Source organism: Sorghum bicolor, chromosome 8 (genome assembly GCF_000003195.3).
Source record: "Sorghum bicolor cultivar BTx623 chromosome 8, Sorghum_bicolor_NCBIv3, whole genome shotgun sequence".
NCBI lineage: Eukaryota > Viridiplantae > Streptophyta > Magnoliopsida > Poales > Poaceae > Sorghum > Sorghum bicolor.
Window position 1 is genome coordinate 42,213,278 of NC_012877.2, and position 72,089 is coordinate 42,285,366.

The 72,089-nt window shown below is 43.0% G+C and overlaps 1 protein-coding gene and 1 long non-coding RNA gene across 2 annotated transcripts; one reads left to right on the top strand and one right to left on the bottom strand.

The window, feature by feature from the left end:
* On the bottom strand, positions 18,510–31,942 carry LOC110437473. Its single transcript, XR_002455525.1, has 5 exons — positions 31,726–31,942; positions 31,361–31,508; positions 19,353–19,397; positions 19,130–19,227; positions 18,510–18,777 (listed from the first exon to the last, which is right to left on the bottom strand). It is a non-coding gene; the product is annotated as an uncharacterized LOC110437473 (long non-coding RNA).
* Positions 45,278–49,059, top strand: LOC8061256 (ABC transporter F family member 1). Its single transcript, XM_002442069.2, has 5 exons — positions 45,278–45,614; positions 46,594–46,667; positions 46,776–46,986; positions 47,091–47,325; positions 47,710–49,059. Exons 1-5 carry the CDS (start codon positions 45,405–45,407, stop codon positions 48,765–48,767), a joined length of 1,788 nt encoding a protein of 595 aa, XP_002442114.1. The 5' UTR covers positions 45,278–45,404; the 3' UTR covers positions 48,768–49,059.

A 72,089-nucleotide genomic window follows, 5' to 3' on the forward strand; every position in this document is an offset into this window, starting at 1 on the left:
TTGTACCTCCTTAGTTCTTGTTCGTTCCAGCTGCTGACTTGTCTTTGTTACTGTTGCAGATCAAAGACGTTGACTGGTGCACAGTGTACGTATCACTGGCACCTGGGATGGAGAATCCCGCGGGGGAAGATCCGCCGGAGGACGACGCTGCTCGGTGTGCTCGGTACACCAGCAGTGAGGAGAAGCAGGCCCACCCTACCCCGACCACCGAGGACAGAGTGGCGGGGAAAAGGCCATTAGCAGCAGACCCTTCCCCTGTGCCAACGCTGCCAGCAGAGAGCAGTCAGGCGCCAAAACACCGTCGGCTCGTCTGGATCGCCGACGACGACTACGAGGAGGAGGAGGCCACACCGTCGTTGGTCCGGAGGCCTCGTAGTCATCCGGACGTTGTGCCGGCCACCACTGGTGGGGTGACCAGTGACCCGCCTGCTCCGCACGTCGAGCCGACGCGCGTCGTGGAGACGGGGGCGCAGGCACCGACCGGTAGAGTCAGGAGGCGGTTCACCGCAACGCACCTGCGCTCTGACCTGTAAGTTTGCATTCTTACTTTCGTGCTATGATTTTTTGCGTTTTGTTGCTGCGTTTTGACACTGTTTAAATGTTGTTTTATTGTTAGCACGGCGTCGGACGTCGATCCTGATCACGTTGCCGGCCAGAGGGTGGCCGAACCTGCCGCTGCCGCTGAGGACGCCGCGCCGCAGACCTCAGAGCACCCCGCGGCGGCAACCGTGGCTGAGAGCGCCGAGGAGCTTCCGACCTCAGCAAGGACCGCGACGAGCAGCCCGACAAGGGATGAGGAGGCTACGAGGACCCCTCCCCCGAGTAGCGTCGCGGAAGGGGAAGACAGAGTCCCGACCCCTCCCCCCGCCGAAGAGACAGGGGTCCCAACGCCACCCCGGGCAGGAGCCTCTTCGTCCGCAGGCTCCCCTGGCCTGGTCCAGGGGCCAGTGATGCCTGCGACCACAGGCGGTGGCAGTGCAACGAACGAGGAAACCGAGGCGGCCTCTGACGACGATGTGGAGGAAATTGAAGGTCGTCCCCGTGATGGCCGCCAACACGTATACGTGTGGCGCCAACGCGGGGACCACTTCATCGGACACGAGGAGCTCGCGGAGACGGAAGAGGCCGCGAGGGTGGAGCGCGCGGCCAAGCGCCTCGTGGATGAAGTTAAGGTAAGTGGTCCTTTGCACTGCTCGACACTTTTTGTGCTATCTTGCTGGGTCGACATATGTTCTTCTTGCAGGGCGTAATGAAAACGGCGAAGTACCGGAAGAGGTGCTTCGAGCAAATAGAGGGCATTGTGGCCGAGAACAAGGCCCTGTCTGCGAAGGTGGACCGGCTACGGTCGGAGGTTGGGGAGAAGGTGGCCGAGATGAGCACCCAGGAAGAGCGTCGTCTCGAGCTCACTCGGCATTTAGCCAACCAGTATCGGCAGCGGACAGGTCAGTCGCATGCTCCGAGCAGCTGTATGTAGCCGCGTGGTTGGTTTTATTGACTAGGGGATTGTTCATGTAGACTTGGAGGAGGAGGTCACGCGCCTTCGGCAAGAGAAGGAGCAGCTCGGTCAAGAGGTTGCCGGGTAAAGATGGCAACGGGCAGAAAATATCCGCGTACCCGCGGGCATCCGACCCGGCGGGCGAGGATATGGGCACGAATCTGTGCCCACGGACACGGGCGCGGGCAGAAAGTTGCGCCCAACGGGCATAGTTTCACAGGTAAGAAAAGATCATGCCCGTACCCGCAAACCCGCCAAACCCGCACTGACATGTGGGGCCACTGTCGAGAAGATATATAAAGTCAGATGCTAGGGTTTTCTCATCCAAATTCCCAATTCTACCACTCCACCACCAGCCGCCGTCACTTCCTCCCCTCACCCCTGCGACTCCGCAAAGCCGCCTCCTTGCTTCGTGAGCCTGCGACTTCGGCCTCCCCGCTCGAAGGCTCCTCGCTCCACGACGCCATCTCCACTCCGACAAGCGCGGCTGCTCTGCTCGCGGCGCACACCGCTCTAGGTCTAGGACACCGTCTCCACTCACAGCTGGCCGGCTCCTCAGAGTTCGAGACCCTACTCGCTGCATCCTTGATCCAGGACGCCGCCTCCGCTCTAGACCCCACTCGCGCGCCTCCAACCCAGACGTCGTCTCCGCGGTGCAGTCCATCGTCTCTGCCCCGCAGTCCGCCATCGTCTTCCTGTGCAATTTCAAAGGAAAGTTCACTTGTTCTTGATGCCTCCCAATAAATCTTGTGCCTCCCAATAGAGGTATTTGCTGAGTATACGGGCATGCCCACGGGCAAGCTTTGCCCGCGGATAGCGGGCACGGACACAAGTTGCTACCCGTGGCGGGTGGCGGGCGCGGATGCGGGCATGAGATTTTGCTCGCGGGCACGGGCGTGAGATGGCACTATCCGCGCGGATTTTATCCGTTGCCATCTTTATTGCCGGGGCACTGGAGGCCGGGCGCCGAGCAGGCGAGGAGCTAGGCCAGAGGAATCGAGAGTTGTCTGGTAATAACCGTGCCACCCTCCTTTATTTGGCTGCTCAACGTTCCTTTCATTGTTATTAAACTGACCTCCTGCTTGGTTTGTAGTGCTCAAGGTAAATACCAAGAAGCACTTAGACGAGCTGGTCAAGGATCGGGACTCCTGGAAGACTAACTATATTAGGCTTTGGAAAGGAGTGGCCCCGGTCCTAGACTTGATCAGCCCCGAGCTTCCGGAGGACCAGCCCCGCGCGCCGAAGCTGACGCCAGTCGAGAAGGCGCAACGGGCGTGGGATTGGCTCCAGCAGTTTGTTAAGGACGCCGGGGAGTTCGCCGGCGCACATGTCCTCAGCATGGTGCGCGCCCACTATCCCCTGGTCGACTTGTCCAGGCTGGAGAGGGGGTACCCCAAGGAAGTCGGCCCGCAGGAGGCGGACGACCTTCGAGCTGGTCTGCTAGACTTGTCGTCGACGGTGATCGGCAACATCAATCTATGCGGGACGGCCACTCCCCCCGACCAGCCGGGGTCAGACAGGTCGGCCAGGGAGTTGTCGGGGGCGTCTATTGCCGGAGGTGGGCGGTCGACGCCTGCGGTCTCAACCAGCCAGGCGCCGGTGGCCCCGACCCCTTCGTCTGGGCAGCAAGGCCAGGCGGGTGATCAGCCCGAGGAGTAGGCCAGTAGGATAGTCTGTAGGAGTAGACTAGTAACCGCCCGTCAGGGTGTTTATTGTAAACTCTGTATGTAAAGTTTGTAATAAAGTTTGATTTTGTCATGACCATGATTTTGAGCGCTGTAAAGTTATCTGAGTGATGCATCACTGTGTTTGACTGATAGTCGTTAAGGATCTCCGTCGCAGAGGAATATTGTTGTGCTCGTCGAAAGCTCTGCGTGTAAACAGTGTATAGCAAAAAAGGAAAACTTTTATTATTGCCAATTATAAGAAACTTACAAGCAAAAAGGTACTGGAACTTATGGATAAAAACGGCGCAGTTTGTCTATGTGCCAAGAATTAGGCACGCATGTTCCGTCTGGATACGCCAATCTGTAGGATGTAGGACGTGTGACTTCGGCGACCACAAAGGGTCCTTCCCAGGCGGTGGATAGCTTGTGCATTCCTTCCTGGCTTGTTTTCCACCTGAGTACCAGATCGCCGACCACGAAAGAACGGTCCTTGACGTTCCTGTTGTGGTACCGTTTGATGGCCGCAAGATACTTTGCTGTTCGAAGACATAAATTTAGACGCTTTTCCTCCATGCAGTTGATTTCGAGCTCCCTGGCGTTGTCGGTCGTTGACTGGTCGAAGTTTTCAACTCTTGGAGACCTGAAGGCTATATCAGACGGCAGCACTGCCTCGGTGCCGTAAACCATGAATTAGGGTGACACCCCCGTGTTTCGACTAGCCTGTGTTCGGAGACCCCATACCACAGCCGGTAACTCTTTCAGCCATCGACCAGGTGCTCTGTCGTTCTCGGTGTACAACCTTTTCTTTAGGGCATCGATGATCATGCCATTGGCGCGCTCTACTTGACCGTTTGCCCGTGGGTGTGCTACTGACACGTATTTTATCACTATGCCTTTGTCATCACAGAAGTCCCAAAACGTAGTGCCAGTGAACTGAGTGCCCAAGTCGGTGATTATACTGTTGGGGATCCTGAATCTGTGTATGATTTGATTGAGGAATTCCATAGCTTTCTCGGAGGTTGCTTTGACCAGTGGCATGTATTCGATCCACTTTGAGAATTTGTCAATTAATACGAAGACAAACTTGAAGTTGCCAGGAGCCGGTTTAAATGGCCTGATCATGTCGAGACCCCAGCAGGCGAAAGGCCAGGATGACGGGATAGTTTGAATCTCATGAGCAGGTACGTGGGTCCTTTTGGCGAAGAACTAGCATCCTTCACAATGTCGGACCAGTTTTTCTGCATCGGTGACCGCGGTTGGCCAGTAAAAACCTGCTTGGAAAGCCTTCCCGACCAGCGTTCTGGAGGCAGCATGGTTGCCGCAGGATCCGGCGTGTATGTCGTCTAGGAGCTTGATGCCGTCATCCTAGGATATGCATTTGAGCAGCACTTCAGAACTTGCATTTTTTCGCATGAGTTTGCCGTCCACCAGTATGTAATTCTTTGATCATCGAATGAGGCGCTCGTTCTCCGTTTTATCCTGAAAGCCTGACCCGTCCGATATGTATCTGATGAACAGGGTGCGCCAATCACGGCTGCTGGTTGTCGGAGTAGCATCGTCTATGAGCATTGCCTCAATAGGTTGCTTTTCGACCAGGTCTGTGCCCACACTCGGCTCATGGATGTCCTGGACGAAAACACCTCGCGGGATCTGGGCCCGAGATGACCCTAACTTTGACAGCGCATCCGCTGCCTGGTTTTTATCCCGGACCACATGGGTGTACTTATGCCATAGAAGTTGGATTCCCATTTGCGGATTTCTTTGCAGTAGAGATCCATCTTCTCATGGGTTGCGTCCCATTCCTTGTTGAGCTGGTTGATAACTAAGGCGGAGTCGCCATAGACATAGAGGCGTTTGACTCCCAACTCAACGGCTAGTCGTATGCCGTGCAGGCATGCTTCGTACTCGGCGACATTGTTTGATGCTGGAAAAAGGATCCTAAGGACGTAACGCAGTTTGTCCTTGTTAGGCGACACAAAAAGTATCCCAGCCCCGCCGCCATTGATGTTCAAGGAGCCGTCGAAGAACATTGACTAGTGGTCGGAAACGTCAGAAACGGGAGGCTCATTGAGATCCGTCCACTCTACGATGAAATCGACCAGGGTCTGAGACTTGACTGTGGTGCGGCTCTGGAAGTCCAGGGAGAATGGGCATAACTCCATTGCCTATTTTACAATTCTGCCGTTGGCGTCTTTATTGCGCAGAATATCCCCAAGAGGGAAACTAGTGGTTACCAAGACTCGATGGCCGTCGAAGCAGTGCTTTAGCTTCCTCGACGTTATTAGAATGGCGTATATGAGCTTCTGTATTTGTGGATATCTGGCCTTGGACTCGATTAAGACTTCGTTTATGAAATAAACGGGTCTCTGGACCTTGTAGATGTGACCTGGCTCGTCTCGCTCGACCACTATTGCCGTGGAGACAACCCTGTCGGTTGCCGCAATGTAAAGGAGTAGGTCTTCATTGGGCTGAGGCGCAGTGAGAACAGGCGGTGAGGTGAGGAAGGTCTTAAGCTGGGTGAACGCAGCGTCAGCCTCTTCTGTCCAGGAGAATTTTTTCGACGCCTTCAAGAGTTTGAAGAAAGGGAGGCCTTTTTCTCCTAGTCTTGAGATGAAGCGGCTGAGAGCGGCCATACATCCGGTGAGCTTCTGAATATCCTTGACATTCTTAGGTGATCGCATGTCAAGTACTGCTTTTACTTTTGAAGGATTCAGTCGTATGCCGTCGCGGCTGACGACGTTGCTGAGTAGTAGACCGGACGAGACACCAAAGATGCACTTTTTGGGGTTAAGCTTCCACTTGTACTTGTTTAGCGCCTTAAAGGTTCAGTCTAAGTTGTCGATTAGGGTGCTTGCATCCCTTGTTTTGACGACGACGTCGTCTACATAAGCCTCGACGAGGTCATCACGAATCTCGTCGTGGAGGCATTGCTGGATGGCCCGTTGATAGGTGGCTCCGGTGTTTTTGAGTCCGAAGGACATGGTCGTGTAGCAGTATGCGCCAAAAGGAGTAATGAAAGACGTTTTGATCTAATCATCTTCCTTTAGCGAGATCTGGTGATAACCAGAGTAGCAGTCTAGAAAAGATAGGAGTTCGCATCCGGCCGTTGAGTCAACCACCTCATCGATGCGAGGGAGACCAAAAGGATCTTTAGGACAATGTTTATTGAGATCAGTGTAATCAACGTACATTCTCCATTCATTATTCTTTTTGCGTACAAGAACCGGATTGGCAAGCCAATCTGGATGATACACTTCTTTTATGAATCCGGCTGCTAGAAGCCGTATTATTTCTGTCCTAATAGCCTCCTTTTTGTCATGAGCGAACCGTCACAGCTTTTGCTTGATGGGTCTTACGGTCTTCGAGACATTTAAGGAGTGCTCGATCAGGTTTCGTGGGACGCCAGGCATGTCTGCGGGTTTCCATGCGAAAACGCTCACGTTGTCCCTTAGATACCTGACGAGCGCGTCTTCCTATTTGGGATCCAGGTTGGCCCCGATGAGGGCCGTCTTCTCGGGGCTGCCTTCAACCAGCTGTACTTTCTTGTACTCCTTGGATTTTGAATTCTTCCTGGCTTTCTCCTGCTCGGGCAGTCGGAGCTGGTCGTGAGGGAGCTGTGCGGCTTGGGCTGCTATTTCTGCCATGCGAATTGACAGATCGATTGCTTCAGTGATCTTGAAGCTCTCCTCCTCGCAAGTATATGCAGTGTAGACATTGCCCCTGACGGTTAGGACGCCCTTCTCCGTAGGCATTTTGAGGACCAGGTATGAGTAATGTGGGACTGCCATGAACTTTGTCAGCGATGGTCGGCCCAGTATAGCGTGGTAAGTCCCATCAAAATCGGCGACCACAAAGTTGACGAACTCTGTTCGAAAGTGGTCGGACGTGCCGAATTGGACAGGCAGTGTTATCTGTCCGAGGGGCACTGAACTCTGACCTGGCAAGACTCCCCAGAATTGAGCGTCATAGGGTTTTAGCTGTGCCAGAGATATCTTGAGGGCGGGCAGGCTGTTGCGAAAGAGGATGTCAACAGAACTTCCTCCGTCCACGAGCACGCGCTCGAATCTGATGCTATTGATGCAAGGGTCCAAGATTAGAGGGAAACGACCTGGCTCCGGGATAGCGGCCCACTGATCCTTCCTGCTGAAGGAGATTTCCCTGTGCGACCAGGGAGGAAATTTCGGATCGGCGATCAGGCCATCCGTGCTGTCTATGTTGAGGCAGGCTCTCTTTAAGAGCTTTCTTTCTCGTTTAGACTCGATGGAAACCTTGCCCCCGAAGATGGAGTGGACCATGTCAGTAGGACTGACATACTGGTGTCGTGGGTCCCTATCCTGGTCTTCGTCCTCATCTTCGTGATCGCGCCCGTCTTGTTTCCTGTTTTCTTGGAGGGGTCGTCTTGAGCAGCCCGCCCCGTATAGATTCTTTTGAGGACGCGGCATTCTTCCATGGTGTGGTTGGACTTTGGATGCAGTTGGCATGGTCCCTTCAACGTCTTGTTGTAGTCTTCTTGGTAATCCCGCCGCCCGTTGGGGCGCTTGACTGTATTCACCTCGTGGTCGTGGTCGCGGGGGCGCTTTCCTCTGAAGTCGTCGCGATTGTCGCATCGCCAACCTTCCCTGTGATCGCGGTTGTCGGGGCGACGATGGTTCCTGTTGTCGAAGCGACCACGACTATCGTCTCGTCGAGGAGGCTGGTCGGGTCCTCTCGCGTCATCCCGGATGAGTTTTTCTGCGTCGTCGGCGTCGGCGTAGTTTTTAGCCATGGCAAGAAGCTCGGCCATCGTTGTTGGCCTTTTGCGCAGTAGCTTGTTCCTCAGTGCTTCTTGAAAGCACAGCCCTTTTATGAAAGCAGATATGGCCTTGTCATGGGAAATTTTCGGGATCTTAAGGCGCATATCCGAGAATCGTCGGATGTAGTCACGCAGTGGCTCGTTCTTCCTGTCCCGTATCCTTTCGAGGTCGTATTTGTTCCCGGGCTGTTCGCAGGTAGCGATAAAATTGTTGATGAATGCTTGGCGTATTTCTTCCCAGGAGTCGAAAGAGTCCTCGGGCAGGCCTAGGAGCCACTGGTGACCGGCCTGGTCGAGGACGACCGGGAAGTAGTTGGCCATGACATGCTCATCTCCTGCTGCTGACCGGACGGCGATCTCGTATAGAGTGATCCAGTTTTCTGGGTTTTCCTAGCCGTCGAGTTTCTTGAGCTTGAAATTGCGAGGCCACACGACTTGGCGGAGGTGTGAGGAGAACTGTCTCAGACCCGGGGGGCCGTGCGTTGCATCGTACTCAATACGACGCAGGTTTTCTTGAACTGCTCTTTCCGTGGCGCGCCTGTTGATGCGGTCCCGGGCGTCTTTGGGAGGGATGTTGTATCGAAGATCCCTGTGCTGGTTTACTTCTTGACCACGCCCGCAATTCTGCTCGCGGTGACGGCCAGCGTCCCGACCGCCGTCGTCACGCCGTGAATCTTTTCGATGATTGTTGGGGGAACGGCTGCGGTGGTGCCTGCTGGGCTGTGGTGAGGTCCGACTGCGGTGGGACTGGTCGGAGGAGACCTCTGTATAGGAGATGGCTTGGACTCTTTTGAGCAGAGTGGCTGTCTGTCCCATCGCGGCGATCAGATGCGCTCGAACGCTGGATCGGACGCCGTGGCACTCGGGAGTATCGGGGAGTCGATCTAAATTGGCCATGGCGACAGCCACATTGGCGCTTGGCGTTTTGTAGACTGGCTGATCCCCGACCATGTCGAAAGCGTCGGTGAGATTATGCGGCGGGAGTTGGCGTTCCTCGTCCTTGCGTCGTCGGGCGTGGTCGGCATTGCGCTGCTCGCGGAGCTGCCTCTGCTCGTCTGTTTCTCCATCAACAACCGGCTCATCGGCGCTGACGTTGAAAACGAGGTCTCCTCGCCGGGGTGGGAAGACCGGGAAACGAGAGAAACCCAGAGGATATGGTGGCAAATCCAGGTTGTAGTTCTCGCCCTCAGAGTTTATGACTTCAGTGGGCACGGAACCAGTGCTCGAATTTGTGCTGGAAGCCTGGCCGTCCTGTAGTTCTCGGATCGTCACCATGTTGACGTAGTGACGAGCTAGTCGACCGCTCCACTTTGGCAACCAACCAGCCTTGTGAAAAAGGGTTTGGATGTGCTGCGAGTAGAGAGAGGCCGAGTTGTTCAGACTGCAAGGATAATCTTCCTCCGGATCAGCCTCGAGCTTGACGGACCGTCCTGAGGGGGTTGAGGTTATCGTCAGAGACGTTTCCAGCCGTTCGTGTGTGACGACACGAGTTGGCCGGTAGGAGTTGAAAAAATCCGTTGGTGTGGCTTGATCAGGCTGGCGCGAGATCCCATCTACTAGTTGGGAAGCTTCGAGAAGCTTGAAATCAGCGCGATCAAGGGCTCGGAGGAGATCCGAGCCATCGATCTTCTTTCCCTTGTAGCGCGGAAGCGGTGGTCGGGTGCTCGGTGCCAGCATCTGCGTGGTCGGAGCCGATGACGCCGTCATCCTAGATTGGATCTGGGTTCCTTCCGAAACCGTGGTCGTGAGACCGCCGCCGTGCGTCGTCCACGTGATCTAGCTGACGGTGAACGTGAGGCCTTCAGGCACGGCCGCGGAAGCTGGAATGATGACCATCTTGCTCGCCCGAAAAGTTGTACGCACACCCCCTACCTGGAGCGCCACTGTCGACGAAAGCTGGTCGGCAGTCTACCTTGGGGTATACCCACGGTAGTAGTTTGTCGATAGACGGTGCGCAAACTATGAACTCGATGGTGACGCAAGACATGGACAAGCTTTTTATCCAGGTTCGGCCGCCGGGTTGGCGTAATACCTACGTCCTGCGTCTGGTTGTATTGATTTGTGTTGAGAGAATAATGATGTCCTAGGGGGGTCCCTTGCCTCTCCTTATATAGTCCGGAGGACAGGGTTACAGATCTAGAAACTAATCCTAGTCGATTACAATTGCCATAGATAGTTCGATATTCATTTCTATTCTAACCGACTAGAATTCTGCTTGATCTCCATATCTTGTTTCCTTGCGCGAAACTCCGAGTTGTCGGATCAAGCTTCGAACTTGTCTCGTAATGGGCCAAACCTACTGGCCCAAGTCTAGCCGTAAGGGTATAGGGGTTTATACCCCCACAATCTTCAAACCATGTTTCCTTGTGCATTCAAGTATTTTTTGCAGATCGGCTAGATGTTTTATAAAATCCCCAGACTTAACCACCACATCATAATTTTCCACCAACGTGCCGATGAACTCGTGAAAAATAAAATTCATAGCCCTCTGATAAGTAGCACCAGCATTTTTCAAGCCAAAGGTCATGACTATCCATTCAAATAATCCAACATGACCAGGACATCTAAACACGGTCTTGGGAATATTTTCTTCAGCCATGAATATTTGATTTTACCCTGCATTGCCATCCATAAAGCTAATAATCTGATACCCAGCCGCAGCATCAACCAGCAAATCGGCAACTGGCATCGGGTAACCATCCATCGGTGTAGCTTTGTTAAGATTTCTAAAATCAATGCACACACGAAGTTTTCCGTTTTTCTTGTAGACAGGAACAACATTAGAAATCCACTCAGCATACCGAAACTTTTTGAATGAACTTGGCTTCGATAAGTTTGGTTATTTCGGCCTTAATATCAGGAAGAATATTAGAGTTACATCGGCGCGCTGGCTGCTGATGTGGCCGAAATCCAGACTTAATAGGCAACCGATATTCTACAGTCGATCGGTCTAATCCAGGCATCTCAGTATAATCCCAAGCAAAGCAATCTTTATATACCTTTAACAAATTGGTTAATTGTTGCTTACATTCAGAATCTAACTTAGCACTCATGAAAGTAGGCCTCGGCCTATCACCACTACCTATGTCTACTTCTATTAAATCATCAACCGATGTAAATCCATGTCCTAACTTCCCATCATCGGTGAACCTATCCATTAAAACTCCTCATCATAACCGACTGTTTCGATCGATAGAATCTCATAATCGGCAACTTTGAGGAAATATTTCTCCCAAGCTTCTCTAGATATGCATCTAGTTCGCTCATAAGTATCTAATATTGCCGATGCAATGATGTAGGAAGAATCCCCAAGAACAACTTCAATTTTGTCACCTACCCATTGAACAAGGCATGGATGCATCACAGAAGGGATACAAAAGTTGGCATGAATCCAATCCCTCCCTAACAGTAGATTGTACGCGCCTTTTCTGTTGATGACAAAGAAAGTTGCCGGCAAGATCTTGCTGCCAATAGTTAATTCAACGCATACAGCCCCTTTTGCTGGAGATACATTACCTTCAAAATCTTTGAACATCATATCGGTCTTGGTTAAATCCTAATCTCCTTTACCAAGCTTTCGATACATCATATATGGCATAATATTAAATGTAGCTTCTCCATCAATGAGTATTTTAGAAATCGGCTACCCATCAACCCTGCCTTTAACAAATAAAGCTTTAAGATGCTGCTTTTATCATTAGAGGGTTTCTCAAAAATAGCTATCATTGGATCAAGTGCTAACTGAGCTATTTGATTAGGGAGACTAATTTCCTCATCATCACTGGAGGGTGCAAGAAACTCCATCGGCAACATGAACACCATATTGATATCTGCAGATGGCCCTTTCCCCTTGCGGTCCAACTGCTGCCGATCTTCAGACTTAGAAGAATTTTCCTCTCTATACAAATCTTCCTGATGTTCCCGCTGCATCCTCCTCCTCTAGGTCCTTGTTAAACCTTCTGGACACCATCGGGGAAGCTTTGTCTTCCAAACTAGCTGATGACGAACCTCCTTTGATTCTACACAATGAATGTTAGAATCTCTGCAAATTCATTGGGAACCCATGCGTTTGCCATCTCTTCGAGTTCTTCTTGATTCCTCGGAAAATGATCGACACGTTCACCAAGCCTGTCGTGTACGTTAAGCCTGCCCCCCAGCCGATCGTGAACTGATGTTCTTCTCCTGATCGGCTCATTGAAACGTCGATCATTGTTCTGGAATCTCCGATCTGACTGATTGTATCGGTGATAACCATTACACTCAGGACAATCCTGAACAGTCGGTAGTTTGATATTTCGTTCCCAGCAGTGAATGAAGAACGGGCAATTCCAATTATCTTTATGTCGATTCCATTCTTCTCGTTGTCTCTCTTCCTGTTGACACCGATACTGATCCTCACGTTGCTGCCATGTTTCTCGATGCCGCCTATGAGTAATTACAACACTAGATCGGGGAGGTCGTCCAGAATGCTATCTTCCCTCAACAAACCTTTTCCTTTGGCGTCATCGGTAGTTATCTAATGCTGGGGATCTACCGATGCATTCTTCTCAGCTGCTTCTGACATCAAGACTTTAGCCTTACCCTTGGCGTTGTTTGTGGGAAAAGGATGCTGATCAATCTTCATCGGCTTCTGAGTTTTGGAAATATCAAACTTGATTCTCCCAGATTCTATAGCTGATTGCAATTGCTGCATAAATACTTTACATTCATTTGTACTGTGTGAAGTTGCATTATCCCATTTGCAGTACTTGATCTTTTTCAGCTCTTCTACCGATGGAATTTCATGATTAGGCGACAATTTGATCTGTCCTTCCTAAAGTAAGAAATCAAATATCCTATCAGCTTTGGTGATATCAAAAGCAAATTTCTCTGGACAAAAGGACAAGACATCGGCTTCTTATTTTTTACCCACTGTGCCAGGCCGATGACTGGTTCTTCATCAGAATTAGAACTTCCTACCTCATCAACAAACGATACTTTCTTGTTCCAAGCCTTTCTAAGTTCAAAAGCCTTGATGTCTTGATCAGAAATCCTCTGCACCAAATGACTCAAACTTTCAAACTCTTGAGAAGCATATTTATCTTTGAGATGTGGCAACAATCCTTGAAAAGCCAAATCGGCTAACTGCCGATCATCCAGAACCAGGCTATAATATTTGTTCTTTATATCCCACAGCCTTTGCACAAAGCTTTCCACCGAGTCATCATTACGTTGTCTCAATCTCACTAAATCGGTAAGCTTCTTCTCATGAACTCTAGAAAAGAAGTATTTATGAAAATTGCTTCTCTAGATCGGCCTAGGTAATGACTGAATTTCGAGGTAATGAGATAAACCAGGTAAAAGCTGATCCTGACAAAGATGATGAAAATAAATTAACTCTTAATTCATCTCTATTGGCAGCCTCTCCACATTGAATAATGAACCGATTGACATGTTCCATGGTTGATGTATCATCTTGTCCAGAGAACTTAGTGAAATCCGGTACCTTGTACCGATTTGGGAGTGGAATTAAATCATATGCAGGGGGATACGGTGTCCGATAAGAATAAGTGTTAACCTTGGGTTTTATCCTAAACTGATCTCTCATAACCTCTACTATCTTATCGGCCCAATAGGCATCTACATCTTGCCGATGTATGGGTTGAACTTCTGGCACCTGCTAATAAGCTTCCATGTGTCTTTGGGGTACACGGTCTCTAGAAAACATTATATTAGTCATAGTTTGCTGACCACCGATCTATTGAGCAAGATTCATTGGTTGACCTGCTGGCGCCTGATTCTGAAAACCGACCTGCACATGACCTTGCTGGACTCCTGCAGTTTGATTTATTCTGCTGTGTTGCATGTCCGAAGATCAACTGCCCTGTCCAACCATTATTAGTGTTCATCGGCCCAAGATTTACCGATGGCTGGTAATTGGTTGTCATTGCTAGATTAACATAACCTGCCTGAGACATGAACCTTTGTTGTGTCGGCAATGGATTTGCCAATGAGTTTGCATTAGGCATCTGGAACGTGGGCACCTAAAAATTCCCACTAACTGGCCTCGCAGTGGTCATTGTAGAATACTGAGGGATTTGAGTCATCGGCGAGACTGGAGGCACCGATGGCATGAGAGCTTTCCCTGTTAAGTCAATTACCTGAGATGTTCCAGAACTATTTGCGAAAAAGTCTAGACGCATACCATACCCGCACCAGTTGGGAGGAACCTGACAGTTCTGAAATACAAACCTTGACATTGCCGACGCTGATAGATCTGTGTTGAGCTGAACCGATCCCCCTGAGGCCATTGGATCATATCGCAATGGTGTAGATTATCCATTAGCCAATCCCAGTGTGCTTGGAGGAGAAGTAACCTCTCTACCCGCAACAGCCAAAGGTGCCGATGTAGCCGCAACAGTTGACAATCTTGGCTGATGATAGGCCAGGCCAACATAAAGTGGTGGTGTCTGTCCTTCTTTAAAGCTTCGAACCATAGCATTGTAAATGGTATTAGACAGCACATTAGAGTGATTAATCAAAGCATGATTAATAGCAGTATTAATCATGTCTTGCAATTTACCAGGATTGGGATCAAAGGTAACCTGACGAGGCAATGGTAGATCTTGCTTCTTGATAACTTTCCCACTCCTGTTCACGCTAAAGGATTTTAGACAGAGCTGTCTGTATTCCTCCATAGCCCTCTCCACAGTCTGCTTTTGTTCTTCCTTGAGATCGGCTTCTGTCACGCCGATGACGTTGTCCATGTCGAGATCAGAAGTAGCTATGTCCATTTTTGATGATGAGTGTCCCACTGGGCGTGCCAAAAGATGTGTTAATGCAAAAATAAATCTGCAAACAGAAAGGGCTAATACCCAATTTTGATATTAAGGCGTGCCAACCGATTTCACCTAGCAATCGACAAAGGTCATAACTTGAATACTTTGGTCCCGACAATAGCGATGCGCCCGGATGTCATGACCAAGAGGTACTCACACGGAACTCGAGAATTCGTCGAGTATTACTCATTGAATCCCTGAGAACTCGTAAACAGAAGAAAATATGCGAGTTGACAAAGTGGTCGAAAAAGCAGATGTAAAAGTAGATGTAAAATTTGTGTATGATATTGATTGATATATCTCTTACATTGCTGCTAGGTCTATATTTATACCCTGACCCAAAGAGTTACAACCGTATATGACTAGGATCTAATTCTAGACAAAACATGACTCCTACATAAGGCATGCTCTAATAAATATAGAAAATAACACCTATCTATTCTTGTATCCGCTTCAATTATGAAGAAACCTCCACCGGCTCCTGCTTCATCGGCATACCCCCTGTAGTCTCCTTAGCAACTTCCACGTTCTCCTCCATCGGCATCGGCAACCAATTGCTCTCCATCGGCACCGTCGATCAATCGACAATAACTAGCAATTACCGTCTCCATCCTTAGGCCAGCAGCATCCTCCCACCAATTATCATTCCATCATCGGCATCATTCAAATCGGCTCTTGGTACCCTTCTGTTGATCTAGTATAGCAACTTCCTATTACCGATGAGATCCCTTTAACCATCTGGACTCATACTCAAAAATGGTGTCAACTCAAGGATATCAGTTCCATTGCAGTGGGTTGATTTCTCCACTCTGATGCGACTTATGCAAGGCTCTTATGAGTGGGCCAAGGAATTTCTTACCTCTGAAGCTTGGACTTCTCTATAAAACTCTTCTAGTAATAGTAACTCTTTCACCTTTTCTTTACCACACACAAAACCCTCTGTGGCCATCTCTGATATCACCTATTCTCTGATGGCAGATCATTCTAGACAGTCTGCTGATTCCTCTGATGGTGATGCTGACCAAGTGCTTTTTGATAAAAGCCAAGCTACACCACCTCCTGCTTCTTCCATCTGCAAGACACCCCCAAAGGGAAGAGAGGTAAAAAGATATACATTTTAGATGCTGATTTAAGGCGCAGTGATCGAATTCATAATCAATCTAAAGGTTTTAAACCATCCATTTACAAGGATAAAAATTATTTGGGATGCTCACCTAATCCTCCGGTTCTTTCTCCATCTGTAGTGCGGGATCTTGGAGCTGCTTTCTGCAACATTGAAGCTACAAAACTTTCAGATAATCTACTCTATGCTAAGAATAGTAAAGCTGCAGTGCACAAACCTAATGCCAAAAAGTTAAGGTTAGCAAAGGAGGTGGATCAAGGCCCTTCTAAGAAGCCTGCTGCTAAATCAAAGAAAGGAAAGAAATCAGCTAAAGAACCGGCTGATCAGGATCTGGAGGCTGGAACTTCTTCACAATCCAAGAACTGATGTTGTCACAGTTCTCCTCCTTGCTTTTGTGCTTTTGTTATAACTAGGTAGTATGCTCGTGCGTTGCTACGGGATAGCTAACATTTTATATTAAAAACACACAGATCACATGATAAGATAATAATACTGTAAAAATTAAATAGGTGAATTGAGTTCTTTGAATCTTGATCCTCCTAAAATGGAGCCTGAGAAGGCTGACCTCCCATCGACCTCCCACCAGCACCCAAGTACGAGGATTCGAAAGATGATAGGAAGGGGAATAGGCGGCATGACCCTGATGAGGGGATGTGGTGGTTTGTCATATTTCCTTTGCTGCTTGCTTTCATGGCATATGTTGATGTACTGAATTTGATTTTATGTAGGTGAATGGTTTAGAGGTTGATGTTTGTAGTGCAGGAGTGCTTCTGTACATTCTTCTTTGTGGTGTACCACCATTTTGGACAGGTTAGTTTTGTATTTGTAATGATCGACAACAATGAAATATTTTTATACAATAACTGTTTTGAGAATAAAATAATGTCATAATATTTTTAAATTATATGTATGTTGCACTATAATAACAAAAAACAAATCATTAGGCGTGATTAACTGCCCTCGAGTCCACTCTTGCTACTACCGACTGTCTTACTACAATTTCATATTCATCTACAGCAGATAGCATGCCAGCATCAAGTACATACTTCCTCCATGTCTATAAAGAAAGTCATTTAGGACAACATCATAGTCTCTAAAGCTTAACTTTGACTCGTTATTTTTATAAAAATATTTATCAAAAAGTGGTATATATATTTTTATGAAAGTATTTTTTAAGACAAATCTATTCATATGGTTTTCACATTTCCAAACTCAACAACTTAAAAGTTATTTATGATTTATATTCCTTATGTTTGACCCAAATATTATCCAAAACGACTTTTTTTATGGGTATGGAGGGAGTAGATGGTTAATCCCTGTTGCTACACTAATAATGGGAAACAAGTTTTATGCTAGTGGTTAGCATGTCATCCTGCAGCCCATGCATACCCTGTCAACCTTCATGGCAGTTCAAGTATACAGCCATGTCATTGGCATGATATCATGTCCGTCGTCTCCAAGATCTTCTCGTGGAAGTACATCTGACAGTGCCGACGAATACATTGTTGCAGCATCCTGATTCAGAGTTCATAGTACACACATGACACTATTCATTATCATTTGTTATCCATAAGCTCAATTGCACATCTGACAGTACCCACAAACACATTGTTGCAGCATCTTGATTCAGATTTCATAGTACACACATGGCACTATTCATGTGTTGTCCATAAGTTGAACTACACTTAGAGCAACTCCAACCCACCTCCTAAACAAGTCCTTATTCTAAATCTAGGGACTTGATCAAAAAAATCAACTCCAACCCACCTCCTACTTGGGCTCCCATTTTCCATGCCCTCCCAAATTATAGTTTCAGCCCCTCACATTTAGAACCCCCCTATCCAATAGATTCCACCCACTTTTCTCTCCCCACCATAAATCAAGACAAGAATATGTGAGATAAGGACTTGGTCTGTTTTTTTCCATTGGAGTTGGGTCTTAATTTGAGCCCCTACTTTTTTTATGATAGCTTATAAATAAAACTTTAAGGGCTTAATTTAGGGACTTGGGCTGGAGTTGCTCTTACCTCCCAACATTTAACATTTAGGGAGTGGAGTGCCTGCGGAGCCTTCCTGCAGCAACTCTTGATGCACTATGCCAAAAAAGCTAATTAGTGACGCGTCTAGAGGGTCATTAGTGACGCGGAAAGGACGCGTCACTTTTATTGCGTCTGTGATGTGGACAAATTAGTGACGCTTAAAAACGCGTCACTGATATGAATATACTAGTGGCGTGTATCTAGTACACGCGTCACTGATGTCAAAATACCAGTGACGCTTATTTAATACATGGGTCACTAATCGTTAGTACAGCAGCGACACGTACTGATAAACCGCGTCACTGATAAGGGCATATCAGTGACTCGCACTGAGGATACACGTCACTAGTAATGATATATGAGCGACACGCAGTGAGAACACGCGTCACTAATAATTAGATATCAGTGACTCATGTGAACCTAACGTGTCACTGACACCATATAAACAAGTGACGCGGTAATAGTACATGTCTGAAATAGGATCATAACAGTGACGCGTCTAGTCATTAATGTCACTTGTATTTTTCATCAGAGCCACATACCACATGTTCACAACACATATATGAAAGCCATCAATATTAAGTCACACACTACATTGATAGATCCACATTTATATCAAATTCATTGACAGATTCAAAATAGGTTTACAACTTGTTCGAAATCTATTACAACATTGGACATAACTTATTCAGTCACACAGTACATCACTGGACCCATATTAATGGCAATCGCACAACACTGATGGTTAATTCGGATGATAGAACGCTTATGAATGATTTCAGCCCATCTAAATACTCAGGACATGTGCGATTGTGAAGAGACATCCAGCTCCGATCCTCCATATCTACAAAAGTATGAAATTAAATAAAATGAACTAATCCTTCCATGAAAAGCCTACGATTACTTGAATAGTAAATTTACTATTGCATCAAAGTGACACTCCAAAGGAAATGATGACTAGCCGATGATCTATGACAGACAAGTTGCACCAGAATTAGACCTTAGCTAGACTATGTAAATCTAGTCAGACCCTAAAATTTTACTCAACTAAACTTGACAACAATACTAAGAACCAAAGAAGACAATGACTAGCTAGAACAGGGTACTCAAGTGCTGAAATTTAAGATATACAAGAGTTAGAAAGAAAGAGCTATATATGGGCAATGGAAGTGCTATACTTTGGGTAATGAGCTTACCGAGATCGTCACCAAGCTCAAGTGCGCCAATATTTTAGCTCTGGAGTGCCCATTCCCTAAACCTCAGCAAGAAATCCAATAAATCATACATATCAGTGCTGCAAGGAAAAAAGAGAGAACTGTGAGCTAGTTATAGATATAGGTTCTTATCAGCTATAGATATTCAGTAAATTATACATATCACCTACATATCAAATTATAAGAGAATTGTCCCTAAGCATACCTTTATTTATGTTCCCTGAACCTCACCAAGTGTAATGTACAACTCCTGCAGCCAAGCCCAAGCAATAGGATGTCAACTTAATTAGCTTCAGTTAATCAAACCATTGTAACATTTGTGCATAGGTAGTCTCTAAATTTAGTTTGCAGAACCACAGCAGCAATTCAATCAGTTTTTCATTATATAGTTCATAGTAGTATTAAATATGCTGGGGTACAATTTTGAGGCGAAATAATGGAGCAATGCAAACCCTCTGTTTTAAAATGACAAACCCAGAAAAATCAGTAAAATGAAATTTCCATGAACAGAGAGCACACCTACTGCCTATTTTGCAAAGAAACATTGAAAACCAAAACTTGTTTAAATTTAACCAGTGCCTCACCACATCATGTCTAATCCATCCCAACAAAAAGATCCAAAAAGACTAAATTTTAGACACTAATTGGAGCCACCATGGAGCAGATTGGGCTAGAAATGAACAGATTGATTTTGGGAGAGAGCAGGCAGCAGATTAGACGAGCAATGGTGATGTAACCTGTGCTCGAGGCTGGCCATGGGAACGAAAAGGCGGTTGAAAGGTCCTTGTTTGGTTTTGGTAATTGAGTGACAACTTAGGTGGACTAATAGTGTTTATATGAGATACACAGGAGATTAGTCCACAGGTGATGATGTGATGATGGAGGAGCTCATTGCATATGAGACATGACATGGAGTCATGTGACCAAGGTGGAGAAGATCAAGATGAGGCTTGGCTCGATGGACCGGTTGCAAGAGTGAAGGGCAAGTCGGAGGCTTTGAAGCGAAGGACCGCGTGTGACGGTGAAGCTTGAGCAAGACTTGGCGCCAATGGACAGAGGCAACAGTGAAGAGCAAGTGAGGTCAAGATCGATGAACCAATACGGTCACGTGATGATATGAAGTGGATCATATCATTTGGTGATTGGTTGGTGCATGTGTTGCATCAACATTGGAGGAGATGGGATGGAAAGCGCAAGGCAAAGGTATAACCTAGGGCTTTTCCATTTCACCGGTCATAGGTGTGTAGAGAAGTTTATGACCGGATTTAGGATAGATGGCCGTACTATCAAGAGGGGCAAACTTGTTTGCATATCGGTCATCTAGTGCCACTTGAGCGATCTAACTTTGCATACGTGTTAGGATCGAGTGGCGTGGCAAGTTGAGAGGCTAACTCCTTTGGGAAAATATTTGTGAAAATGCTAACACACTTATACATGGTGGTGTACACTTGGTGGTGTTGGCACATTTGCAAAGGAGAAGGTGTTGAAGTTGATTTTGTTCAACTTGGAGAAGAGAGAGAAGTCGTTCGGTGTTCTCCGGACATTAGGATGGCCTTAGATTGGAATACTTCTTTGATCCATTTTGATTTGAATTGAGTATTCATATATATTGGATAGTACTCTAAGTAAGCTTTCCAAAATGTCCAAGATCATCGAATTTGGAGTTCGGAGCTAGAAGTTAGCAACCTAACAAGTTGAACTGCAGGCACAGGACGCACTGTTCCAGCGTCCGGTGGCACAGGACGCTGAGCGTCCGGTGGCACAGGACGCACTGTTCCAGCGTCCGGTGGCATAGGACGCTGAGAGTCCGGTGCTGCTGCAAGTTTGCGTTGCTCTCTGCGTGTGAGTCCGGTGAGCACCGGACCGGCCGGTGTGAAGCAGCAGAGAGTCCGGTGCTACTGTTCCAGACGCGCGTGCGTGTGCTAGCCGTTGGCGGCAACGGTCAAGTTCAAACGGCTAGTGACACGTGGCTGTTTTTGGAGCACAGGACGCACTGTTCCAGCGTCTGGTGGCTCCCTGTGAGCGTCCGGTGCTCACGACTTTTGCCCAGTGAAGGGGCAACGGCTAGTTTAGCCTTTAGGGCTATAAATAGAAGTGGTGGCCGGCCTTGGCTGGTGCTGAGCACCCTTGGGACTTAGTGTCCATGCTTGGGGAGTGCTAGGAAAGCCTCTAACTCACTTGTGCTTGCAAGAGTGTGAATCAATAGCGAGTGAGTGATTCTAGTGCGTTGCATTGAGAGATTGCATCGAGTGGCACTAGGTGTTCGTGTTGCAAGCCGGTGGTGCTTGTTACTCTTGGAGGTTGCCACCTCTTAGACGGCTTGGTGGCTTGTGACTCCGTCGAAGCACGCAAGGAGATTGTGCGGTGCTCCGGAGAAGAGATTGTGAGGGGTACGGTGCTCACCCCGCGGGGATCGCGAAGAGCAACTCTAGTTGAGCGAGACGTGAAGAGCGACAAGTGGTCCGGCCGGGTCAAGTGCTAGAGCTTGTGGTAAGCACTCCACGTGGGAGAGTGTGACTTGCGGGTCACCACTAGCAAGAGGACCGGCGGCAACCTTGGAGCTTGTCTCAACGGGGACGTAGCTTGGTGGCAACCAAGTGAACCTCGGGAGAAAATCATCGTGTCAACATTGTTCTTCCCGTTGGTTTGCATGTCCCTAACACAAGCTTGTTCTTACATTCATACACTTGTGCTTATGTAGTTGCTCTTTTAATTAGTTAGCTTGTGTAGCTTGCTAGTTACCTTCTTGCTTGTGTAGCTAGAAGTAGTTCCCTTGCGTGACTAATTTGGTTTGTGTAACCTTGTTAGTCACATTGCTTAGTTTGTGTAGCTAAGTAAGTTGCGCTCTCTAATTTGGCATTAGTTGCCTTGTTATTGAGCTTGCTAGTGAGCTTAGGCTTTGTGCGCTTTGCCTCACTAGTTTGTGTAGGAGCTCCCCCGGTTTGTAAAGTACTAGTTGCATAGGTTTGTGTGACCTTGCTTCTAGATTTGGTTAGGTGAGCTCTTGCTAAGGTAGCACCTTGCTTGCTTGTTTAGGATCTTTTCAAGGTGCTAGAGAACTTAGATAGAGGGGTGTAGTCTTGGCTAGACCGATAGATTTAATTCCGCATTTGTTTTGGTTAGCCGACGCGATAAGTTTTAGAAAGGACTATTCACCCCCCCTCTAGTCCGCCATCTCGACCCTTCAAGTGGTATCAGAGCTTGGTCTCTCATTTGTGGTCTTCACCGACCCGAGAGGATGGCGTCTAGTGGGATAGATGATTGTGAGACACACATTTTTGATGGTACAAACTTTGCACTTTGGAAAAATCACATGCTTGATCATTTTCGTGCAAAGGGACCTAAATTTTGGTGGATTGTCACTAATGGTCTCACACACAACTTGGACCATAAGAATCTCACCAAAGCTCAAAAGGTTCTCTTTGAACTTGATTGTGAAGCTTATTGTTATCTAATGAAATCTTTGAGCTTTGAGTTGTTTGATAGGATAAACTCCAAAGGAACCGCATATGAAATGTGGGAGTCTATCAAACACACCTTCGGTGATTCCTCCACATGGGATGATGGCAAGTTCAAAAAGGAGGAACCAAAGGTGGAGATACATGAGGATGTTGAGCATGACCACAACAAGGTGGTTGTGGAGGATTGCTCCACCTCATGGTCAAGTGAAGATGAAGATGATGGCTATGACAGTGATGCTTCTACAAGCTCATCCACTTCATCACATTCCTCCATGTCTCACGGCGACGGCAAGGTATCTATTGGAGGTGTGATTGTTGATTGTGATGATCCAAATTTTGAGCTTGTATGTAGACTCACCAAAGCTTTAAGAAATGAGATGGCAAAAACAAGTAAATTGAAAAATGAAAACTCATTTCTAAAGACCACATGTGAACAACAAAAGCATCTACTTTATGTTACTACTTGTTCACATGAGGAGCTAAAATTGATTCATGAGGAACTTTGTGTTACTCATGATAACTTAATAAAAGATCATGCTTTTCTCACTAAGAAGCTTTCTAATGAAGAAACTAAAACTAGTGAGAGCTCATCATTTGGGTCAAATGATCAATCATGTGATATTACTAACCCTTGTGATGTAGGCAAGAAGCATGTATCCACCTCTTGCGATGATTTATTATCTATGCCATGTTCTTCACAATTAGATGCTTGTTCTACTTCTATGTCTTGTGAGACTAACCTTTTGAAGGAGAACAATATGCTCAATGAACAAGTGAAGAATTTGAGCAACAAGCTAGAGAGGTGCTATAATTCAAAAGTCACCTTTGAGCATATATTGAAGACTCAAAGAAACTATGGTGACAAATGTGGCCTTGGCTTCAAGAAGAAGATGACAAAGGGCGAAAGAAAGCAAGAAAAGAGGAAGCTTTCTCATTTCATGTGCTATCGGTGCCATGAAGTGGGACATCTTGCTAAGGGTTGCCCAAACAAAGAGAAGCTCAAGAAGATAAAAGAAGAAGAGAGGCTCAAGCATGTCAAGTGCTTCAAGTGCCGCACTTGGGGTCATCTCACCTCAATGTGCCCAACCAAGCAATTGGTGAAGCAACAAGAAGAGCCTCAACCTAAGCCACAAGTTGAGCAATAGAAGACACCCCAAGCTCAAGTCAATATCAACCATGATGGTGATGACTTGATGAAGAAGAAGAAGAAAACAAGAAGGGGTGGAAGAGCAAGGCATCCAATGCAAATCCAAGATGCCAAGATGATGAGCAAGGATGATGGACACTTTGCCTCGAGGTGTCCTACCAAGCTTGAGAAGAAGGCTCAAGCAACTCTCAAGAGGCAAGGCAATGAGAAGCAACATATGAGCAAGAAAGAAAAGGCTCAATCCAAAAGAAGTTGCTACTTATGCCGGGAAAGGGGACACATGGCTCATTCATGTCCCCTAGGTAATAATTCTAAGCCTATTTCAATTGATGATAATTCTATGCTTAGAAAGGATGGTAATGATACCTCTATGGTTGCTATTGCAAAACATCCCGCTACTCATACTAAGGCTATGCCTAAGTATGTTGCACCTAACTTGAGAGGACCCAAACTAGTTTGGGTACCATCAAAAAGTGGATGATTGCTTGTAGGTACCATCGGCATTGGAGACTTGATTCAATTGATCCTATAATTGTTAATCATATGATTGAGTCAAGTATTGAAGCTTAGTGCACATCCAAACCCAATGCCATGACAAGATAGTGAAGTCCAAGTGCTATAACATACAAGTGCAAATATTCAAGTTTTGATGGCTTGCAAATACATGAGTTGAAGCTTGCAAATTAGATGATCATGAGATAACCAAGGTATATATTTGTTGATCACATTTATTTGGGTGCATATGAGTTGATTGAATTGGATATATATGCAATGTTGCTTGCTATAAGATGATTGAATGGATAAAATAATTAGTAATCAAGTTTGGATTGATTTGGGTTGGATAAGTTCATGAGATGACTTTTAGTAAGTGGATTGAATTGATATATGTCTTGTGAATGCATTCAATCAAGTTGATTTCAAGTTTGATTCAATTTGAAAAAGTATAGCTCAATTGCTTGAAATCTGTCCAACATAGAGAATCTGAGCTAGCTGAGATCAAGTCTGCTTTTGAGTGATCAAATCTTATTGAAATGGCTTGAAATTTGGTACGCATGCTATACACTTATCATAGAAGATTCTGTAGAAATTTCATGAGAATTGGATAAGGGACACTTCGGTTTTGAAGTAGATCTTATCAGCTATAGTGCAGCAGTTTTCAGCATGTAGCAGTGGTGGAAGAATTGAAATCTGGTAGCAATCTAGAAGTCAAATGAAGCTCAAATTTTTACAGCTGCTAGATGCCTTAGTGAATCACATCTCCACCAAATTTCGTGGTATTTGGATCTGTACATTGTGAGATATAGATATTTCTTTAAAGGGTACAGAATCTGCCAGAAAAGTGACAATTATTGGTTTGATCTAGAGTCACTTCAATTGAAAGGTCCTCAAGTTGGAAACATGTTTACAAGTGTTTGAGGCACCTAAGTTTGGTTTTGAATTGATCTTGAAGCATGACAAATAATGAGTACAAGGTCATTTGATTGTGGAATGTACTTGGTGTACACATTTAGTACTCAAATTGAAGATCAAGATCAAACTCAAGATGAAGATGAAGTTTAAGTTCTAGTGACTATTGGAAATCATTTGGTAGAAAGAAAAGGACTTAAACAAGTAGAAAGAAAAGGACTTAAAAAAGGGGATTCATGGTTACTCATCATATTAAGTCCATCACTTGAATCAATCAATCAATGCAATTCAAGTAAGTGTCAAGAATGGTTCTTTGGAGAGAGGTCACTTCTCCCTATGTGAGGGGCGTGCCGCCCGAGGAGTGGGTAAACCAAGTGTGGTGCTTGGAAGGCTAACATGGAAGTGGTGATCTAAAGGACATTTGAGATGCTTAGTTGAAGCAATCAAAAGGATTGATCAAGAGAGCAAGCAACACCCAAAAGAGAGCTAGTCATGATGTTCAAGTGGTATTCTTATTAGATCTCTCATGCAAGCAATGGTCAAAAGAAGAAGCAAGCCAACCACAACAAGATAGTGCACTTGATCATAAAGTGGTTCTAAATTCATATGGGTGAAGATTTGATCTATCAATTGGCATTTATAATTGGTCTTCACCAAGCTTATAGTTGGACTTCACATTGCTATTTGGAGCTAAATTGGAATCTTATTGACTATCCTCTACTCCAACATAGCAAAGGTATCATTGTAATGTGCATGATCATTTCATCCCTTACTAGTATGCGGTTAGTGCATATAGTACATGCTTAATAGGATCATGCATAACAAATGAAAAGTTTTCAATTCATAACCTACCACTATTGCTTGAATGATTAATTGATCTAGTGGTATGTATATGAGTTTGTTCATGAGCTAGTGAACCCAAGTACTTGATCTATTTTGGATTGTTAACAAGTGACAAGTACAACATTGGCAAGATAACCCTTAATGTGAGGTGTGAAAAAGCTTGTCATTGGTTCAAACCGGACTTGGAAGCTTAGTCAAATCAACATAGTTCAAGTCTACAATTAGAAGCTCATGATGATTAGAGTACAAGAACAAGACAACAGACAACAATGCAAATGGATATCTAAACTCAAATGTTTCCTCATTTGGTATCCTACAATTGGTACTTATGATAGCAAATGTTCAAGAAAAACAAACAAGTGGTTCCATACTAGAAGACCTTAATTGATAGAAGAATCCCATATGATATCGGACAAGATATTCCAAATATCACATTTATACATATGGTATCTATCATACAAGAAGGTGGTTCCACAAGTGATCCTCAACGTTAAGAGATCATCAAGCAAAGAGAAGTTCCCTCACCAACAAGATTGACAAGTGAATGGCCCATGCTATGACATAGGGGGAGTGCCCCACCAAATGGTATCAAGGTCAAAGATCCTATGTGGTATCTCAAGAGCAATTCAAGTAATGTCATTCCAACACATATGGTGATGTCCGTCAAAAATGCAAAATTCAAGCCTCAACCATCTATCCCAATGCAATCCTTTGTCACAATGAGATTCACTCTTTCTCAATTGGTATCAAGATTTAATTGGTATCACATACCTTTTATGGAAATTGATGACAAAGGGGGAGAAGTTGGAACAAAGATATAATCATGGGATAAGTTGGACAACAAAAGATATGTTTCAAAGGTGAAAGATCAAAGATGGACATGGACAAGGGAGCAACATTAAGGAAAAGAGATGGATCAAAATTCTTGGACAAAAGAGAAGCACACAAGTAGGGGGAGCAAGCTCATGAACATTGATTGTTTGCATTTGATTTGTGCATATTCATGTGCTTGCTTGCAATGCATAAGTTTCTAAATTCAATATGCATGCTTGTGTGGTGTATGCTAGTTATAGAACTTGATTGATGATATGATAACTAGCATGCATAGGTTGGTAGCTAGACTTGTGTTCTTTGAATAAAGACTAGACCCTTGCTTATAATGTTGATCTCACGGGGTTTCTAGTGTTTTTGTTGTCTAGCTACTCATGGTGCTAAGGATGGTGTACATTGAATACTTCAAATGATATCGAATTTGGTATCAAGCTACAAAGGTTTATTCTATACACCTTAGCACTTAGTAGGGTTTTATGGTGCTTATCCAAATCTTGACATAGAGCTTAAATGTTGGATAAGTAGCATAAAATCCAAATCAAGTTAGCAATTTACACTTGTGTGAAGTGCTAGCTTGAAAAAGCTTAATTTCCATATCTTTGTAGAGTTGTCATCAATTACCAAAAAGGGGGAGTTTGAAAGGTCCTTGTTTGGTTTTGGTAATTGAGTGACAACTTAGGTGGACTAATAGTGTTTATATGAGATACACAGGAGATTAGTCCACAGGTGATGATGTGATGATGGAGGAGCTCATTGCATATGAGACATGACATGGAGTCATGTGACCAAGGTGGAGAAGATCAAGATGAGGCTTGGCTCGATGGACCGGTTGCAAGAGTGAAGGGCAAGTCGGAGGCTTTGAAGCGAAGGACCGCGTGTGACGGTGAAGCTTGAGCAAGACTTGGCGCCGATGGACCGAGGCAACAGTGAAGAGCAAGTGAGGTCAAGATCGATGAACCAATACGGTCACGTGATGATATGAAGTGGATCATATCATTTGGTGATTGGTTGGTGCATGTGTTGCATCAACATTGGAGGAGATGGGATGGAAAGCGCAAGGCAAAGGTATAACCTAGGGCTTTTCCATTTCACCGGTCATAGGTGTGTAGAGAAGTTTATGACCGGATTTAGGATAGATGGCCGTACTATCAAGAGGGGCAAACTTGTTTGCATATCGGTCATCTAGTGCCACTTGAGCGATCTAACTTTGCATACGTGTTAGGATCGAGTGGCGTGGCAAGTTGAGAGGCTAACTCCTTTGGGAAAATATTTGTGAAAATGCTAACACACTTATACATGGTGGTGTACACTTGGTGGTGTTGGCACATTTGCAAAGGAGAAGGTGTTGAAGTTGATTTTGTTCAACTTGGAGAAGAGAGAGAAGTCGTTCGGTGTTCTCCGGACATTAGGATGGCCTTTAGATTGGAATACTGCTTTGATCCATTTTGATTCGGATTGAGTATTCATATATATTGGATAGTACTCTAAGTAAGCTTTCCAAAATGTCCAAGATCATCGAATTTGGAGTTCGGAGCTAGAAGTTAGCAACCTAACAAGTTGAACTGCAGGCACAGGACGCACTGTTCCAGCGTCCGGTGGCACAGGACGCACTGTTCCAGCGTCCGGTGGCATAGGACGCTGAGAGTCCGGTGCTGCTGCAAGTTTGCGTTGCTCTCTGCGTGTGAGTCCGGTGAGCACCGGACCGTCCGGTGTGAAGCAGCAGAGAGTCCGGTGCTATTGTTCCAGACGCGCGTGCGTGTGCTAGCCGTTGGCGGCAACGGTCAAGTTCAAACGGCTAGTGACACGTGGCTGTTTTTGGAGCACAGGACGCACTGTTCCAGCGTCCGGTGGCTCCCTGTGAGCGTCCGGTGCTCACGACTTTTGCCCAGTGAAGGGGCAACGGCTAGTTTAGCCTTTAGGGCTATAAATAGAAGTGGTGGCCGGCCTTGGCTGGTGCTGAGCACCCTTGGGACTTAGTGTCCATGCTTGGGGAGTGCTAGGAAAGCCTCTAACTCACTTGTGCTTGCAAGAGTGCGAATCAATAGCGAGTGAGTGATTCTAGTGCGTTGCATTGAGAGATTGCATCGAGTGGCACTAGGTGTTCGTGTTGCAAGCCGGTGGTGCTTGTTACTCTTGGAGGTTGCCACCTCCTAGACGGCTTGGTGGCTTGTGACTCCGTCGAAGCACGCAAGGAGATTGTGCGGTGCTCCGGAGAAGAGATTGTGAGGGGTACGGTGCTCACCCCGCGGGGATCGCGAAGAGCAACTCTAGTTGAGCGAGACGTGAAGAGCGACAAGTGGTCCGGCCGGGTCAAGTGCTAGAGCTTGTGGTAAGCACTCCACGTGGGAGAGTGTGACTTGCGGGTCACCACTAGCAAGAGGACCGGCGGCAACCTTGGAGCTTGTCTCAACGGGGACGTAGCTTGGTGGCAACCAAGTGAACCTCGGGAGAAAATCATCGTGTCAACATTGTTCTTCCCGTTGGTTTGCATGTCCCTAACACAAGCTTGTTCTTACATTCATATACTTGTGCTTATGTAGTTGCTCTTTTAATTAGTTAGCTTGTGTAGCTTGCTAGTTACCTTCTTGCTTGTGTAGCTAGAAGTAGTTCCCTTGCGTGACTAATTTGGTTTGTGTAACCTTGTTAGTCACATTGCTTAGTTTGTGTAGCTAAGTAAGTTGCGCTCTCTAATTTGGCATTAGTTGCCTTGTTATTGAGCTTGCTAGTGAGCTTAGGCTTTGTGCGCTTTGCCTCACTAGTTTGTGTAGGAGCTCCCCCGGTTTGTAAAGTACTAGTTGCATAGGTTTGTGTGACCTTGCTTCTAGATTTGGTTAGGTGAGCTCTTGCTAAGGTAGCACCTTGCTTGCTTGTTTAGGATCTTTTCAAGGTGCTAGAGAACTTAGATAGAGGGGTGTAGTCTTGGCTAGACCGATAGATTTAATTCCGCATTTGTTTTGGTTAGCCGACGCGATAAGTTTTAGAAAGGACTATTCACCCCCCCCCCCCCCTCTAGTCCGCCATCTCGACCCTTCAGCGGTGCATGCCAGCGACCTGTGGCGGCTTGAGCGGCTGTGCTGCTGCAGGCCGGAGGGCATGACCCTCTCGTGCGGTGGGGCTCTAGCCCCTGACCCCGGTGGCGTCCCTCCTCATCTATGGCTCCTGGTTGCGGCAGGCGATGGCACGAAGGGGCAGATCAAAGAGGGGTACGGTAGCAGGCGTGCATGGTGTGCTTCTACAGCTAGGCTCGACTGCTGGAGGACAGCCAGCGACCTGTACCTTCTCTGGTGGCGGCTCGACTGGAGGAGGATAGCCACAGCAACACGACGATTCATCTGGTTAAACAAAGGGAAATTTCCGGCCATGTGATCAGTGACGCGGCTCAACAAGAAGAGTCACTGATATTAAAAATAAGAGTGACGCGTCTAGACAATATGTGTCACTCTTGATAGGAGTGACGCGTTTTGTTGGGAAGAGTCACTACTATCTCTCTATATTTGTGACGTATGTGTCACTGCTATTAATAGTGACGCATATTCTTGGGAAGCGTCACTAGTATGTATATATAGCAGTGACACTCCTAGCTAAGACGCGTCACTTCAATTATCAATGACTCGTTTTCTTAGGATGAGTCACCGGTATCTTGTCATTAGTGACGCGTCTTGTTCCTAAGGCATGGGTAACAACTAATCAGTGACGTGTTTCGTTCATCCGTGTCACTATTATACTTATTAGTGACGCGTTTTAGTTTGGAGTCACTAGTTGAGGTGTCTCCTTTGTGCTCTTTTGGCATAGTGATGTCCTCTAAGCTGTCCTCAAGCTACTGCCATTTTTCACAAATGTCAGCATAATTTTTAGGCATAAAATTCATGTATTCCTTATCAGAGTTCAGAGAAAGGTATTTGTGAATTTTTCTACCGTGATGCATGCCATGAACTATGTGCATGTTAGTAAGGGCAGGTTTAGTTCAGGCCGCTGCTCTGCTTTGCAACTATCATAAAATCCACACATTTGACTTGATCCCAAGTAATTTAGTAATGCCCAAACTTTTTGAGTACATGGTGTTAGGGGGAAATTATGGAATTAATTTATGCATGGATTGGGTACAAGATACAATAGCACCAAATGTCCAAATCTCATATTTGTGTAAGTGTATATCCAATTAATACACAAGGATCCAGAATAACTCTAGTGGGACAACAAACTATGAGATTAGTTTTTGAATCACCTAAATATCTCTGAGCACATGGACTCAATTTATTGACCTTGAGAGGGAGGTTGTCGAGCGTAACTGAGTGCTGCCGATTGAAAACACTTACATGCTTAGTTGGTATTTCAGCTGAACTCTGTCAGCTTTGAATTCCTATATGGCTTCTCTTTCGAAAGTAGTGACAAAAGAAATATGGAGAATGAATTTTAGTGACAAAATCAATGCTCGGGAGCTTAATATCGTCTATGGGATCTTTTGGAGGGAACAAATAAGCATATACACTAAGCCCGAAGAACAATTGACAGTAGCAACTTTACCTGGAGATATCAAAGTGGCCACCGCATCTTATGAAAGAGAGAAAAAAAGAGTCCCTAAGCTTGCATGTGCCCTCTGTCGACATGCATCACCCCTTCATATTGGAGGAAGTCGTTCATCAGGTTCGCCATTGCCATGATGCGGGTCGGCCTGCAAAAACAATGAGAGAATAATATCACTACTCAAAGGATGTGTATGTGATAAAAAAACTGTCAAACAACAGTAATATCACTACTCTCCCATGGCCCCATATCCCCACAGTACAAACCACTAAATTTATTTTTTGACACGGTCAAAGACTAACGACATACTAAAAAGAATGGAGGCACATACATGAGAAACATATAGGAATTGTAGGGAACATTACCTTCAAATTGAAATTATGCTTCCTTCTAGGCTTCTCGCATGGCACTCACAACATTCAGACCAATGTTGTTTTCCGTTTCAAAGCATTCTTTTGCTTTCCCTGTGTCATGGCCATAAAGAGGGGCGCCGTAGGGCGCAAGTGTTCTAGTTGGGCATTAAGCCCATTATAGTGTTAATTAGTGTCTCTCTTACTTATTTGTCTATAGGAATACTACCATATTGTCTAGGCACAAGATGTGTTAGTCCTATGTACCTTTTATATTCAGCCCATGTGTTCAGCCTCCTTGGGCTGAATATAAAAGGTACATAGGACTAACACATCTTGTGCCTAGACAATATGGTAGTATTCCTATAGACAAATAACTAAGAGAGACACTAATTAACACATTGTAGATAATAATTCTTGCTTTCCGTTGTGCCCCATGGGCTGAATATAAAAGGTATATAGGACTAGCACATCTTGTGCCTAGACAATATGGTAGTATTCCTATAGACAAATAACTAAGAGAGACACTAATTAATACTAATGGGCTTAATGCCCAACTAGGACACTTGCGCACTACGGCGCCCCTCTTTATGCCCATGACACCCTGAGACCATTTTAGATACATGGTGCTGTTAACAAATAATCAAATGATTTTAAAATATTTTCTGTTCTCAATCATGGAAACCAAGCCCTCCATTCTCTTGATACACAATTTACTCATCCTAATGTATGAAGAACTACAATGGCCACCGGATACTTTCACCCAAGCCAGAAAACCACATATTTATATCTCATAATCATATATCCCTATCCCACTCACACTATGTATCCAAATACCAGCAGGTGGGGGGGATGAGGAGTACAAGGGATAGGAACATTCAGAGCAAAAGCAGATCAAAGCTCAAACAACAGGAACGGATCCAAACATTAGGTGTGCACATAATACATATATACAACTGTAATTAAATCAGGTCCAAATACAAATAGCCAAATGATCGGTTTTGCATAGCATAAAGGTGATAGAAAGGAGTGGGCGTACCTCTCGCCGCCGGTGAAGGGCTCGACAAAAACCAGGTGAAGGGACCGAAAAGTTTAGCACCTGGCCTGCGGTGTGCCGGTGGTGTCACAGAGCAGCGGCAGCGGGATGTAGGATGGCGAAGGGCCGTGGCGTGGGGGTTCTCATCGCCAGTGAAGGGCCCGACGAAAGGGGCCGACGAACACGAAGACCTGAGCAGATGATAGCCTTTGTCGCTGGTGAAAATTCCTTTCCTTCATCGTCCTTGGATATATGAATGTTCTCGTTAATTATGAGGACAGAGATTGCGTAACTGGCGGCCGGCGTGGGGTGATCGCAGGATTGATTTTTGCTGTGGAACTGCTCCTCCGTTTGTTAGGGTGATTGATTGATTTTTTTTTAATTTTTGGCTGCGGAACTGCTCCTCCGATTATTACGTGATTGATGATTTGACTTGCCTTCCTGTCGGTGGGTTTCCTTGCATGTTGCACGAGGGAGGGGGAGCGGGTAGTGTGGTGGATTTTTTCGCACGAATGAAGTGATAGTGAGTCGAAGTTAATTGTCACATCAAAAAGATGTCTTAGTTTTAGTCTTTTTAGTTGTGAGAAAAGAGATAGGACCGAAATTTTTGTTATGTAGATGAAATTTTATATTAGGAATCTTTTTTTTCTTTATTTCATTTCGCACCCTTCCACGTCTCTGATTATAAATTTACATCAGAAATATTTTCTTATTTTTTATTTCAATTTCCACCCTTCCACCTGCCATGGTTTCGCACGAAGAGGGGAGACGGAAACGACCCTAAAAAATATCGCACCATCTGATGGTCTTACTTTTGATTTTTTTAGTTGTAGGAGATGGGAGTTAGACAGTGGAATATTTTGTCCTAGAACATCAGGGGGATAAACTCAGACACAAAATAGAATGCTATCCGTGATAGGCTTTGTAATAATAATTGTGATATTTTGTGTTTGCAAGAGACCAAACGTGATAACTTTGATCCTGCCTATCTTCGTAATTTTTGACCATCCTCCTTCGATGATTTTGATTTTTCCCTCTGTTGGAGCGTTTGGTGGTTCTATTATCGTTTGGAACAGTGCTATTTTATCTGGCACTTTGATCTTTCAGAATGCTTATGTTGTTTTGATTGAGTTCACCTCTCTCCATACTAATGTAACCTGGATCCTGACCAATATCTATGCTCCTTGCACTTCTCAAGGCAAAAGAGAGTTCCTTAGTTGGTTTAAACAGATTCAAATGCCTGATCATGTGGATTGGCTTTTAGTAGGTGATTTTAGTCTTTATCGTACTGCTGACAGAAATAGAGAAGGTGTTGATCATGCAGAAATTTATCTTTTTAATGAAGCTATCAGTGCTCTAGGCCTGATTGAGTTACCTTTAAAAGGAAAGTGATTTACTTGGTCCAATAAACAAAATCCACCTCTGTTGGAACATCTTGACTAGTTTTTTACCTCTGCTAGCTGGACTCTTAACTACCCTACTACCAGTGTCGCTACATTAACAACTGAAACTTCAGATCATGTCCCTTGTCTCATCTCTATCTCCACTTCTATCCCCAAAATGCATATCTTAAGATTTGAAAACTATTGGTTACAGTGTGATGATTTCTTAAATCAGGTTGCCCTGGGCTGGACTACTGAATCCCATCATTCTGATGCTGCTAAGTTGTTAACTGCCAAATTTAAAAACTTGAGAAAGGTGTTGAAGCTCTGGAAAATGTTTCTATCCAACTTAAAGCAAAACATTTCACATGTTAAGCTTGTGTTAGATTTTCTCAATTTATTGGAGGATTTCAGAGATCTTGCCCTTGTAGAATGGAATTTCATATCCATTTTGGAGGACAAGCTCATTTCCTTGCTTTAGCAACAAAAAACATACTGGAAGCAAAGGGGAACAGTCAAATGGGTAACCCTTGGAGATGCAAATACAAGTTTTTTTCATGCAAATGCTACTGTTAAGCATAGGCGCAGTCTAATTACTCAGCTAATCAATGATCATGGTCAGTCTCTATTCAATCATGAGGATAAAGACAATCTCATTTGGAATTCCTTTAAAGACAGACTAGGTACTACCAATTTCTCGCAAGTCCACTTAGACTTGCCAAGTTTGTTACAAAATAATGTGGATCTCTCAAGCTTGATTGAGCCCTTCTCACATGGAGAAATTGATGCAATAGTGAAGCACCTCCCTTCTGACAAATCCCAGGCTAGATGGTTTCAATACTGACTTTTTGAAGAAATGTTGGACCCTGATATGTCAAGATTTCTATGATCTTTGTGAAGCTTTTTACTCTAAAAATATCTGTTTACAAAGCATCAATGGCTCTTACATAACCCTAGTTCCCAAAAAAGATGATCCTTTAATGGTTTCTGATTTTAGACCCATCTCTTTGCTCAATAACTCTGCTAAGCTCATAACTAAGTTACTTGCCAATAGATTGCAACTTGTGCTCCCTTCTCCGATTCACAAAAACCAATATGGTTTTATCAAGAATAGAACCATTCAAGACTGTGTTGCATGGGCTTTGGAATATTTGCATGTGTCATCAATCTAAAAGATGGACTTTAAAAAACTTTTGATAAAGTGGAACATGGCTTAATGTTACAAAAAATGGAGCATAAAGGTTTTCCCACAAAATGGATTAATTGGATGAAGTTGATTTTCACAGCAGGTACTTCTTCTGTTCTTCTTAATGGGATCCTAGGTAAAGTGTTCCATTGTAGAAGGGGGGTCAGACAGGGTGACCCTTTATCACTGTTGCTTTTTGTTCTAGCGGATGATGTTCTTCAATCAGTCATCAATCTTGCCTGCACTAATAATAGACTAGCTTTACCCCTGCCTCTGGAGTAAGACACTAATTTTCCAACCTTCAATATGCCGATGATACACTCATTTTCATGCAAGGGGATGTTACTCAACTGCAACACCTTAAAGACATATTACATGTCTTTGCAGAGTCTTTTGGTTTGAAAGTGAATTTTGACAAATCCTTCATGGTTCCTATCAACATATCTGATGAAAGCTTGGACACCCTGAACGAGGTCTTGGGTTGCAGCAAACAAACCTTGGCCTTCACCTATTTGGGTCTGCCACTTAGTTTTAACAAACCCTTGGTTGCTCAGTTTTGGCCTCTTGTTTCCAAATGTGAAAGGAGATTAGTAAATTTTTCATCCCTCCTCTCTGAAGCTAGCAGATTGCAGTTAACAAATGATGTGCTTAATGCCCTACCAACTTTTGCTATGTGTACCTTTTTTATTCCCAAGACAATTCTTAAGCAGATTGACAAGTTCATGAAGCATTGCCTTTGGAGAGGGTCAAACCTAAATTGTAAGAAGCCATCAAAAGCTGCCTGGCCCTTGGTTTGTAGACCAAAAATTGAACGGGGACTTGGAGTGCTTGATCTTCAAGCTCACAATGAAAGTTTACTCATGAAGTTTCTACATAAATTATTTAATAAGTTGGCAATCCCTTGGGTTCATTTGGTCTAGGAACATTATTACTCCAGGAATAATCTGCTTTCTCTGCATAAACCTTTCAGAGGCTCCTTCTGGTGGAGGGACATTTTAAAACTAATGCATTCTTACAAAGAGATGGCTTTGATTCATATTCAGAATGGTTCCACTTGCTTCATGTGGCTTGACAATTGGAATGGTACCCATTTCAATCAAATGTATCCTGAGCTCTTGTCACACCCTGGCTTTTAAAATAAGACCAAAGTCATCATATATGTGCCCAGGAAGTCCACACATATAACAAAGAATAGAAATATCAAAAACAATGTTATATATAGCGGAAAACATATTTATATTAACACTTACAAACATCAGAGTACGTGGAAACAGTAGCTAAACTTCTTAGGCTCCAATCTTCTCAGGGACGGTTGACTGGGGGCTCCGTACACCAAGCACTTCTGATAAGCCTCGAGAAAACTTCATGATATCTTAATCCTTCTTCTGAGCAGCACTTTACTACACACTGGGGGTGTGGGGGAAATAGCAAGGGTGAGTTCATGTCGAACTCAGCAAGCACAGACGGAAAGTAATGACATGCAAGGCTTAAAACAAGGTAAAGCTGACTTGGTTTGACTGCGGTAGCATTTTAGTTGATCAGTTTTAATTATGACTATTATTGGAACAATCTACTACTAATTATGAGTTGTCACACCCTGGCTTTTAAAATAAGACCAGAGTCGTCATATGTGTGCCCAGGAAGTCCACACATACAACAAGGAATAGAAATATCAGAAAAACAATGTTATGTATAGCGGAAAACATATTTATATTAACACTTACAAACATCAGAGTACGCGGAAACAGTACCTAAACTTCTTAGGCTCCATTCTTCTCAGGGACGGTTGACTGGGGGCTCCGTACGCCAAGCACTTATGATAAGCTTCTAGAAAACTCCATAGCATTCTTTGTTCTTCTTCTGAGCAGCACTTTACTACACACTGGGGGTGTGGGGGAAATAGCAAGGGTGAGTTCATGTCGAACTCAACAAGTACAGGCGGAAAGTATAATGACATGCAAGGCTTAATCAAAGGAAAAGCTGACACTGTTTAACTGCAGGTGAGCTTTTAAGTTGGTACACTTTTATTACAATTCTTTTATTAAACAACCTATTACTAGTGGTGAGTAGAATATCCCAACCCTTAATTAGATGGAAGTAGATTAACCATTTTATTAATCATCATCATTATTATTATTACCGAGGTAGCAACCTCAGATAGTAACTCGGGGTAGCAACCCCATTAAGGTCATGGGATAGCAATCCCAATTAAGAACACAGGATAGCAATCCTGCCAGCACGGAATAGCCATTCCGCCAAAGCACGAGGTAGCAACCTCAACCAAAATCCGCCTCCAAGTTCCATGTGATTCCAATTTGCTCATCAAGTGAGGGTCTGGGCCGCTCGTGACCGTGAGCACGGCTGATATATCAGTTTTACACTCTGCAGAGGTGTGCACTTTCACTCTAAGTTGTGATTCCCATTTGCCCGGGGTCGCGACTCACCAAAACACTACCAAGGTGAGCAGACAGGGTTTCACTACGAGACCTTTCACAGGGTCCAACTAATAGGATGCCACTCGCAAGTTTTCGCCGGGGCGCTCAACAGTCGATACCCATAGCCATGGCGTACCGAGCAGCCGCTAACTTAATATTCATTACCCAAGTTACTTCCTCACGCCTACCCGGAAAGTAACACCCTACTAGTGGAGGTCCTGCTAATTAGTCAAGCTAGAGCCATATAGCTTGGAGCTGCACTGTAAGTCTCAGGGGGCCGCTCCTTGACTAAGTCCTTACGGAGAGCAGAGACGGGTACGCCCGGCAACCAGGCCAACCAACAATACCCGCTCCCCCTTTCCTCAACAAACCACGATGCTCGCAAGCACCGCAACCTCTCCATCACCGAAGTGACCATTGTTCATCATTTAATCATTTATCATCATTTTAGAATTTATTAAGCAAGATCATTATTTTTATTATTATATAGATTAGATGAGTAGAGCAACTAAGCATATCTACTGTTCACTATACTACCCATGTATAAACCCAGGTATACAAGGAATATAGTAGAAGACTAGTCATGTCCTTAGGGTTTGCAGTATTAAGACACATGCAATGGAAAGTAAATGTATTTAAAGTTCATAGGTACAATATGATCAAAGGGTGCCTGCACTTGCCTTTATTCCCGGTGTATATCTGCTCAGAAATCTTTGGCTTCTATCTTCTGATCTTCAACTTCTGCTTCGACTGTCGGCCCTCAGCTCTTGGTCTTCACTATTGACGAACCACGCTTCTTCTACTCGTAGCAAACAAGCAACACAAATAGACAAACAAACAATCACGACTAAGAACAAGCATCAATCAAAAGAAAAGCTTAGAAAGAGCGCACTAAACGACACAGCTTATTGCTACGATCGTGACAACGCAAGAACGATTGAGAACGGAGCTACAGTTAAATAGACACAACTATCGAGGATCGAAGTGAAACGGAGAAGACGACTATATGTTGGTCGTATTTTATGACAACAGGTGATGGATTATTCAAAGAAATATCTGAAAGTTGAGTTGACCAAATTATAATGATTTATAAAGGTTAGAACTAAATGTTAGTCATATTCTAATTTTAAACAATTATATATACCATTTAAGTCACTTTATCTTTTATAGCTTAGAAAACATATAATTGGTGACATAACTTGTACATAGCATTTATGAAAAGACGTTAGACTAAGTAAGTCACACTTGAAAATACAAATCACATTGACATCAAACATGTTAATATTTGTTTAAGAAAGACTAAAGTTACAAACTTAAATCACTTGTATAGATTAGAAAAGGCATTTAATTAGACATTAATCATTTTATATTTATGGTGAAAACCTAAATGGTCAAACGAGGTAACTATTATTGCTAACGCGTAGTTTACGTCGATACGAACCTAACGCGACAAGAACGGGCTCAATCGGAGTTAAAACGCAGATTCTATGGCCAAAACTAGGTCAGTGGCAAAACTGTGATAAAGTAGAACTATTTTTCACATTTTAAAACTAATTAAAACTGAACTAAAAAGCATTTTGGATTAAAACTATAAAAACCAACGGATGCAGGGGCTAAACTGTAAAAGCAGGGGTATATATCTAATTATTTTTGAACTGCATAGGATGGCGAGTTAATTTTCTATAAAGGGAGGGGCTTTTCTGCAAAAGTGCAGGGGCGCGCGGGGGCCATGGCCGGCCTGGCCACGTGGCGGCGGGCGGTTGGCCCGGTCCGTGGCGCTGTGCCGTGGACCGGGGGGGCGCGGGGCGGTGGACAGAGTCCACCGTGGCGGCGTGGGCCGGGTCCATGGTGGACCGGCCGCGCGGGGCAGCAGGCCGCGGTCCACGGTGGACCGCGCGCGGGGCGGCGCGAGGCGGCCGGGCGGCGCGGCGCTGCGCGGTGGCGCCATTGCCGGCGCTCCGGCGGCTCGCCATGGCGGCGCTATGCGGCGCGGGGAGGCGCGCGAAGAGCACGGGCGAGATGTGGACGGCGCGGCAAGCGATGCGCGAGGCAGCAGCGGCTGGGCGAGGCCGGTGTGCGTTGCTCGCGCGGCGGCGGCGACGGCGGTCTCCGGCGAGCGTGGACACGAGGAAGGAGGGGGAGAGGGAGCGTGTTGAGGCCGTCTACGTGTTCGTCGCGAGGAGGCGAAACTCGGGCGTGTCTTACCTCGGCGAGAGAGGTGGCGGAGCGAGAAGCCGACGACGGCAATGGAGCTCGGCGACTTCGGCGGCGGTGCTGCGAGCTTCAGAGGCGTCTCTGCGGCTCGGAATTGCGGCTAGGGTTTAGAGGTGGGCGCGGACGGATGCGGCGGCCTTTAAATAGGCGGGGACGGACCGGGGATCCCCGATCCGCGCGCGGCACGGAAGTCGGAGCCGGCCGTTGCGCCGAATCCGTTTCGGCCGGAGGTTGGGGATGACAGGTGGGTCCCACTCGCGGGGCCCACCGGTCAGCGGGTGAAGGCGGGTGCAGGAGGGGGCGTGCGGGGCGAGCTGGGCCGGGGGAGGCTGCTGGGCCGAGAGGCGCGGAGGAGGGGAAGGCTGGCTTGGGCTGGGCTAGAAGCGGGAGGGAAAAGGAGAGAGAAAGAAATAACTTTTCTTTTTGCAAAATAGAAATTTTAAACTATTTTGCCAACCGATTTCCAAACTATTTTCAAACCAAAATTGATTCACCCAACTGAGACTAGCTTTGGAATTGTTTTCTTTCCTACTTTTGGAAACAAGACATATTTTCTTAATAATACATTTTTAAATTATTTTTCTACTTAAATATAAATTAGTTTTCAAATAGGACTTTTGGAATTTTATTTTTCCGAAAACCAAAAGGACCTAAACGTGCTCGCTAGAGATTTTGAAATTCATCATTTTTTTACAAGCCAAACAAAGCTAGGGCACAAAGCACACAACATAAAAAAACACTCATCACTTATCTTTATAAAAGTTTTAAAATTCCACATTTTTCTCTCTTTTTGAATTCAATAATTAAATAACCCTTGGAATATTTTAGAAAAAAATTTAAATTCTTATTTAATTTAGTGTCTTCTAATAACAATCCAAAATTAAAATTTTGGAGTGTTATATGAGTAGCATAAACCCAACCCTTAATTAGTGTAAGTAGTAATTAGCATCTTTTAAAAGACTATCCTAATTATTATAGTAATCCAGGGATTAACCCCAATTATTAACACAGGATAGCAATCCTGCCAACACGGAATAGCCATTCCGCCAAAGCACGAGGTAGCAACCTCAACCAATTTCCGCCTCTAAGTTCCATGTGAATCCAATTTGCTCATCAATTGAGGGTCTGGGCCGCTCGTGACCGTGAGCACGTTCACTCCAAGTCGCGATTCCCATTCGCCCGGGGTCGCGACTCCCCAAAACACTACCAAGGTGAGCAGGTAGGGTTTCACTACGAGACCTTTCACAGGGTCCAACTAATAGGATGCCACTCGTAAGTTTTGGCCGGGGCGCGCGGCAGCCGTGCCCATAGTAATGGGACCCCGAACTGACCGACCTCTTAATATAAATACCCAAGCTACTTCCTTACGCCTACCCAGAAAGTAACACCCTACCAGCGGAGGTCCCGATAATTAGTCAAGCAAGAGCCATACAGCTTAGAGCTGCACTGTATGTCCCAGGGGGCCGCTCCATGACTAAGTCCTTACGGAAAGTAGAGACGGGTACGCCCGGCAACCGGGCCAACCAACAATACCCGCTCCCCCTTTCCTCAACAAACCACGATGCTCGCAAGCACCGCAACATCTCCGTCATCGAAGTGACCATCATCCATCATTTAATCATTAATCATCATTGAAGTATTTATTAAGCAGGATCATTATTTTTATTATTATATAGATTAGATGAGTAGAGTAGCTAAGCATCACTACTGTTCACGATACTACCCATGTATAAACCCAGGTATTCAAGGAATAGTAGTAAAGGGCTAGTCGAGTCCTTAGGGTTTGCAGTATTAAGACACATGCAATGGAAAGTAAATGAATTTAAAGTTCATAGGTACAATATGATCAAAGGGTACGTGCACTTGCCTTTATTCCCAGTGTATATCTGCTCAGAAATCTTTAACTTCTTCCTTATGATCTTTATCTTCTACTGCAATTCTCCTAGTCTTCACTGTTGACGAACCACGCTTCTTCTACTCGTAGCAAACAAGCAACATAAACAAACAAACAAATAATCACGACTAAGAACAAGCATGAATTAAAAGAAAAGCTTTGAAAGAGAGCGTACTAAACGACACGGTTTGTTGCTATGATCGTGACAACGCAAGAACGATTGAGAACGGAGCTATCGTTAAACGGACACGACTTTCGAGGTTCGAAGTGTAACAGAGAAAACGACTATACGCTGGTCGTATTTTATTTAATAAAAGAAGGTGATAGACTTTCCAAAGAAATATATCAAAGTCGAATTGACCAGATTGTAAAGAATTATAAAAGCTAGAGTTAAACTTTAGTCATAACCTAATTACAAACCATTCTACATCACTTAAGTCAGTTTACTATTTATAATTAGAAAACAAGGAATTTGTGACAAGTTAAACAGAGCATTTATGAAATAAGATTAGATTAAGTAGATCACAACTAAAAAGGCATTTAAGATGGCATAGAACATACTAATACTTATTTTATGAAAAAGATCAAAGATTTATTAACCCCTAAGTTGCTTTTGATTTCAATGATTATTGAATAAGCATTTACAAAATAACATTTATGGTGAAATCTAAAAGTGTCAAACATGGTGAACATTGATACTAACGCATAGTTTACGTCGATACGAACCTAACGCGACGAGAACGGGCTCAATCGGAGCTAAAACGCGGATTCTATGGCTAAAACTAGGTCAGTGGCAAAACTGTGAATAAACAGAACTATTTTTCGTATTTTAAATAAATCAAAACTGAATTTAAAAAGCATTTTGGACTAAATCTACGAATAGCAACGGATCCGGGGGTTAAACTGCTAAAATTTGGACCTAAACCTAATTACTTTTGCACTGCTGTGGACTTCGGGTTGATTTTGAAAACGAGCGGGGGTCTTTCTGCAAAAGTGGCGGTGCTGACCGGCGCTACTGACCAGGTTGACTGGTCAGCGCTGACGTGGCGCTGACGCAGGCGCTGACTCGGTCCGCGGGCAGATCTGGACCGCAAGATCCAGATCGGGTGGCTGAGGCGACTCCAGTGGGCGGAGGTCGCCGGATCGACCTTGGCCGCGGCGGCGGCTCGCCGGAGTGCGGTGGCGCGGTGGATTCCGAGCGTGTAGGGTGAAGGCGAGGGGCTAGGGAGGTGCGGTTTGGCCTCGCGATGCCGATGTTAGGCACCGAGGTGACTACGGCTGGCCGAAACGGCGTCGTGTGCGTGGTGGCGCCATGGAAGGCGGCCACGAGCTCACCGGAGCTCGGCCAGAGGGCGCTGCAGGGTGCGAAGAGCGAAGGCGAGGGTACGGGAGAGTTCCTTACCTCCTTGCGAACATCAGGGTGCCATTCTTGTCGACCGGGGCACAGCAGGCGAGGAAACCGGCGGTGGCGCGGAGCTCGGGACGGCGGCGGCTATGGCGGCTCGCAGCTGGGGCTTAGGGCGGAGGCGGCGGTGCTCGATTAGGGTTTCCAAAGGGGGCGCGGGGCTCTAGGCAGGGCCTTTATAGGCCGCGGCCATCCTCGGGAGGCGCGCGGGCTCGGATCGAACGGCGATGGCGGCTCCCGCACGATGCGGGCGGAGGTTGGAGACGCACCTGACGTGCGGGGCCCACCTGTAAGCGGCTCTGCGCGTCTGGCAAGCGGGGCCCGCATGGCGGTCACACAAGGCGCGGGTGGCGTGCGGGCCACTGCTGCTGCTGGGCCGAGGCCCAAGTGGAAGGCGGGGGCAGGCTAGGGCAGGCCTGGTGTGGGCTGAAAGTCTAGGAAGAGAATAAAATCTCTTTTCTCTTTTTTTTAATAAAAAGTGAGTTACAGACTATTTTACAAAGTAAATTTCAAACCATTTTGAATTCAAAAAAACTTGAGATTATTTTAGAACTTGTTTTTAGACTATTTTAAAATCTAAATATATTTTAGTCTAAACACATTTTTTTAATTATTGTTTTTCAACTCAAATATAGATTAGTTTTCAAATATGACTTTTTTGTGTTTTATTTTTTTCCAGAAACAAAAGGGCCTAAACGTGGCTCGTTATAAATTTTAAAAAATCAATTTTTTTCACAGAAGCTAAACAAAGCTGGGGCACAAAGCACACAACAACAAACAAAACACTCATCACTTAACTTTATTAAAAGTTTTAAAATTCCACAATTTTCTCTCTTTTTGAATTCAATAATTAAATAACCCTTGGAATATTTTAGAAAAAATTTAAATTCTTATTTAATTTAGTGTTTTCTAATAACAATCAAAATTAAAAATTTTGGAGTGTTATAGCTCTTTTCCTATGCTAAATCTCAACAGATCACTCTATGCACTGCTATCTCTACTACCCCTCTTGAGGACCTCTTTCATCTGCCTCTCTCGGTAGAGGCTTTTCAACAATTCCAAGGCCTTTTCTAGCACTATGCAGTCCTTGCAACTTAGTCAGGCTAATGATGTTTGGTCTTACTTTTGGGGTTCTACTCACTTTTCCTCCAAGCAGGTTTACAAACGTCTTATTGGGCACAGTCAGATTCATTCTTCTTTTAGATGGCTTTGGACATCTTGTTGTCAGAACAAAAGGATTTTTTTTCTGGTTAATCCTTTGTGACACATTAAGCACTAGAGCACTTCTTAAGAGAAAAGGGATGTTTCTTGAAGATTATAATTGTGTTTTCTGTTCCTTGAACTTGGAAGAAGATCTACTCCATCTACTCTTTCACTGCCCTTCTGCGATGGCCTGCTGGTACAGTCTACAAGTCTTCATACCAAACTTGGATGACATCTCAACCATCTTGGAATCTCTTAGGACTCAGCTGGGAGTTCTTTTTTATGGAGATCATCATTACTATGTGTTGGTCTATCTGGATGTTGAGGAATGACATTATTTTCAGAAATATGGCGCATACAATTTGAAGATGCAAAACAGTCTTTCAGAAGGAGTTTGCTCTAGTTATACTAAGAGCAAAAGCACGCTTTCACCCTTCAATAGATCTATGGCTAGACAACTTTGTGTAATTTTGTATATATTTTAATTTCCTTTTTTGTACCTTGATTGTTGTACTCAGAGCCCTCCTTTATTTTTCAAAAAGTATTATTAAAATCCCAGTAGGGGCAGAACCCCTCCTGTTTCCCTAAAAAAATGACTTTTTGTGAGTTTTAATTTTTTTAAGGAAAATTTTTCGGAGTTTTGATGGGTGAGTTACAGTTACAGGTGCAGCCTGGGAGAGATGGCCCATCTCGGTCTGCTCATGTGAAAAGAACAGAAAAGCAAACAGCCCAATCGGCCCCGCTGAGAAAATTGAAGCCCACGAAGTCCAGCGAGCCCTTCTCCACAAGGTTAGTATTAGTACGCGGCCAGCCGCCAGAGGCGGGGTCGGAGTTGAGCACTTGAGTTCCCCTTCTCCTACCCTTCACCTCCCTAGCGCCGCCGCCAGCACCGCGTCCCCAACCCCAAGCACTCCAGCGCCCCCGAACCGGATCGACGCCATGGTGTCGGAGGCCAGCAAGAAGAAGGCCGCTCAGAAGAAGGCCGCCGCGGCCGCGAAGAGGGGAGGCAAGGCCGCGGTGGCGTCCTCATCGTCTTCATCTGCGGCCGCGGCCGCCGATAAGGCGGCGAACGGCGTCGCGGCGCTCAAACTATCAGACCGCACCTGCACCGGGGTCCTCGCGTCTCACCCGCTCTCCCGCGATATCCACGTGAGCACCCCCTTTCCGATCGAACCCTCGTCTTCCTGTTGTTTCGTGATTCGTGGTGTGAATCTTTTACGCTCGCGGAGGACCTAGCAGTTCTTTTTTCCAAGGGTCAGGTTTGGGAGGCTTGTAATCGCCGACATCTTTGATCGATCTATAGAGATCTCTGCTGCTCTGTTTTATTCCATGGCGAATCGATCTGTCAAACATGGTGTTGGGAAGTAGTTTTAAGGGGGCAGCTAATGGAAAATTGGAATTTGGTTTTCTTACTGAATAAAGATAGGCACATAAAGAGACAAAATCAGCACATAAAGGGACAAAATCAACTAAGCCCTCTGATAACGCATCCAGTATCTTTGGATATTATGCTATATCTGAAAACAGAGATTAGGGCCCTCACCGTGTTATATGACTACCACTTTTCCTTCGGGAAAAGCAAGTGATAATGTTCCTCGTAGATATCTTGCTTTTTTTTAATTTGGCTGGATCTTCTGCTTATGGGTTAATTGTTCCTATCTCTAGCACAATGTCTATCCTGTTGCAAGCACCATCTATACCATTGATCATTTTCTTTAATACATCACAATCCTAACTAAATGGATGTATGTGATCATTGTCTTTAATACATCGCGATCCTAACTAAATGGATGTATGCGCAGCAGTGAAATTCAATGACCATGTAAATGGTAGTCAGTTGGCAGATATAACATGGAACCAGACAGTCATGACACCAGTTCCATGTGAAGTTCAAGTTTGGCTTCTCTGTAGATTCTTATTATGAAATACAGGCTGTGGCTTCTTTCCTATTACTCGTCCTGGCACTTCCTTTTGCCATTAAAGGAAGTGAAAGTGATCTTTGACCTGTTGTAAATTAGAATTAGAACTCTCTCATATATTTGGGTGCTGCATCTCCTGTCGATTCGTTTAGCCTTTGCTGATTGGTGATTTCCTAGTTTCCTAATAGTCTATGCTTTGGATGTTGCAGATAGAGTCTCTTTCTTTAACATTCCATGGGCATGACCTTATTGTGGATTCTGAGTTGGAGCTGAACTATGGAAGGTAATAAAAATATAAATACATAATGCTACCATTCAGTTACAAGCAGGTATGCTGTTGGAGCACGTCACTGATACCTTTCATCTGTTATACTTTTATTTTATATAACAGGCGATACGGTTTGCTTGGGTTGAATGGCTGTGGGAAATCTACTCTTCTCACAGCAATAGGCTGCAGAGAACTTCCTATCCCTGAACACATGGACATATACCATCTAAGCCATGAGATTGAAGCTTCTGACATGTCTGCACTGCAAGCCGTTGTTACTTGTGACGAAGAAAGAGTAAAGTTGGAAAAGGAAGCTGAAATTTTGGCTGCACAGGTTGAGCTCTTGGAATCACAGAATTGTTATTTTCACATGTTCCTTCTCTATGTACTGTCTTTCTCATGTTGCGAACTGTAAGTTAACGATGGTGGCATTTTTAGGATGATGGTGGTGGCGAAGCACTGGATCGTGTTTATGAGCGTCTAGATGCAATGGATGCTGGAACTGCAGAAAAGCGAGCTGCTGAAATATTATTCGGTCTGGGTTTTAACAAAGAAATGCAGGCAAAGAAAACTAAAGATTTCTCTGGAGGTTGGCGTATGAGGATTGCTTTGGCGAGAGCACTGTTTATGAATCCAACAATCCTTTTGCTTGATGAGCCAACAAACCATCTAGGTAAGTCTTGGGAAATCTAAAATAAATGGAAATGTAATTAGAGTGATGTGTTTTCAGTTGGAAATTTAATTGGAACCCTGCTATCAGTGAAATATTTATTTTTATACAAGAAATTGGAACTTCATATCCATATGCACATTTGCAAAGCCTGCATTTCATTAATTATTAAGGAAGCTTCTTAAAAGCATCGATGGATAGATTCACCCAAACATAAAATGATACCTTCTGAATTCTTATGCAGATTTGCAGTCTTACTTTATACTTCTGAATAATACTGCCAAAATTCAATAATTCTTGTGTGTCCTGTGGAAGTTACTTTTTACGTGCTGTTTTTAACTCAGGTATTGAAGGCATCGTGTTCTAATTCTTTACAATCATTTGCAGATCTTGAAGCTTGTGTCTGGTTGGAAGAGACACTAAAGAAATTTGACCGCATACTTGTTGTCATATCACACTCTCAAGATTTTCTAAACGGAGTGTGCACTAACATTATCCATATGCAAAGCAAGAAGCTCAAGTTATACACCGGTAACTACGATCAGTATGTTCAAACTCGCTCCGAGCTTGAAGAGAATCAAATGAAGCAGTACAAATGGGAGCAGGAACAGATTGCATCAATGAAGGAGTACATTGCTCGTTTCGGTCATGGTTCTGCAAAGCTTGCTCGCCAGGCTCAGAGCAAAGAGAAAACTCTTGCAAAGATGGAGCGAGGTGGTCTCACTGAGAAGGTTGTTAGGGACAGAGTTCTAGTGTTCCGGTTTACAGATGTTGGCAAGCTTCCTCCGCCCGTGCTGCAGTTTGTTGAAGTCAAGTTTGGGTATACACCAGATAATCTCATATACAAGAGTCTGGACTTTGGTGTTGATCTTGACTCTAGAATCGCATTGGTTGGTCCCAATGGGGCAGGGAAGAGCACTCTTCTGAAGCTTATGACTGGTGATCTTGTTCCATTAGATGGCATGGTTCGGCGCCATAATCACCTGCGCATTGCACAGTACCATCAGCATCTGGCGGAGAAGCTGGATCTGGACATGCCAGCCCTGGCTTACATGATGAAGGAATACCCTGGGACTGAAGAAGAGAAGATGCGAGCTGCTGTTGGCAGGTTTGGCCTGTCAGGAAAGGCGCAGGTGATGCCGATGAAGAATCTTTCTGATGGGCAAAGGAGCCGTGTCATCTTTGCATGGCTGGCATATAGGCAGCCGCAACTGCTACTGCTCGATGAGCCGACAAACCATCTGGATATTGAGACCATTGACTCCCTGGCCGAGGCACTGAATGAGTGGGATGGTGGTTTGGTTCTAGTGAGCCATGATTTCAGGCTGATCAACCAGGTTGCTCAAGAGATCTGGGTGTGTGAGAATCAGGCGGTGACAAGGTGGGAAGGTGATATCATGGATTTCAAGGCACACTTGAAGAGCAAGGCTGGTTTATCTGATTAGAAGGCTTGTCTAGCAACCATGAGCTTTTTAACTCTGTATCACGAAGTCCTATTTTTCCAGTAGCAAACTATCGGAGATACTGCTATTGTATCGGATTCCTTAAGACATCCATAGCAGCCACCAGCCAGAGTACCTTATACTACCTGGAATGTTTATTTATATATTTTTTTGAAATGCTATTATGTGTTCTGTAAGTTTTGTAGATTTTGGAAGTTTGGATTTGTCAAAGTTACTGGATTCTATGATCCTTGTGAACATACAAACATAAATTTAGTTTCAAATTCAACTGAAATTTTATTTCTTCAGAAAAAATGATTTTGTTAAGCATTTGAAATTTTGTGAACATACACTTTGATGGCACTTGTTTGGAGTGGTTTTAACACATTGTTGTTTGATGATGTTTACTGTACTGATGTCATGAGTTTCATACCATCAGTTTCATTTGTCTGATAGACATGTATTCTTCAACGCTCGCGTATGACGCTATGCGGCTACCCCAAGTTCGTAGCATCCCTCAATGAGGTTGATATTTCCCATGGTGCCGGAGATTAGGATTTTAAGTTAGTAGAATCTCATAAGATGATGGCCGGAGATTGGGATTTTAAGTTAGAATCTCTCATAAGATGATGGTTGATGGTTCCCATGGCGTTGGTAGCCATCATGAGCACCTGCTGGAATATGAAACGATTAAAAACATATATCCATTCTCGAAAACTAGAAATCATTTCAATAATGTACTAAAACATCGGGCGCCCTACTGTGTCTCCTCTGCCACAACTTTGAATAGTTGAATTTCAGTAGACCCAAATTATTTCATCTACATTGCTAAGCAGATAAGCCCTAGGTAACCATCATCACTTGAAAGCAAGATGAAATCTAAATTTATTGTACCTCATGAAAATCAGATATAGCGTTATAGCTGTCAATCTATTTAATCATTGTATCAACTCTAGGGTAGGTAATAGCAAAAAAGGACATATTTTATCTAGAAATTATGCCACCTTCCTCATTTTATATAATGTAATATTATTCTAGAGCCATTTATATCATTTGGTGAAAAATAATCCTACCTACATTTTTCCTAAAAAAAGGTCGGCCAAACAAGTCAAAGTATTTCGTCAGCTTCTCCTAGATTTTTGTCATTTGCATAATATTCCAATAACTGCGCCCTCAATGGAATGCAGAAATGAAGTATCTGAGACAAATGTACCACTGTCAGGTGTACATAAATAATGCATTTGACAAAAAATTATACCATGTTAAATACAATATTTTGCAGTGGATTTAGCATATGAGAAGTAGAATGACCATTAGACAAAGTTATGTCACATTTGGATCTATTTGGTCTTGGATCATCTAAAGACTATGACATTAACACATTAAACATTATCGCTGAGTTTTTACCCTGAACACAGAAAGCAATGGTGCAGCACCAGAATTTAAGTGGACACCGGAGGTATACAACCTAATAGTTGTTATTAACTTTCTTTATATAGTGAACAAATAAATGCTGGTAAACTCCAAATAGCTTCATCTCTTGACCTTTCTTATCAATGGTGGACGAATAGAGAAGCTACTGTTTGGTAAACATAACTTTGTGTAGCTATGATAATTAGATGATAACACTAAGATCTAAGTATATGCATCTATATATATTGCTGGACTTCATAGAGCCTCAGTTTTAGAAAATAAGCCCAACAATAAAAAACAGCATCCATCATGGAGTGATATTTTCAGGCCACTCATGCTAAGCTGTGCTTAGTGTTAGAAGAGACAGCGATAAAAAAAGGAATTGTAATGTACATAACAGGATGTAAGGACCACAAATGATAGCTCAATGCTCAGAATATGTAAAAAAGCTTTAGCAAAGTCCGTATGACTTGATTTGAAACATATGCCCCATGTTGATACTGCTATGTAAGTAATTTGCTATCTAAGTAATTTAATTTCACTCATACAACAAATTGAGAAGGTAGTTGCAGAATTCATACGTAGTAAGGTTAATATAACCATATCCATAAGAAGACCTTATTTCAAAATTCCCTGGTGCATCTTTTTACAAGAACCACTCAAAGGTTGAGCTATATCAAATATAGTCTGGAAACAATATCTATAGTTGAGAAACATGATATTTACTTAATGCAATTCCCAAATTAAGCAAGAAACATGCACATTCTCCATCAAACTGTCTAAAGCTACACATTTAACCTACCATTAAACTATAAAGAGAAACTAATCCACCTCACTGGATTAAGAGTAATCATTCAACATAAATTGTAGGGTGCTGTAAAATAAGGTGACATGCGGTTCTATCCTAGTAGATGATTGATCCTGATACAAACAAGGAGAGGAGAAACATAGATGATATGAGTAGAAAATGTGTCAGATCAGGATAATTCGCATTTCAACGACCATGGAAGAAAATGTGTCAATTGTCAAAGAATAGATATAAAACGTGGATAAATCACTAGTTCACGCCAAACAGGTTACAATGCCTAAGTGAATGCAACAATGCAATATACTGCTCTAAAAAGCAAACTCTTGAGTTATTGGAAATAATATGTGCATAATGTCAAACATCTCTCTACAACACTGATGACAATTATCATGTAATACCAACAATGTAAATAGTATAGAATTTCTTAAAGACCACTTTAGGAAATGGATTATAGTATTTAACTGTAACAACAGTACATGCATAGGATTTCAGAAGGCAAAAAATAAAGAAGGAATTCATTTCAATCTTTGACAAATTCAAAGGGCGTGCAGAAAAAATGTGGTCACCTCTACTTATCTAAATGGATGGAAAGGGATACTGAAATAAAAGTATTTTGAGGTCATGACTTGCTTTGGTCAATCATGTAAAATCAAAGCATACAATGCTGAGTGTGCAGTCTTTTAATCATTGTGCTCATCACATTAATTTTTACTAAATATATGAACCAAAATGTGTGAACAAATATAAAGCGATATAGGTGATCACAATAAATTTAGAAAAAAAGACAACATGTCATAACTGAACATCCTAAAAATGATCTTTCAGGTAGCATAGGTGATGAAGGTACATGTATTGTCTGGTTAGAACTCAGAAGCACTCTGAACCAAAAATCATGAAATTAGATCATGTGTAAAATCTAACCATTTGCCTATCCAGTACTCATAGTGATCTTGTTCTCTCAACCATGTGACAACGTATCAATAATCAGTGAGGAATGTAAATATGTAACTTGTTATCCATAGTGGTAGAGTAAACTACAGTTATATTTCACTGAGTAAAAGGTGGCACTATGAAAGGAAAAATAGGTAGCAGACATATACCATCAGTAACTACACACTGTAGCTTCTCATGAAGCAAACTGCAGACCCATTTCTTACTAATGACTTAGATGGACATGTTCTACCATAATCCAGAGGGTATGGGTATGGCCTCACCTTGTAAACAATACAAAGCGCAAAAACATCTTGAACCAATATTGCCAATAAATAATACCACTGTTCCTAGAAGAACGCAATGCACATAGAAATCCAAAGGGCTCTAGGATGGAACTGAATTGTTCTATGTGGCTCTTGGAGACAGAAAAGGGGGAATAGGCAGAAATAAACCTCAATACGGATAGCAGAGCCAAAGCACGGGGGAGGAGATGCACCTATGGAGCACCAACATCGCAGGAGAGCAAGAAGACAGTGGATGCCTTTGACTCAAAGTGGACGCCAAGCCCCTCATTGACCTAAACCCATACGCCGACATGGGGATCCACACAGATAAGGCATCCTCACTACTAGCAACCATGGATCTGGCCAACCCCTCCAATTCATCCACAAGAAATACGAGGGGGAAAGCTTACATCAAATCATAGAAGGCCTCCTAGAACTTGCCAACTAATTTCCCTAGATCTACATGCTGTCAAATCTCGCGTTGGCTCCACACGCTCCCCCCATGCTGCTGAGGCTACACAGCTTCCCTTGCTCTAGCGATGACGATGCTCTTGCCGGCATGGGAAAGGGCTAGCGCCTCCTCTTTCATCGACCAATCCATTCGTGGGAGTAGGTGAGGTTAGTCCGATTTGTGTCACCGGATCTTGTGTCACTTAATGCGCTCCACTGTGCCATAGAGGATACGCAACTTCCATGCTTAAGCAACGGTAGTAGGGACACTGTAGGGGAAGGACAGGGCAGGGAGGGGTAGAGGTGCGATGGTGGCGATGACAGTGGTGGCTAGGGAGGAGAGAAAGGGGGGGGAGAGGATGAAGCGAACTAGGCAAGGTTGTGGGATGGAGCATGTGTTTTTTGAATTGGACCGCGGGTTGATTTTGAGAAATTGGAGGCTCTTTTTGCAAATTATGTCGCGACATGTGTCAGCACGCACATGCACCACCAATGTCTCAAATTCTCTGGTGCGAGAAGAGTAGAGTGGGTTTTAATCAACCCTGATACAATAGCTGAGGACCAGTGGTGGATTCAGAATTAGAATCCACATATGGCAAGTTATCCCTATAGGTGCAAAAGCTTCTATAATATTTTATCCACACCCTCACCATAGACGTGACCATGCACACATGTCTACAGTAGCATTTTATTGATATGCGTCTATAATAAGTCACCAGCAGGGGTCGCCGATCCCGTGAGCACAACACACGTCTATAATAAGTCATTACTATAGACGCATGTTTGTAAAAGATGCTTGAGCTAAAACTTCAGACGCGCTTTGATAAAATGGGTCTGTATCAGCAACAGTTACTACCAATGCATGCTGTGGTTTTCGATTCTCGGATAGCGTGATCAAAATCTATGGACACGCCTGGTACACGCATCTGTGGTAACATCTCTTATTGTAGACGAGTATGTTGTTACTGATGCATGTTTCCATCATGAGTCTCTAGTAATCATACTTGTAGCAGACACGTTAGCTCTATACGTGTCTGTACTTGAAACATGAGATGTAAATTGTAATAGATAAGTTCATGTCATCTCTCAAGACATGCATAGTCCTATTGTTAAGCTCATGACATGTGGTTAACAAATTATATGTAGAAGCTAGAAATTAGTGATCACAAATGTCACTCCATCCATTCACAAATTAACCAACAACAACAATATATATATAATGCATAGATAGATGCATTTCTAGTCAAACTACGTGACAGAGTTTGAATCATAGAGTTGTACTACTGCCCTATTACATTATCATCAAAAGTATGTCATTATAGAGTTTTGATTCACATAGTTTCACCAGTAAAAGTTAACACAACATGATTTGTTGTTTGCCAATGGCGGAGGCATTGGCGCCCTATACCTTGCTCTGGAGGTTCTTCACATTCTGAACCATGAACTTTAGGTGGTCACCAAAGTTGTCTAGGTTCTTGTTGAAATGCTTCTCCTTCTCTTCCTTCTCATCCTTCTCTTTCTTAAGTTGTATCCACACTATGCTGAAGACCTTCAACACTGTTGATGGTGGATATACCATAGAAATCCACACTCAAAACACCGTCAACATGCCAAGGTCCCTAGAGTCCAACTCAACCCTCAGATCAACTTGTGTTTTCATCCAACAACAAAAGATTATTGCACATGGATCCATTAGCCTACAAGGAAGCAAGTAACATGACAAGCATTTGGCAAAAGATTGAGCCAATCTATATGACAGATGGGGACACCATCTAGAAGAACCTAGCTAGGCCCAACTTTCATAGGGAGGGGGTCTGTTGACCCCCCTTAGTGGGCAGCTATGTTGGTTGGCTCTCCACCAACTTGAGCATGCTTTCCACATGCTGGTTTCATCGCTACCATCCATCTGAGGTGATTTGGAGGTCAGTTCATCCAATGGTGGTGGGACATGGAGCACATTATTGACGGTGGTTAACATCAATTTTCATTAGAACTTTAGACCCAAAAGAAAACATGAAAACACACTAGTCTAGGGTTTTAACTAACAATTTTCACGAGTTTTGCATATTCTGTATTTTCCTGGGTTTATTTCAGAAAAGCTAAAAAGAGGGATACAAGTGCAAAATAAACATGAAACTTATCCACTACGAGAAACATCACTGGAAGACTTAAGAACCATCTAGAAGACACCTGAAGCCATGGAGGGCCAGGCCTTGTGACCCCTGCCTGTTATGAGTAGATTAGATGGCATTGGTAATATCACTTATTCATCCTATATAGTCTCTTATTAGTATAATAGATTATAGTTTATTACATAGCTTTTCGAGTGGTATAAATATAAATCGACAACCTGGATGAACTCCCTAGGTAAAATGCTACAACGGTATAATTATCTGTCCGCTTGTAGAACCCATTTATTTTACAATCATATTAAATTCATATCTTTTATATTTACCTAGTCACATTAGTACATGTAAATCTATAATAATTTCCTAGCAATATGATTAGGGATGACAACCTACTTCATATTTAGGAATGTTAGTAATTAAGAAGTGGCTAGTTGCTAAATGACAAGTTAATTATATACCGAGCATTTCTGGCATTGTTGCTGGGGGTAGGAGTTATTTCTGCTTTTTGGTAATGATGGTAGTAAATGTCAACAAGCATTTTTAGCGCCATTGCCGTGGAAGGCACAATAAACATAGGATACATTGATAACATGTATACACATGGATAAAGTCATATTACCAATCGATCTCTAACTCAATCAGGTACACCCTTTGTTGTTATCATTTTCTTATCTTATGCAGGGTGTTGAATGAATGGTTTTTCTCTTCCAAGAAACTTTACTAATGATCCAGAGAAACTCCTTAGAAAGAAGAAGTTTGTAGAAACAAGGGACAAATTTGAGTCACCATCGAGAACACCCTCTGGTGCTCAAGCTAGCTCTTCAGAGGAGGCAGCTCCAACACTAGAAGAGGAATTTGAGGAACAAGTAGAATAACAAGCAAAAGAGCATTTAGGTGAAAACCTAGCTCCTGTGTTTGAAAACATGGCTGAGAGAATGGATTCGAGCTCAAGCCTGCTCTCATTACCATGGTTCAAGCCAGCCAATTCTGTGAAAAGGTCATGAAGATGCAAGTGCACACTTACAACACTTTCTAGAGATCTACAGCACCTTCACGATTAGAGGAGTATCAAAAGATGCTATCTTACTCTGTATTTTCCCATTCTCATTATTGGGGAAAGCCAAACAGTGGTTCTACGTCAACAAAGACAAACACAATACATGGGACCTATGCTCGACTGCTTTCCTGGCAAAATTCTTTCCTACCGCCAAGACCAATGCTCTATGTGGGAAGATTGCATGTTTCCAACAACAACATGATGAATCATTCACTGAAGCATGGGAAAGATTCTAGAATTACATTGATGACTATCCTCATCATGGGATACACTACACCACAACCCTTATTCAGCATCTGACTGCAGTTGCTAAAAGTTTTAATTAGCATAGAACGGTGGGTCGCTAAAGGTTACCAAAGGACGGTCAGTTGCTAAAACCGAATAGGGCGATGGATGGTCCGTTGATATAATTATTTTTCTTTTGCGTTGGATGGTCGGTTGCTATACATCACGAACAACATCGGATGGTCCGTGGCTATAGAAATTTTCCATTCGCACACGGTATTTGGGCCTTTCCTGCTGTAATTTTGGCCCAAAATGTCCTAAACCCTAACTCATCCCACATACAGAACAACACGCACTCTATCCATTCCACCGCCGCCTCCAGTCGTCAAGCCCGCGCCTGGCTTCGCCGCTCGCTCGCCCCCGTGCCGGCATACTGCTCCGACGGCCTCCACAGCCTCATCTCCGCCGCCCGGTCGCCCCTGTGGGCCTCCACAGCCCCATCCCCGCCGTCCTCCACACCTTCATCGCCGCCGGCGGCCAAGCCTGCCCCCGCCGGCTCCCTCTCCGTCGAGGTCTTCTCCAAAGAGCGCATGGCACCGACGCCTCCATACCATGCCGGCAGCCACACGGTGAGTCCCAATCTGACCTCTAATTTTGGATTATGGAACCCTGGAGCTGTTCGATATCGATTGAGTCTTGCTGGTGCAAGGGCTTTTCTGTCCTGTATGTGCGCAAGGAACAGATGGATGTTGCTATCAGTTCCTAGGCCAATATACGCCTCGCCTACGAACCTTGCTCCCTGCTCTGCCTGCCCACCATCTGTTCAGTCAAAAGCCTCAACTCAAAGCTTTTGTTTTTTTCATAGGATCTTCTTTAATTGGGTTCAAAAGCTAGCTGATCTCACTTTTTTTTCTGTGTATCCGCCTCTAGACGGAGTTGATGGATTTTCGCTTGTTTTATGAGGGATCTTTATGTTTAGGATTCAAATTAGAGGGTGGTTTTGAGTCCCTGTCTGTTGCTAGTTATTATCTCTGGAGGCAGCATGATCTAATTTTGGACCTTTGTATATGGACCAAAAGAGTTGTGTTTTGGTGGCCGAGGAATCCGTGGTGTAGGAGCCCGTGATGGATGCACCGTTGGTTCATGGAGATAGATAAAGGTGAGATGGTTCTATACTTCTATATCTCATGATTGTGTTTTTTATAATGCTCTGTTGATTTTGTGTGGGATTGTTTCTTATTTCTAAGCACACTATAGTTAGTGTCAAAGAAATTGGTATTGGGGAAATATGGTCACGAGTTTTACTGGTTAAGCCTTTGTAATAACTTTGGTTTCCTATGAGTATCTTCTTGCATGCAGCATGCAATTTTTAGTCTTCAGATTTTTCAAAGATGGGATTTTCAGTATCCCGCAGACTGTTGTTTGTTTTCATCATATTATTTTGTTGATCTACATGTTGAATTTAAATTTACTGGATGTGTGGATTGGACTGAGGACAACATATTAGCCTGAATTTACATGTCCTTGAATTTACAAGATCACATATAGGATTATCAGAACAGCCTGACATCCTCATTATATATGGTAAATACCAAATGTACTATAGAGCAGAAACAAGATTCCAAAGCAACTATAGTTCATTGAAACAATCCATTTAGTGTTTTTGACAAACATGGCTGCCACAGATAGCATGTACTATGTTAAGCTAGGATAACATTGTGTTCATTAGCTGAAAACTTATGATCTGAAAATTCAGTTCTGAAAAATAATGTATGGTAGGTACTCGTACCAAAGTAATTTTGCCAATTAGCTGAGAAAGTAATTCTGAAATAGTGAAGGATGGAACTAGTCTAACTTTGTGCTGCCTATAATGCACACTTTTTTCAGGAACTTCTAGCTGCTGCTAGCCAACATCTTTTCAACAACAATGTGCAGTTTTTGACGAAGATGGTTGCCACGGATAGCATCTACTATGTTAAGCTAGGATAACATTGTGTTCATTGTGTTCATTAGCTAGGATTAGCCATGCTATTGATCATCAGCTATATGTTCAAACAAGGACTAGTATAAATTTTGGTGTATGGCTACTCCAAATTTGTGTACATGATTTAAATATGGCATCCATCTTGAATGTTTGATCCAATGTCTATGAGTTTAAGATATATAAGGTTTTATTTTTTTAATCCTATTCAATTGATCCCAATGGACTGTCAGTTGCTAAAAGTTCATATTACAATGAACTGTCCGTTGCTTAATGTCCTAACATGCCGTCCGTTGCTAAAAGCTAGGGCGATGGACGGTCCGTCGCTAAAGATAAAGTCTGTCGCTATATACATAAAACCACGGCTTCAACAGCAACTGTTGAGGTCCGTCGCTATAACTTTTAGCCATGGACCGTCCATCGTTATACATCCCTTACAACAACTTCAAGTCAGTCGCTGATTAAGGGATATGGTGTAGTGATAGAGGAGTGGATGTTAATGCAGACTTTCTATCACAGGCTCATCTCTAGCACCCGTGAGTCTATTGATGCTGAAGCTGGAGGAGCTTTCCTGTCACTTAAGCTCTCGGACGCTAAAGCACCTGTTGAGAAGATGGCCTCAAATTCAACATGCAATGCAGAACATATTCAGCCTCGGAAGAAAGGGGGAGGAATCCATCATCTCAAGGAAGCTGACATGGTCACTGCCAAGCTAGACCTCATCATGAAGAAGCTCGACATAGAGAAGAAGGAAGTCATGCACATCAATGATTCCCATATGACATGTGAAGAATGTGGAGACTACGGGCACTCAGCTGTTAGGTGCCCTACACTGCAAGAGGATGTGAACTTCATCAACAACAACACCTACTATTATCCTCCATAAAATCAAGGGTGGAACCAACAACCTCGACAAGGTAATTACCAAGGCAACATCCAAGGTAATAATTTTAATAATTACAACCTTCCACCTTTGAGATAATTAGTTACTAGTGAATCCAAACTACTAGATCAAATGACTAGGAAACTAACATCAAATGATAAAACTTTGAAAAACATACATACTAGAATGGATACTTTTGCTTCTGCCATAAAGAATCAACATAGTTTCAATATAATGCTAGAATCATAATTAGCTCAATTAGATGCTGCTGTTCGTCCATTGTAAAAAGGCAAGATTCCAGGCCAACTAGAAGATTTAGAAACTGCTAACCTTGTTGATATTCACAATGCAACCCAATATCATATTGAGCCTGTAGATGTACAATGTATTCACCACTCTACCACAGAAGATGGGAGACCCTGGAAGACCTATTATTCCTATCTCTATAGGACGCTACAGCTTTCCAGAGGCTATCTGTGATTTTGGCGCAAGTGTCAATATCATGCCCATGGTAATAAATATTAAATGATCCCCTGTTGTACACAAATATGCGTTTGCAGCTTGCAGATCAGTCCATTTGCTACCCTAAGGGAATACTAGAAGAAATTGTCATTAGAGTGGGGCAGTCATATGTCCCAGTTGACTTCGTGGTCATGGAGATAGGAGTAGATGAGAAGGCACCCATTATTTTGGGCAGACCATTCTTTGCACAACAATAGTCATCATCTATGCAGAGTACGCCAAGATTGTCCTATCCATCAAGGATAAGAAAGAGAGATTCACATTCAAGAACCGCGTCCTGAAAGCTCCTACAACCCCAAAGCAATTCCATTAACAAGAAGAGCAAGAACAACAACCAATGCCGAAAAAGAAGAACAATAGAAACAACAGAAGATGGAGGAGGACCAAGCATGCACTTGCAGAGACAACTCAATTGATCACTGCTCTCAACACAGAGAATGGTCATATGCTACCCAAGCCATTTCCAATTAAGAGAGGTGATCTAGGTTTCCCATCATTGAATGCACAATCAAAGACACCACCTTCACCACACCATATGCGACACTAGATCATGCTGCAACATAATGTCAAAACAGGTATACGATGAGTTATTTGATTTACCTTTATACCCAAGATGTATTCAACTACAGATGGCAGATCAATCACTAAGGTTCTCTGAAGGAGTGGCCAAGGATGTCATGGTAAGAATTCAAGGACAATATATACCTGCAGATTTTATAGTTCTTGACATGCAAGGAGACGATGATTCTTCGATCCTCTTAGAAAGACCGTTCCTCTACACAGCCAACACCAACATCTACATCAGATCCAGGCATATCCACTTCAACCTACTTGCCGGAAAGGCTTGTCCACACAAACTAACCATGAGTAGATCAGGAAGCAACGCAACAGGAGAAGACGCCAAACCCACCGTCAGGCTACCCAGCCTCACCGCGGATGGGAAGACTTTCCTAGCAAGATTGTGAAATATGAAGATTGCTTCATGAAGCAAGAAGACAACACGTGAGCACCCCGCTGGAGTGAGTGGGTAGAAGAAGCTAAAAGGATGGACCAAATCCCCAAGGAAGAGAAAGAGGAGATCTTAGCACAATTAGAAGCATGGGAGAAGGAGAACAAAGATGAAGAGTTGGAGCCAGAGAAGAAAGAAGCAAAAGAGACAGAAGCGAGATGGAAAGAAGACGTACGTGACGCATCACCACGAAACGGGGAGTTGACTGAGGTTACCTAAGACGATGAACCCACTGAGTAAGTGCTCCCCTCTGTCTGAGTCCTATCTATAGACTTTAAATCCCGTACCCTAGCCATAATGTTAGAATGGTAGTTATCTCATTTAATGCATTCGTAACTTATCTAGTAGCATAATTTTGTTTACATAGTAAAGTATAAAATGGTAAAAATATTTCCTGTATTATTCATGGCATCACAAAGCCCCATGTGGATACCCTATGATATTTTCCGAAGGAATATCTGCTGTGGTGGCATAAAAAAAAGAAGAGAAAAGTGATATCCTATTTAAATTAGACAACATTAAAACTAGCTCATAAAGGAGATCAATTACTCTTTGGCTGACCGCTAACCCATTTGAGCCTCAAGTTTTGGGTTTCTTTTTTGTGGAGTATTTTATGCAGGAAGAATATCATAGTTAGGACAGAGTCTATCAGTGGTAACCACCAGGTTCGCTACTGGCTAGCTCACTCTGAAGGACGTCTACATCAGATATTGCAACCATCCAGCTTGGGGGAGGAGCATCCCCTAGTTATCAGGTGACTACACCTAGGTGATTATTAATTTACTTTATATAGATATTCATAAAATACCAAAAATATGTGGGCACATGAAGGTCCACAAAGTCATGAGTCTTTTATCATGTATTTAATATAAAACCATAAAAAGATATATAATAAATTAAAACAAAACAAATACTTAGTCATATACATATTAGAGTATAATTTAAAGTTAGTCCCGGCTAGAGCTAATTAAAGATTGATGAACATAAAAATTTGTCTTGGAGATGATGAATAGTTGCTCTGTTATAATGCTCACCAAGTACCTAGCTGCCAAACTTAAATCTCCCTGGTTCTAAACATGGTTGTTTTAATTGGAGAATTTATTCTGAATCTTAATTGTGGAGGCATACGCTTGCGCTAAGTCCTGGTAGTTGATTAATAAGATTCATGAAGGTTGAGCTGCTATTTATCTTACTCCTAGCATTGCTAAGTTCTGGAGGTTTATTTTAGAAAAAAAATCTAAAATTTACATGATGATCCCTTGTATTAGAGGATAGAAAAAAAACCTTTTCACATTTAAGCTACTTGCTTTGCATTGAGTTCAGTCAACCTATGTTGTATACCTTGAGAGAGTTTCGTCATGCTTTTAAAACCAAGAAACACTTGCACACTGTAGTCCACATATGCATTATTCCTACTTTAGGAGTAATCGCAATCATTCACCATATTTTCATACATGTTCATCATAAAATGTTCTCCTCCTACATTGGGAGAGGACACAAAAATATACAATCACCCTATAGGATAACCCCTATCTTTAATGCTCTAAGTCCTAATTATATATCTCAATTCATTTATTGTACTCAAAGAATGCTTGTGGCTAAGAGAGAAAAAAAGAGAGAGAAAGAGGGGAGTAAAAGATGGACAAGTGTCCTAGTGATTAAAACAATGGGCACTAGATGCCCGCCTCCCTGAATAAAAATAAATAATAAAGATAGCCCATGTCTTTCCTGAAAAGTTTCAATTTCCCAAAGAAATAGAAATTAGCCACAAATACCACAAATGCACCTATCCATCATATTCCATCAACCATCACCCCTCATTTTTTTATCATTCTTATCATTCACTTCATTCACTGCACTCACAACCACATATGATTTGATTGTATAATTAGTTTCGCTGGATCCATGGTTTAACTATGCAATACATGCAAGTAGGTTTGAATTGTCTTTCCCACCTATGAGCTCCACATAAGCCAATTAGAAGTAGGGTGAGAGAGAGAAGGCACATTCACTTGCCTTGGAGAGGATCCAAAAATACAACATATGAGAGACTAGAAAGGGTCATACAAGGAATCTCTGAGTTTTATTTGAAAATATTACAAAACTCTAGAATAATTGTTGATCAAAGAGTGAGTAACATAGCGCTTGACTTAACCATTCTGTCTTTCAACTTCTCAAGACCTAAGTGATAGCTATAAGCCCCATCATGAAAGGTAATATGGGTGAGTCTATCTTTGCTCAGGGATGAGAAAAAGGTAAGCTTGGGGAGTTTGTTGACGGTAGATAAGTACTCTTTTTAACCATCACTGAGTCTATCTTTGCTCAGGGACGAGCATAAGGTAAGCTTGGGGGAGTTTGTTGACGTTAGATAAGTACTCTTTTGAACCATCAACGTAGCATGGGAAAGGACTAAAATCATAATATCATCTAGCTATAGGGGTTATCACTAAAGAATTCCATAAGTTTTGGTGAATGTCTATTTCTGTAGGGTGTCAGTTGAAAATAACCAAAGATGGTCCACATGTCAGGTTTACATAGAGAGAATACCACAAACGTTAACTTCTCTATAATCTAGAACCTTCCAGGAGGCTCTAGATCAAAAGGGAAGCAAATTGGTTCTGGTAGCTAGGTGACCGCCCGGTGATCTCCACCAATCACAGCTAACCTCACGGATCCTGCCTCCACCGACTTTGAGGAGTAATTTTAAGCGTACGTTTAGGTTGATTTGATTCAAGGGTTGTGGTGCTTCCTAGGGGTTATAAATACAAGTCTGACCCCCCTAGTGGCATATCCTTCATCTCCTTCATTATCTACATCCAGAGCAAAAACTAGGGTTTCATCAAGTATAGAAGTAGAGGTCCCTCTAGATCTTCTAGTTCTAGTTCTAGTTCATCTAGTTGTAAACTAGAAGAGGGAGAGAGCCGAGGAGGAGCTGGATCTGTCAGATCTTCCTCAACATTGTATATTTGCAGCAGCCAGTTTGTCTTTGGTTAATCTCCACGTACTTCAATTCTATAATTCCTAAGTTCTTTATTCAATCTTCATATTTACTTTTTAGTTATTTATTGGATTCTCTCTTGCATCGAGTGCTCTAGTTCTTGGCGGTGCTAGAGTAGTAATTAATAGGTTAAGCATGGTGCTTAGTCTTTCAATTACCTAGAATTACACCCAATCTAGTGTATTGTTCTGGTTGCCCTAGGATCGTGATAGTCCTGATGGTCGACGTATTCCACCATGTTCGAATTGGTGTTGTAGGACCGTAGTCAGGGCTTCCTAGCCCCTATCTCATCCCATTTTGTGGTTAGTGTTCTGATGTCCCAAACACATAACCTTAGAGTAAATCTTGATTCCTAGATCAACCTATAGGACTCTTAGGAAAATTCCTCTCTACCGTACAAAACAATATATATAGTTATCCTTGGGTGATCTAAATCTTAACTAGTACACTTCATGTTCCCCATGGAAAATCGATACCTTGGAATACTCCTAGGTGAAAGCTACATCGGTATCCATGCGCTTGCCCATTTTTTCTTTGTGTGTTTAAAATACCCAACAATATCATGTCTATGTCTCTTGCAGAACATTTAATGCAAGACATGACATTAATCCCAATAATAGAATTCATGAGAAGTCTCTTAGGACATATTATCCCTAGTTGAGGAATCCTACACATCCTACCCATTTAGGTAGAAGGTACCCTAGTGTGTTTAAGCTTTTATATCTTTGACACATGGGACTTCGACCTGTTGATAGGACAACCTTTTAGGCGACTTCTCTATGAAGGACAATCTAGGAAGCTAAAAATTTTCTTAGGCAAGAAACTTCAATTCCCATTGTCCATTTTGCACTCTTTAAACTCTAGGACCAAACCTTGTCCACAAGAAGACCCATTAGAGGAATTTAGAGCTACATCCTTAGACTTTTTAGCCAAACTAGGATTAGAAGATGAAGCTAGATTCTTCATAGATGAAGAAGCTGACCCTTCTGAGAAAGAACCTTTAGATGAGTTTGCAGTACCACCTAAACCTCCTATTGAGCTTAAACCTTTACCAACCGGTCTTAGATACACTTTTCTTTGTGATGATCTAGAGTCTCCTGTCATTATAAGTGATAAACTCACATAGAAGCAGACTCTTCGTCTAATGGCAGTCCTAGAAAAACATCACTCAGCCTTTGGCTACTCACTCCAGGACCTCAAGGGAATTAGTCCTCCTCTTTGCACCCATCACATTCCTAAAGATCCTAATATTCCACTATCTAGAAAACCCCAACGTAGACTCAACAATGTCATGAGAGAGGTTGTAAAGAAAGAAGTTTTAAAACTATTGCATGTAGACATCATTTATGCTATGCTGCATAGTGAGTGGGTAAGCCTTGTTCAAGTTGTACCTAAAAAGGGAGGTATGACTGTTGTCCAAAATGAAAGGATTGAGTTAATCCCTCAACACACCATCACAGGATGGTCGATGTGCATAGACTATAGAAAGCTTAATAAGGCAACTAAGAAAGATCACTTTCCATTGCCTTTCATCTATGAGATGCTAGAGCGGTTAGCCAACCATTCTTTATTTTGTTTCTTGGATGGATATTCAGGGTATCACCAAATCCCTATCCATCCTAATGACCAAAACAAAACCACCTTTACATGTCCCTATGGAACCTATGCCTATCGTAGAATGTATTTTGGGTTATGTAATGCACCTGCTTCTTTTCAAAGATGTATGATGTATGTATTCTCTGATATGATTGAAAACATTATGGAAGTTTTCATGGATGAATTTTCTATTTATGGAAAAACCTTTGATGATTGTCTAGAAAACTTAGATAAGGTTTTGCAAAGGTGTGAGGTAAAGCACTTAGTCCTTAATTGGAAAAATGTCATTTTATGGTTAGAGAAGGAATAGTGCTAGGACACTTAGTGTCTGAAAGAGGCATTGAGGTAGCTAAAGCTAAAATAGAAGTAATCAAACATTTACCTCCGCCTGTTAATGTAAATGGAATTAGAAGATTCCTTAGCCATGCTGGTTTTAATCGTAGGTTTATAAAAGAGTTTTAATTCATTGCTAGACCACTTACTCGCTTATTGGCTAGGGATGTTCCTTTTGAGTTTCATGATGCATGTTTACAAGCTTTTGAAATTCTTAAAAGAGCACTTATCTCAGCACCAATCATTCAACCCCCTGATTGGTATCTACCTTTTGAAATTATGTGCGATGCTAGTGATTATGCTGTGGGGGCAGTACTAGGACAAACTCAATTATGCTACTACTAAAAACTCTGACAGGACCTCAACTTATGCTATCAAAACTCTAATAGGACCTCAACTTAATTATGCTACTACTAAAAAAGAGCTCCTAGATATTGTTTTTGCTATTGATCATGCTGCTTTAAAATATTTGCTCACTAAAAAAGATGCTAAACCTCATTTGATAAGATGGATTTTATTACTCCAAGAATTTGACTTAGAAATAAAATATAAAAAAGGAGTAGAAAATTCTGTTGCCGATCATTTGTCTAGAATGCAATTTGAGAATCCCTAGGAACTACCCATCGACGAATCACTTCGGGACAACATGCTCTATGGAATCAACAAATCTGACTCCTAGTATGCAGATAGTGTTAATTTTATGGTTACAGGTTATGTGCCACCAGGAGGCAACAAAAGGAAGCTAATCCAAGAGAGCCGTTCTCACATATGGGATGAACCATACCTCTTCCGAGTATGCTCTGATGGCTTACTCAGTAGAATGTGGCAGCTGAAGAAGGAACTAAAATCATTGAAAGATTCATTCATCGCCATATGTAGGGCATTATGGGGCATTACGAACACATGCAAAGATATGGTAGTGTGGATTCTTCTGGCCAACAATGTATGAAGACACAATAGAATTTATTCAGAGATGTGGCCCGTGCCAAAGACATGGTAATATCAATTCAAGTAATGCTATGCCACTCATTAGCAATCTCCAGATTGAGCTCTTTGATATCTAGGGGATTGACTACATGGGCCATTTTCGCTGTCAAAGAAGTATGAGTATATCCTGGTGGTAGTGGATTATGTCTCCAAGTGGGTTGAAGCCATGCCATGCAAGAATGCTGACAGTATGCATTCAAAGAAGATGTTCGAAGAAATAATATTTCCAAGATTTGGACTTCCAAAGATAGTGATAAGTGAGAGAGGCTCTCACTTTATCGACAAGCGCTTCGAGCAATACTTGTCAAAACATGGGATACGTCACAACATCGCTAAACCCTACCATCCTCAGACAAGTGGTCAAATAGAGACATCACACAAGCAAATTAAGAATATTCTACACAAGATAGTAAATGAGATGGGGATAGCTTCGAAGGACAATCTCTATGATGCACTATGGACATACCGGACAACATATAAGACACCCATCGGGATGTCACCCTATCAACTTGTCTATGGAAAAACTTGTCACTTACCAGTTGAGTTAGAATTCAAGCCTCAGTGGGCTATCAAGAGATGGAACATGGACTTAGAAGCACCTGGAGACAAGAGGAAGATGCAACTCTCTGAGCTAGAAGAATGGAGAGAAAAAGCATATCACAATGCAAAGATTTATATAGAGAGAGTAAAAAGATGGCTTGACAAAAGGATCAAGAAGGAGTTCACCCTAGGCGATAAGGTATTACTTTTTAATTCTAGGGTGAAGCTCTTCGGGCATGGAAAACTTCGAAGCAAATGGGAAGGACCATTCGAGGTGGTGAGCTCATTATCGCATGGAGCCGTCACACTTCACAACAACAAAGGTACGTTATTCAAGGTAAATGGTCAACACCTTAAATTATTTTTAGAGCCCAACAATGAATTAGTGGAAGTAGACGTACTTACTTTCTTTCTTAGTTAGAATATTTAGGCCCGACCCTTTTATTTTTGAATTATCATGGAAAATCAACTTTTTCTGAATAAAAATATAATTAATAAAGTATATGAAAAAGTTGAGACGGAGGGGGCTCGAAGGGTGGGCGGTCGCCCAAAACCCTAGGGGCACCCATTGTTGACACTTCTTAACACAATTACTAAAACTAGACTCTTAAACCTATCCCTAGCAACAGCGTTAAAATTACTTTTCATCACTTAAGCTAGGTTGGCATCCCCAACATGATATAGAAGTGATGATATTAAATCTATATGCTTTTCTAGGGAATAAATAAATAAATAAAGGATCCACAAGCGCACAAATAATACCGATGTAGCATTTTAACCAGGAGTATTCCAAGTATCGTTATTTATATTTTTACCACTAGGAAGGGACTTGCAATGGATAATGAGAAATGAGCACTGCATGTAATCATGGAGACCTTAACCATGTATTTGTCTATCTCTCATGCAGGGTAAGTGTCACATAAGATAAATATATGAATATGAATAATAAGTGACAGATAAATAAGAATTCATAGCCATATGATATATATGATAATCATCTCAATTGGATTACTCTATGTCTATAACACTAGCATGGTACCAGGACAATATACAAGAATAAATCCTAAGTATTCTAACTATACTGTCAAAGCATACATTGATTAGTGTAAGTACACCTAGCATCATCGAAAGAATAGGTTATATCTATGCATAGTGATATTAGCAAGAAAGATCATGAACATAGCAATCACTTCCCCGTAATAATGGTGCTCTACAATCCTTATAATTGGGAGAAGGAATACAAAAGATTCAATAGGACTGTCACTCCCATGATCTACCTCAAGCTCCAGACTATAAGTGGTAATCGCAGATAAATACGGTCTAGGCACCTCGCCTACACAATATTTACCACTTACCATCAATCTAATGAGTAAGCGCTATACGATCCTATGCATAAACATAATTCTAATCTAACTACACTAAGCATATAATCAAAGTAGACTAATAAAAATGTAATTGAGAACATAAGCAAATAGAATAAAGTCAATTCCGATATAATCAAATAGATGAAAGTCATATTCATAATATCAAGAACTAATATAAATATAACAAAGAAGAATAAGAGTTTAGCAAGAACTAACGATAGATCCAAACTCCAAGATTAATTTGACTCCTTCTAGATCTATTCCTATATAGCTATGCTATATAACAATAGAGATCTAATTAAGATGGTGGCTAAGAACCCTATAGAGATAGATCCATTCGAGGGACCCCTCTCTGTCTAATTCTTCTTCTCTTGATCTTCTCAGAGAATAATGAACTCCTCCTCCAGGGGGGGTCAGGGTTATACTTATATCCTCCTAGAAAGCACCATAGCCCTTAGATCAAACTGACTTAAACATGTGCTTAAGATTAATCCTCAAAGTCGGTGGAGGCAGGATCCACGAGGTTCACTCTAATTGGTGAATCCCTTCGGGTGGCCGCCCCTAACAAAGTGGGGCGCCTGCCCCTGCCCTATGGCAAGTGGGACCCACCTTTTAGGTGGTGTCTTCCTAAGTCTTCTAGAGTATTCCTGAGTTGACGTTTCTGTCTACGTAAATCTGACATGTGGACCTCCTTTTGTTCTTATTCCGGTAACCCCCTACAAAAATAGACAATCACCAAAACTTGTGGAATTCTATTAGTGATAACCCCTATAGCTAGATAATATTCTGATTTAAGTCCTTTCTCATGCTATGTTGACTGTCAAAAAGAATACTTAACTACCGTCAACAAACTCCTCCAAGCTTACCTTTTGCTTGTCCCTAAGCAAAGATAGACTCAATGATGGATAAAGAGTTGCTACAATACTTTCAAGCCTCACAAGTATGCAAGCATTCAAACAAGGACTCTCCTCTAGATTAGAGTGAACTATTCTGACTCAAGACTCACCCATATTACCTTTCAGCATGGAGATTATAGCTATCACTTAGGTCTTGGGTAGTTGAAAGACAGAACAGTTAAGTCGAGGACTACGCTTCTCGCTCTTTGATCAACTATCATTTCGGAGTTTGGCAAGATTTTCGAATAAAACTCAGAGTTTCCTTGTATGAAACTTTCTAGTCTCTTATTTGTGGTATTTTTGGATCCTCTCCAAAGCAAGTGAATATGCCTTCTCTCTGCTCTCAGAATATGTGGTATTTATAGGATTAAGGCATAGTTGCCTTCTCTCTCTCACCCTAGTTCTAATTAGCTTATGTGGTGCTCATAGGTGGGAAACACAATTCAAACCTACTTGCATGTATTGCATAGTTAAACCATGGATCTAGATGTTGGTGCAAAAATTAGTATCTCACACCAACAATCTCGAGGGCTCTCAGGAGTGTAGGAGCTGAAATCCTAGACCTCTTGAGCCACAAAAGCACGAGCTTGATGAATTGATTCCAAGGCATGCCAGTCAAATTGACGTGAAATTGACAAGGTAGAAATATAAAAGTCAAATTATGAAACCTGTCGGTGAGATGTGTGGTCTTGAGAATCCATTGAACTAAGGGAAATTAACTAGAAAGTCAACTCCTGATAATGATGCAAAAGGATAATTGTTATCGAACATATTGAACAACTGCATCTTATGGGTATAAATAACCAGATCGGCTATTTAGCTGATATGCGGTGTGTGAGGATAAGAGATAGCTTATGTGCATTATCCTTTTATCCATTAAATAAATAATAACTTATTAAAACTGGTCCAAAGACCTATGGTTTTAATGAACTACTTTCATAATTTGTACTAAATCTATATTCACCTGGTGTAAAGGCCAGCAGACTTCAATAAATTCAACACAGATTACTAGTTCATTTAATGCAACAAATCGAGATCCTGCGCGCATGCTATTCGTTTGAGCTTAAGTGGATCGGCTATTTAGCCGATACAGGGCCCATGAGGCACAAACAAGATCTATCTACCTCGTTATGACTGGATCTAGTTATTATTACCAAATTAATCATAACAAAATAAATATCTCGAATGCACAACATGTAACAATCAAGATCAACAAGTTAGCTATCTTGTTTTTGCTTAATTATCATTATTTACTCAAGGTTTACAATAAGGGTTTAGATTTGAAGTTCAAGCTAAGTTGTCGAATCTTGATTGGACAGAATATTATTATGATAAATAAATCATTAAACTTCAAAAAATATTGATAACTTAATGAATCTATGAAATTACCAATTTAATAGAGTCGATAACTAATTTGAACCGAGATTCATATGAGATTGAAACAATGTAGACTTACAAACACAATTGAAATCGATAACTAGTTCATACTCAAGTTTGACATGAGTACGAATGATGCAGCCATGACAAACTAAACATGAACCATGACAAAACCTACAAGCCAACCGAAGGTCGAAATCAACCGATGTAGCTCGATCGTTGAAGGTCTTGTCGAGATCTACTATTCCTCCAACCGAAGTCAGAAAGGGTTTGTATTATGATTGTGTATATCCTTACAAGGAGCGGGTTCCTGATATTATTAGTCCAAAGTCCTAGTCTCATGTCCTAATACGACCCTTTCCTCAAAAAGGTAATCTAGACTCTTACTTTACTTTCCCAATTGAACCCGACACATTTTCTTTATCTTGCCTAGATTTGACACCCTTTTGATCGACTATTTTCGCTACACTCTGGTTTAGTCGATCCACTTATCCGGCTATCCCTCATTCTATGAAGTAGGCCCACTAGCAGTTTCTTGACTCGCCAAAATTTGGGATTAACACATGCCCCCCAAATTTGGGATAAAATTGGTTTTATTCCAAAATTACCACTTGTTGACACCGTTTTTGGCACATGTCAAAATAATAAGAGTGGACTAATTGGTAGAAGGAATGTTATTGTATTATACTGTTAGAAAGGTGCCGATGGAGATTGTTGCCAATGAGTGGTGGTGATCGATGGGAAGGTTATCTTTTGACTTAAACTCAGACGCATTGCTGACAAGATCAGAGACGTTATTATCGATGCTGATGAGGGAAGATCTAAAAACTACTACTGATGAAGCTTATGATGAAACATTGCCGATGTCGATGAGGGGAGATCTGAAGACTACTTGTGATAAAACCTATCATGACGAAAAAGCATGCCGATGGAGCGGAAGCCGATGAAGATTTCATCGTAATTAAAGCAAACACGGAAGTAGATAGGTGTTGTTTTCCTTTTCTGTATTTGTTAGAGTATGACTCATGTAAGAGTCACGTTTTTTCTTAGATACAGACTCGGGGTTCTAGTTGTGTTTGATTATGTCTCTTTGGATCAGGGTATAAATATGGACTGAGGGACAATGTAATCAGGGAATCGATCAATCAATACAAACCAATTTTACTCCTATTTTGCATCTACTTACTTTTCGACGACTTCATCAATTTGCATATTTTATTTTTACGAATTCTCATCGATTCGAAGAGCTGCATCGCTTCAGTGCAACCTTCGACAATCCTCGAGTTCCGTGTGAGTACCTCTTGGTCGTGGCTTCTAGGCGTATCGCTGTTGTCAGGACCAAAGTGCTCGAGTTATCATCCTTGTTGATTAACAGATCAAATCGACTGGCACGCTTTGGATATCGGATCGGGTATTAGCCCTTTGTGTTTGCAGATCCACTTTTGCATCAACACATCTTTTGGCACGCTTAGTGGGACAAATCAATACAATCAACATGTTTAATGCTGACATCGACACGGAGAACGTCATCATAGTAACA

Excerpts from the sequence above, each read along its gene's own strand:
- LOC8061256 (XM_002442069.2), top strand. The coding sequence starts at position 45,405 with ATGGTGTCGGAGGCCAGCAAGAAGAAGGCCGCTCAGAAGAAGGCCGCC. Across the intron at positions 46,668-46,775 it reads TTGGAGCTGAACTATGGAAG|GCGATACGGTTTGCTTGGGT; the intron begins GTAATAAAAATA and ends TTTATATAACAG. Across the intron at positions 46,987-47,090 it reads CTGAAATTTTGGCTGCACAG|GATGATGGTGGTGGCGAAGC; the intron begins GTTGAGCTCTTG and ends TGGCATTTTTAG.